Source organism: Columba livia, unplaced genomic scaffold, assembly GCF_036013475.1.
Source record: "Columba livia isolate bColLiv1 breed racing homer unplaced genomic scaffold, bColLiv1.pat.W.v2 Scaffold_156, whole genome shotgun sequence".
Lineage (NCBI taxonomy): Eukaryota > Metazoa > Chordata > Aves > Columbiformes > Columbidae > Columba > Columba livia.
The window spans coordinates 272,717-340,000 of record NW_027043052.1 but is presented as its reverse complement, the minus strand read 5'-3'; the positions used below and the strand labels follow the sequence as shown (position 1 = coordinate 340,000).

The 67,284-nt window shown below is 53.6% G+C and overlaps 3 protein-coding genes across 3 annotated transcripts; 2 read left to right on the top strand and 1 right to left on the bottom strand.

Annotated features, from left to right (window-relative positions):
* Window positions 1–6,611: 6,611 nt before the first annotated feature.
* LOC135577879 (olfactory receptor 14J1-like) lies at window positions 6,612–7,163 on the bottom strand (the record flags this gene model as incomplete). Its single annotated transcript, XM_065047991.1, has 1 exon — window positions 6,612–7,163. A coding segment is annotated over one exon (552 nt), but the record flags the coding sequence as incomplete, so codon positions are not given.
* A 10,709-nt stretch (window positions 7,164–17,872) lies between these two features.
* LOC135577878 (olfactory receptor 14J1-like) lies at window positions 17,873–18,817 on the top strand. The gene has a single exon (XM_065047990.1). The coding sequence runs from the start codon at window positions 17,873–17,875 to the stop codon at window positions 18,815–18,817; it is 945 nt and encodes a 314-aa protein (XP_064904062.1).
* A 20,555-nt stretch (window positions 18,818–39,372) lies between these two features.
* LOC106145866 (SUN domain-containing protein 3) lies at window positions 39,373–47,288 on the top strand. Its single transcript, XM_065047989.1, has 8 exons — window positions 39,373–39,542; window positions 43,175–43,233; window positions 43,696–43,892; window positions 44,466–44,550; window positions 44,939–45,054; window positions 45,225–45,392; window positions 45,905–45,997; window positions 46,943–47,288. The coding sequence occupies exons 1-8, from the start codon at window positions 39,373–39,375 to the stop codon at window positions 47,096–47,098; spliced, it is 1,044 nt and encodes a 347-aa protein (XP_064904061.1). The 3' UTR covers window positions 47,099–47,288.
* Window positions 47,289–67,284: the final 19,996 nt, after the last annotated feature.

The following is a 67,284-nucleotide window of genomic DNA, read 5'->3' as shown; positions in this document are numbered from 1 at the left end:
CAGACCCTTCACCAGCCTTGTCACCCTCCTCTGAACTCTCTCCAGCACCTCAATGTCTTCCTTGCCATGAGGGGCCTAAAACTGACCCCAGGATTCAAGGTGCAGCCTCACCAGTGCCCAGTACAAAGGGATGATCACTTCTCCAGTCCTGCTAAAGCTCTGATTGAATCAAGGCTTGAACACCTTGGTGTGACCCAGTTGGTGACAGGTTGGACTGCAGACTCCTGAGGTCCCTTCAACCTCAGTTCTCTCATGATCCCACTGTGATGTTGGGCTCTGTTTCAGACTGGAGCAGAGCAGGCAATGATGGGGCAGGATCCACCTGTGCTGTAGGTGACCATCTAAACCAACATCTCAGCCAGTGAACCAGCCAACCCCTCAGTGTGACTCGCTCTGGGCAACGTGTGAGGAGTCCTGGGCAGGGAAGGTTCAGAGGGCATGGGGCGCTGTGCAAGACACAACATGATCTTGGCTTAATGCTTGTAGGGCCATCAGAAGTCAGTTAATGAAAGAGTATTCCAGAACTGGGGCTGGCTTTAGGACACAAATGTCTTCAGCTCCAGGGACACAAACACCTGGTGCCCGTGTAGATGCCCCGGGAACCCCTGCCCAGGCTCCACCTGCACTGCAAGGTGCTCTGGTCTCCCCAGGTCCTGTGTGATAGATGCCAATCCCAGGCCAGCACCTCAGGTACACTGGGCCCCTAAAATGGCCCTGGCTGTTTATGGTGAGACAACTGATGACTGATGTCTGTCTGGAAACGTGCACTTTTTTGCTGTTGCTTTTTTGTTTTGGGATTTTTGTTTGTTTGGTTCATTGGTTGGTTTGGTGTTTGGTTTTGGTTGTTGTTCTTGGTTGGTTGGTTTGGTTTTTGTTTTGCTTTGGTTTTGTGGGTGGTTTTGTTTATTTTGTTTGCTTTGATATTTTCTTTGTTTGAAGATTTTTGTTCAGTTGTTTTTTTAACATATTAAAATTTAAAAGAAAAAAGCAAAAAGTGAATTATGTGGAAATGCATTAAGGGTAGGAGAAGAAATATTGGTCTTCCCCTGTACTTCTATTACCAACACTCTAGTATTTCATCTCCCTCGTCATTCAGGAGTTCCCACCTCTCCTGATTAAATGTCCCTGCCCAAGGACAACTTTCCAGCACTGTCTGGACGTTTGCCCTTCCCAGTGCTCTCAGGTTTCTCCTCCACTTGCTCTTTGGTCGTTCAGTGGCCTCTCAGCTGTCTGGTTTCTGCTTTGAGCATCAGGGAGTTACAAACTTGCCCCATTCTTCAGAGCTCTAATTAACATGGCAGTCAACACGTTCATTGTGTTTATTTCTATCCTCTCCTATCTCTCTGTCTAAACCAGTTCTTGTGTGGGTGTCCCTTGTGGATGCTGGACCTCACCAGATCCAGCTTACACACACAGCTGAGGAAAGTGTTTTGCTGTTTATTAAACTGATGTAGGAAAAGTGATGCAATCTCTGGTGGCCAATGAGGGAACCGGCAGACTGGGGGTGGGGGTGAGGAGCCAGGTTGTCCATACAGTGTCCAGCCTCAAGGACTGTTCTCCTGCCTGTCCAGATGTCTTCAGGAGACCCTCGGGATCAATGTCCAGTGTAGAATGCTGCTGTCACTTCTTCCATACACTGAAAAATTATAGAAAATACCCTGGAAAGAAAAAACCCTCCTTTATGAAATCTTCTTTGAAATCTTCATCAGCAAGTGTCCCATTGAAACCTCTCCAGTTAGTTCTACAAGTCTTGAAGATTTGAAGAAAATTAGGGAAAGAAACATCACTCGTTAGGGCTTTCTGTGTTTTAATGAGCCCCATGGCGTATTTGGTGCTGAGTCCATGAACCTCAGATAGCAAGGACAGACTGAAGAATCTGCTCAAGAGTCCAAGCCAGAAGCAAACTCCAAAGTACCTTGAAGCTTTAATGGGCCCCACTGAGGGCTGTTACTGACAAAGCCTCCCCAGGGACTCGTTAGAGCAGATAATTGGAGGCAGTGATTGCATCAGGCAAAGGCAAAGTGCAGCAGCTCTGATGCTGAGAAAGCCCTTGGTTTGTCTGATGAAGGACAATGGCCAAGCCTTGAGCCCCTGCCCCTGGGAAGGGAGATCCTGTCCCTCACAGGTGGCTCAGGTTCTTCCTGGGGCTGTGGGGAGTGCGATGCCCAGTGCAGGACAATGGTGTGACACTCCCTGGGGGTGCAAGGAGGCAATGTGGTGCCATGGCCATGACAACCATGTGTCTCCTCTTAGCCCTCGCTGGCAGGGACATCAGCCATAGCCAAGGGGGCAAAGACCTTGTCTATTTCAGGGACATTCAGCCTCACCCTTGGCCATCTTTACCATAGTCCATCCTACACTGTCCCATGCCTGTGGCTGTTGCCTCACAGGCTGCAGACACCCCATGAACTTCCCCACCTTGCTCTCAGCCCAATGTGTCCCCACCTGTGCTGCTGTCTCTCCATCCTCACCAGCTGTTCTTGAAACACAAAGTCATGGCTGATCCAGAGTCCCTCTGAATGACCACAGCACTGCGCTCAGAATGACATTTCTTTATCCTGAGCTCCACTCTGGACCTCCAGAGCTGCAGTTTCCTGTGATTTTCCTTCCTCACGCTGTTACCTCTACCAAAAACAGTAGAATAAAAGAAAATAAAAGGTGTCATCTTGGAAAGTGATTTTCAAGATTTCTGAAGCTACTACTGCCCTTTCTTGTCATGGTTTTACCACAGACATCAACCAAGACCATGAGAGCTGCTCACATCCTGCTCCCAGTCCCCAGGTGGGATAAGGGAGAGAAGTGAATGGGAAGGGAGAAACTTGTGGGTTTAGACAAAAAACTAATAAGAAAATAAAAATAATACACTACTACTAATAATATACTAAGATATACATAAAGTAAAATATATGACACTCAGTGCAACCCCCACATAACTCCCATTGTGCTGAACAGGCAGCCCAAAAGAAGAGAGCACCCTGGTCCTGAACAGCTGATCCCAGCAAGAGAAAGTACAAGTGCAAAAGGCAGAGAGGCCCAAGGGCCAACTGAAAAACAGCAAAACATCGTAAAACTGAACTAACACTGAACTCCCAATAGAATGGAACTTCCGAACAGAGCTAAGCAATGTAGCCGGAAAACCAAAACTAACGGGCTGGAAAAGGCAGCTCCAGCTTTATACCGGGCATGACACTAATGGTAGAGAATAGCTCATTGATTGACCTGGATATCAATCAAGGTGCTGTCCTGTCTGTGCCCTCTCCTGCCAATTTGCACCTGCAGCTGCACTCCAGAGAAGTCCTTGGTTTCACTGACAATAGTCCAGGTAAATTAAATAGAAATAGATAAATTAAATTAAGAAAATATACTCAGTGCCATCCCCCGCGTAACTCCAGTCACACGGAGCAGCCAGTCCTGTAGAAGGGAGCACCTTGGTCCTGAACAGCCCATCCCAGCAAGAGAGAGCAAAAGGGCAACAGGCAGAAAGGCCCAAAGGCCAATGGCAAAATGGCAGAACGGCAAAAGGCCGAACGGACATCGAACTCCTGACAGAATGAAACTTCTGAATGGAACTGACCAAACCAGCTGGAAAACCCAAAGTAACGAATGTAACAAACCCTAAAAGCCGGCTCCAGCTTTAGACTGAGCATGGCGCTAATCATAGGGTATATTTCATTGATCAGCCTGCATGTCAATCCAGGTGCTGTCCTGTCTGTGTCCCCTCCTGCCAATCTGCACCCACAGCTGGATGGCCAAAGGAGTCCTTGGTTTCCCTGACAACAGCCGAGAACTCAGTGAGTTCTGACATTCCTGTCATAGCAAATGGCAAACACTGTAAAGCTGTTAAAAGACAAAATGAACTCTATCCCAGGGAAGAAACAGCGTTACCTCATTCTCATAGTAAATCTAAACAAAAGACTGTACTGGCTGTGAAGGAGAGAGGTTCAAAATGCATGAAGAAAATTAACTCAATTTCAGTAAAACCAGCACGTTTCCTCAGGCTCCCCTTCAGCAGGCTAAAGCAGTCTGAGTCTCTCAGCATCTCCACACATGACCCAGACTTTCTCTGGCCACACGACAGCTCCTCCCGTTCCTCCAGAATGGGGAACCTCACACTGGGACACACGGCTCCAGATGTGACCACACCAGTGCTGAGTCACGATGGGCGATAACTGCCCTTGTCTGGGTGGCCACGCTCCTCCCAGTGCAGCCCAATGTGCTCATGGGCATGTTCCTGTTTAGCACCACTGAGAACTGGCTGAACATCCAGGCTCAGAGGGTTGTGACCAGTGGCACAAAGCCCAGCAGGAGGTACCATGAGGAGCACTGAAGGACACCATATCCCCACCCAACATCTCCTCCCCTCTTGGGTCCCTGGAACCACGACAGTGACAAGGGGGAGAGCACTGCCTGTATGGGTGGAGGAGATGGGGTGTGGCATGAGGGTCCAGGGGCAGTTTCTCCTGGTTATTCATGCAGCAACAAGCTGGGCTGGATATTTGGAGAGAGGAACTCTTCCTAAGGGCCTCCAATGGGCATGGGGATGATCTATAGTTTCCTGCACGCTGCCTTTTCTGGTGGAGATCACAGAGGCTGCCAGCCCTTTAGAAGACCCAGGACAGGCCTTGTCCTTCCTGTGGTCACAGCTGGACCCCAGTTCTCCAGCTCGGCCCCAGCTCAGGAGCCTTGTCCTGTGGTGACTTCTTGGGTAAGGTTGACAAGAGGGGTGCATAAGTTTGTCTTAAGGACATGTGATGAGCACCAGGACTGAAGTACCAGAGCATAAGGACCGGCATTTTTCTCTCTCTGGTGCTCCTGGCCCCATCCTGTGCTCCGCACAGGGCCCCAACCTGGCACTGATGCTCTGCAGAGCAGGTTGGCTGCAGGACCATGGGGTGACAGCACACTGGTTGTGCTGCTCAGTGAGGGACACATATGCAACTGGATGGGCTGCACTGTCACTGAGCTCTTTCCTGGGGGTCTAAAGCTCTGGAATGGATCCAGAGCATTTCTTGGGACCCAGTGGGTTTTCCGCTCGTTTCAGTTCAGCAACACCTTCCTTGTCCTTCAGGTTCCCGGAAACTGGTGCAGGAAGATGCTGCCTATCCCCTTCCCAGGGACAGAGGTAGGCCGACCAGCCCTTAATTCTTCAAAACCTCCTTCAGGCCCTTCTTGAAGATGGGTTTGACATCTTCCTTCCCCAAGGACCTCAGAACTTCTCTGATTCTGCTGTCACTTTTGAAAGCACAATCCAAAATCACAGGCAAGGGTGACGTAGCAGACTGGAGCACTTGCAATGAGCCGTCCCAGCAGCTGAGATGAATCTCACTGGGCCACTGGAGTTGTTCCTGGAGTCACACACAGAAATGCCAGGGTTCCATCAGAGCTGGCCTCATGGACTCCTTATGCACCCAGGGATGTTCAGAGACAGAGTCTGTCCCTTTTACTCACAGAGACAGGAATCACATTGTACCTCTGGCCTCCTGTTGCTACCCCAAGGGGATGGGAGGCGCCTCAGCCCCACATCATGAGGAATGGACACGGGGACCTCAGTTCAAGGAAGAAGATCCCAGTGGGTAGTTTCCCGTGGGCTGTTACTCCCAATGTGAAGTGACCTCGAGACACTGTCTGTCCCACAGGCCTTCAGGGAACTCCCAGGAGTAGCTGATGGTGTTTCTGCTCACTCAGGTTCATGCCATCTCATGCACATGATGTGCATGCTCGCATCTCATATGTACAATGCAAACATGGACTGCTGACCTGCTCATTCCGTGTCCCTCCATGGAGGGAAGAACAACCTCGGAGAGCTGGGGAGAGAGGTCAGTGCTGTAAATGGTGGTTGTGAGGGGCCAGTCCATGGTGATTGACCTGAGGCTCCTTCCATGGGTGTCCAGTGCACAGGGGCACAGCCCAGCACCTGCTCTGCTGGTCCTGCAGGTCTCTGGCAGGAGCCTGGCTGTGAGAGGACACTGCTGTGTGCCAGCCCTGCACACACACACTGTTCAGCTGTACCCTGGTGTCTGAATCTGTGGGACACTTTTGTACTCATATGCTTGAAGACATAAACCATCATGTACTGTCCATAGGAGATCACCTTTCTATCTGGAAAGGCTGTTGTGAGGCCAGCTCTGTCACAGTAGTGCCCATTGCCTGTCCCTGCCTGCGCTCACAGCACTGACACACAGCAGGACGGTGGCCAAGCTGCCAGAGCACTCAGGCCTTGCACCAACACCAGGGATGAGAAGGAGAGTGCGGGAGTGGAACCAGAACAGCTCTGGAAGAACAAGCGCTGCTGCTCCCTGGCAGGGCTGCCAGGATGGACACGTTTCACCGCCACCCATCACAGGAACTGTCCCTGCAGCTCCAGAAAGGCCTTGGAGTTACGATGTCAGTAGAAAAAAAATGTTGGAAGGTCCCTTTATTTTACTTAAACACAGAGAGCACGAATTTGTCACTGACACAGCCACTCAGTGAGAAAAGAAAAGCAGGCATTGAATTATAAAGGGAATTAAAATATTTTCATAATAAGCAAACACAAGGAGAAACAAAAAATACTGCACACAGGATGAACCTGCAATGAGTTGGACTCTTATGTAGAAGAAGTTAGAGACAGTTTATAGCTTCAGAAGAAATCCAGTCATCAGTTTCCTCAGGGCATCCTTGAGCTCCTGGTTCCTCATGCTGTAGATGAGGGGGTTCACTGCTGGAGGCACCACCGAGTACAGAACAGACACCACCAGGTCCAGGGATGGGGAGGATATGGAGGGGGGCTTCAGGTGGGCAAACATGGCAGTGCTGAGGAACAGGGAGACCACGGCCAGGTGAGGGAGGCAGGTGGAAAAGGCTTTGTGCCGTCCCTGCTCAGAGGGGATCCTCAGCACGGCCCTCAAGATCTGCACATAGGACACCACGATGAACACAAAACACATAAAAGCTAAACAGACACTGACCACAAGAAGCCCAAGTTCCCTGAGGTAGGAGTGTGAGCAGGAGAGCTTGAGGATCTGGGGGATTTCACAGAAGAACTGGCCCAGGGCATTGCCCTTGCACAGGGGCAGTGAAAATGTATTGGCCGTGTGCAGGAGAGAATAGAGAAACCCAGTGGCCCAGGCAGCTGCTGCCATGTGGACACAAGCTCTGCTGCCCAGGAGGGTCCCGTAGTGCAGGGGTTTGCAGATGGCAATGTAGCGGTCGTACGACATGACGGTGAGAAGAAAATACTCTGAACCAAGCAAGAAACAAAAAGAGAAGACCTGGGCAGCACATCCTGCATAGGAAATGACCCTGGAATCCCACAGAGAGTTGGCCATGGATTTGGGGACAATGGTGGAGATGCAGCCCAGGTCCAGAAGGGCGAGGTTGAGCAGGAAGAAGTACATGGGGGTGTGGAGGTGCTGGTCCCAGGCTATGGTGGTGATGATGAGGCCGTTGCCCAGGAGGGCAGCCAGGTAGATGCCCAGGAAGAGCCAGAAGTGCAAGAGCTGCAGCTCCCGTGTGTCTGTGAACGGCAGGAGGAGGAACTGGGTGATGGAGCTGCTGTTGGGCGTTTGCATCCTCGGACATGAGGCACTGTCATAGGAGGAAACACTGTTACAAGTTAGGTGAGACTTTTTCAAGTACAATGAAAACTATTTTGCAAAGACGCTCCACCTATCACAGGCAGAGACTCTTCTTTTTACAGGGCATATTCCTTCAGCTCCATGGCCAGAGCCTTGTTTGATGCCTCTGCCTGCGGGCTCTTCATAAATCAATCCGCCTCTACAGAACTGAGCAGGGACAGGGATCAGTCCTGGTGTTCAGCTTTCTAAGGTGAAACCACTTGTAATGCAGAAAGGCCTGTCAGCATCTGCACTGCCAATGCTATGGGATGGGAAGTGTCCAGGCAGTTTAAGAGTTCTATGTTTTTTACATTTGCTCCCCATTTCCCCTGTTGAGTGTTCTTGTGTTTCTTTCTGCTGCACTCAGGGGGAACAGAGCGAGTCCTGCGAGACCAGAGGGTGCCTGTGGGTCAGTGCAGTGAGGGCAGCTGCTCTGTCCCTCTGTCTTGCTCCAGCTGCCCTGGGCTGGCACCTTTCTGAGACGGGGGCTGATCACACTCCCATGTTACCCTGAAAAGCCACCAGGCACTGCTGAGAGCAGAGGGATCCACCTCAGACCATGACAGGTCTCACCCTTTCCTAAGGTCTCAGCACCCAACGTTTAGTGCAGGACACACACAGCTCATTCCCCAGCCCCACAGACTGCATTGCCCACAGCCCACAGGTCAGAGCAAAGCTGGGACACGTGTGCCCATGGACACACCTGCAGGAAAGGACCCACAAGCTCAGGCTGTGACTCTGCAGCTGAAACTGCCATCCCCAGAGAGCCTGACAGCAAGAACAAGATCCCAACAGCAGTGACCCAGAGCAGGGGAGCAAGAAGGAGAATGCGGTGAGGGTGGGTGTGAGAGAGGCCAGGGCAGAGGCAGCCGGGCACTCAGACAGCGTCACCTTCCCCAGCTGTGCAGCACCTCCCAGACACCAACACTGCCGGGCAGCTGCTCTCAGCCCCTGTGCTCTGCAGAGGAACTGGAGCTCTGGCTGCACAGGAGCTGCTTCATGCCTGGAGCCCTCGGCCCTGAGGGCAGAGGCTTTGCTGGGTGGGACAGGAGCCCAGGGGGCTGCTCACAGGAGGGATCTGCACTGCAGGGGGTCACAGGGACTTTTCTCTCTTCTCCCTCCCATAACCATTCCGGGTTTGGTTTCCTCTCCTTTCTGATCATTTCCCTGCTGCCTGGAGATTCTCCCCTGGGAGGTGTTTCCCTGTCCATGTCTCTTCCCTGTCAGTGCTCACAGACCATCCCACCCTCTGTGCCCTCCCCCTGGCCCTACAGATCCTGCCTGTTCACAGGGCACTGCCTGGGGGCATCTTCCTGTTTGCAGGCTGGAAAACAGATTACAGATTAAGTGTAAGGTGTCCAGCAAAGGTGATGCTGGTTCTGCATAGGCAGAGGAGAGGCAAGGCATGTCAGGATTCTCTTGAAGACCTACTGCAGTTCATGTGTCTCAAGTATTTGTTTAAAATTAAGAACTGCCTTAATCACCACCCATTCCCCAGAATAGGAGACTGAAAACACAGACTCAGGGAGGTTCCTTATCTTTGCAGTACTCTTTGTCTTCTTCTCCTTGAAACCTCCTCTTGTCAATATTCTGGAGTGAGCTGGAGCTGTGAGCAGCCCCGACCCACGGAGAACCCAGCAGCAGAAGGACCCTGCCCTGCCGGGGGTCGCTCATCCCCCCACAGCTTCTCCCCTCAGTGTTGCTGGGATCTCCCGGGCAGGCTGAGCGCTGACCCTGGCAGGCGGCAGAGTCCCTGCCCGGCACAGCCCTGGGGTGCAGGGACCCTGCTCTGCAGGACAGCCCTGGGCACCCCTGCCTGCACATTTACATTTACACCCCACAGCCACCCTGGGGAGAACGCAGCATTCACGTCTTGTCACTCTGACAGTGCAGAAGGCAATCCCTGCTCTGCAGCACATCCTCTCCTCTGATCAGAGAATCTCTGAGAGCTGTACTTACATCTCTCGCAGCCTCTGCAATGTGACAGCTTTCTGAGATCCTACCAAGATTTGCAGATGCAATGCCCTGCAGCCACAGGCTTCATATCTGAGAGGATTTCATTTCCAGTGAACTCTCAGCATCCTCCCACCCCAGACTGCGTTTCCCTCTCTGTGCCTGGCTCCTGTGCCCTCGGTGCTGCAGGCAGAGCCCTCAGCCCTGCTGCGTGTGCAGAGGAGCTGCTCCTGGGCAGAGCTGTCTCTCTGCAGCGCTGCCGCTGCCATGAGCTCCCTGTGTCCCAGGAGCCCAGCCCAGCTCAGCAGCACAGGAGCAGCCCATGATGTCCCTTCCTCTGTCCCCTCCGGGCTCCTCCAGGTGTCCCTGGGGCTCCAGGGGCACAAGTTTGAAGTTGAAGTAATCAGTGATGTTGATTCTCTCTCCTCTTCAGAGACACTTCTTTCCAGCATTGTATTTTTCATTTTAAAAAATAAATTGGTATTGCAAGCATCTTTCTTGTCCCATCATTAGACAGGACACCAGGAATGTTACAGCAAAGGATCTAATTCCTCCAAGCCAGGGGAGGAATATCTTCAGTTGAATGAGTTTAGGCATTTTATTCTGGTTTTATACTCCTAGGTCTAGAGAGACATTCATCAGTCTTTGGCCATGTCATGTCCGTGCTCTGATTCAAAGCCTTTGCACACATGGGCTCTTGGACACTTGGTACCAGGTTTCTTGTGGCAGGTCAGAGCTGGGCTGGTGCCACAGCTGGGGTGGCTCAGCCCAGATGTGAGGCAATGTCCTCAGCCAGGGACCTGACTGGGGAGCTGGAGCTGTCAGTGCTGCAGACAGAGCTGTGACACGGATGGAATGAACTGCCAGGCAGGGTGGCAGGAGTGAGTTCATCTGGTCTCAAGGACAGCAGCCTCCAAGCACAGCAACAGTACAGATCAGAACTCAGTCCAGACCTGTAAGGCAATTCAAAGGCCCCATAATGAGCTGTTACTACTGCAGGAACAGTTAAAGGAGAAACAAAGACACTGTGTGGACACTTATGAATTTAATATGTGAAACAACTGATATTCTCTGTATCTCTTGTCCTCCATCTTCACCAGCAAGGTCTCCCAGGCCTCTGTGGCTGGAGTCAGAACAACCAGCAGTGGATGTGGATCAAGTCAGGGGTCACTGGAACTAACACAATCCTTTCCAGTCTATGGGACAGAGGGGGCAGCATCCCAGGAGCTGGGACAGCAGGACGATGTCACAGTGAGGCCACTCTCCACCATCTTGGGAAGCCCATGGAGACTGGGGGGACTCCCTGACCACTGGCAGCTCTCACACAGTGTGTGCACTTCTCAAAAGGGCCAATGGGTGAGCAGGGGAACTAAGGGCTGTGCCCCAGAGCATGTCCACTGGGACCCCATTTCTGGGTGTCTGGAAGAGAAGGTGACGGGCTTTACCCAGGGCAGGTTGTGCCTGTCCATCCTCTTTGCTTTCTGTGAGGAAAGGACAGGGTGGTGGACGTGGGGTAACAACAATGGTCTGATACGTGAATGTCAGCAAGGCATTCAGTGTCATCTCCTGTAGTATTCTTGTGTCCAATGTAGGATATTATGGTCTGTGTTAGTGTGTAAGTAGATGGGTAAAAAGCCAAGTGACCAAGATGTGTCTGGATCAAGCCTGAGTAATCTGGTCTGACCCTGCTTTGAGCAGGAGGTTGGTCAAGACACCTCCTGAGGTCCCTTTGAGCCTGAATGACATTGTCCTTTCATCCCCTTCATGTTTTCAATTTAGAGAAATCTCTCATGTTCTCTCCGACCACAGGAATAATTCACATGAGGTGCAGGGCTGCTTTACAAGTGCCCCTTAACAGTCCTGACCACAACTTTTGCATCCCTTTTCATTTGCCCCAACCCAGGGTCTTTTCTGTCCTAATACCGTTCCAGAAAGAACAGCCCATGATGTTAACCCTTTCAGACCAGGTTGCTCAACAGGTGTCAGCATCCATGTACAGAGTCTGCACATCAGCCAGACACAAATCCATCATTATAGAAATGGAGATGAGGCACTTGACCAGCTCCTTGCACCCAGATATCAGTGTGACATGTCTGCTGAGATTCCCGGGAACACCTGAACTGTAAGAGCAGAGCATGTGAGTCCTGGTTGGGTATCCTGGCTTGTCTCCTGACCCATGTGGTGCTTCAGGCTGTGAAGAGAATCAAAACCAGCCATTGGACTGGGGTAGTTCCATTTTACACGTGTCACACGGGGCAGATGAAGGGAGCTCAGAACTCCAGACTCTGCTGCACGGTTGGGACTGCAGAGACTGGAAATGCAGGTGACAGTGTGTGTCAGTGCACACACATAAAGGTTCTGGCTTTCTTTGGGCCTTTGCACTGACCTGGGATCTGTTCATTGGCCACCTTTGTCTCAAAAAGAAAGATTTTCCTGGGAATACGGAAGGAAGAAAGGCCTCTCTTGGGCTAATCATGTATGGCAGTGCCATTTGCATGCTGTGGGCATGGCTGTGCCTGGGAGATGGGGAACGGCTGCTGCTGGGGTGGCTGTGCTCAGTCATGGCCCATGAGCTGACCCTGCTCTGCTCCTCTCTTACACTGCCCACACTTGGATGGTCCTCAGGAATCATCCATGAACCTGGTGGATCCATGAACCTCCTGGAGTGATGGCTATGGATCCAAATAGAGGATTCAAGCAAGTTTGGGACTGGGACATTGAGGTAACTGGTGACCATTGCCAGGTGTATGAAAGAAGCTGGGTGAGTTGTGATTTGCTCACAGGCATTTCCAACTCCACAGAAAACCAGAGCCTTGCAGTTAAAGCAACAGCACTTGACATAAACACCACCCCCAAAACACAAAACACTCACACTGACCACAGGAAAAGCCTTGAAAAACATTGGAGACAAATCTACCAGGTCCCAGGGGTCAGGGCTCAGCCATTCTGGTGATGAACAAGCATCAAGGGCTGACATGGCACCAGAGCCACCTCCACATGGCCCTCACCACCTGGAACCAGTGTCTCCAAGTCTTTCCTTCAGCAGCCTCCAGGGACAGGGACCTGCACTGGTTGTTTCCTTCACAGCTGTGTCAGTGATGGCCCTTCATGGGGTCCAAACACCCTCAGAAACTTGGGGTTTTCTTCTGCCTTTCACTTCATTGGAGGTTTGTTCAGCTTCAGTAGCTGCAGTTCAGGATCATGGCAGCAGAGGGCTCACTAACATCCAAAATGCTCTTACAAACCAAGGTTCTGTGCATCATTTTCCTAAAGGCTTCAAGTCTGGTGTGGATGATTAGAGAGATTTCAGGAGTAGCCAAACAGAGAGCATTTCCATAATAAATAGCAATAAAGCCAAATTTATTCTGTTTCCATCCGTGCTTGGCCTTCCAGAACCTTTCCAGAACAGGTGGTATCAGCAGCCTCCAGTTCATATTAATGTTTTGCATCTCCTGATAAAGACTGAATATGTCAGAAAAGTGGGTGACTAAATCACCACGTGAGTGAGGAGACAGGCCAGGACACCTCAAGAGGAGTCACACTCCTCTGGACCAAGAGGTGGGTGTTCCTGGCAATCTCAGGTGCCACAGCACAGCGATACTCGTGTTCAGGAGCTGGTCAAGTGACCCATCTCCTGTTCTGTAACGGTGTCTGAGTTTGCTCAGGTCACCCCTGACTTGAGCCCCATCCACTGCTGGGTGTTCTCCAGACTCCTGCCTTCAGGAACAAAGTCCAGGAGACCTTGCTGGTGAAGATGGAGGCAAAGAAGCCATGAAGAACCTCAGTCCCATCTGATTCTACTCTTATGAAGTTCAGCAGCAGGCCCATGATCACCCTGTCTATTCTTCTACTGCAAGTGAAGCTCCGTCAGCTCATCTTGCTGCCCTTCAGGTACAGGTATCAAGTCCAGGGCAGCTTTGGCATATTCTCTGCATTCATGGACAAGGTTTCTAAATTCCTCCTCTGCAGCTTCACCTGCCCCCACCTCCTCTGTGCTGCCTTTGTGCCCCGGAGCTCCAACAGTTCAGGCAAACAGTCTCAAGAGATAAATGGTTCTTTTCAAGAGTATTTGAAGAGATCATTCTTGTGCTTGGAGCAGGCTGTTCTGTAAGGCTGATCAGATTTCCTAAGCTCCTTCACCCTTCAGACCTACTTCCATGTCACCACTTTGCCCACCATCCCCCAGTATGTCCAAGTCTTCTCCTCTGGAGCCCACCAGCCTGTGCTCTGCTGCTGGCCTTCCTCCCTCCCCTCTGGTGCCTGGGACCCCACTGTGTCCTGGCCATGACAGCCAAGGTGGACACTGATGTTCACATCCCTCACCAGGGTTTCCTTGTTTCCCAGGTCCAGATTCAGGGGAACATCACCCTTGTTGGCCCACCAGGCAGCCATGTTGTGCAGTTGGCCCAAAATCCTTTGGACTGTTGGCAGCTGCAGCTTTGCCTGACCAGTTAATGTCAGGGCAATTACAGTTCCCCATAGGAACGTACTCATTGACTGGTGAGTTGCTCGAGTTGCCGACAGAAGATCCATTTCTTCTCCATGGTCAAGTAGTTGTAACATCCAACATGTTGTCACCCTGTACTGGGCTTACATGACAAAGTCTTGGAACAGGAGGTGAGTGTGGCTGTGCTACAGTTGTCACCTCTCTGAGAAGACAACAGGAGTTTGACCAATGTCAGTCAGAGCCGATTTCAGCTGCTCCAAGATGGACCCACTCCTTGCCAAATCTGAGCCACTCAGTGATGCTGGCAGCACCTCTGGGATATTGTATTTGAGAAAGGGTAAAAAACGCTGCACAACAGCAGGTGGGAGAGAGGAGGGAGGAGATGGGAGAGAAAAGCTCTGCAGACACCAAGGTCATATCCCACAGGACCCAAGCAGGTCCCTCAGCAGGCCAAAGCTTGCTCTCCTGAAATCCTGCTCTTGGCCTTGTTCTCATCTCCCAGGAGCCTCAGCTCCACTTTCCCATCCCTGACTGTTCCATCCTGACCAACTCTTTCTGGTTTGTAAGTGTGAAGTCCCACAGGGCACCTCACCCCACTGACTCCTCAGTCACCCGTGTCAGGAGAATGTTGTCAATGAGCTCCAAACCCTCCTTGTCCCCAGCCAGGAACCTGGGAGGTGTGGGACCACAGTCCTGCCCTTGGCCTTGCACAGCCCCACATCACACTGTCCCAGGAAGGGCCCTGGGCAATGTGGGAGGAACAGGATCTGACTCCCCAGGGTTGGGGGTCAGGGCTTGGCCCTTTGCTTAATGAAACACATCCAGGGTTACGCAGCATCAGAGACACCTTTACTTTCCTTTTCCTGACCTGTCATCATTGCCTCCAGTTTTCTTCTCTAACCAGATCCTGGGAACAGTTTCTCAGTAGGTTCCCTCAGTGTGACCAATTAACATTACAAGAAACTTTGGAGTTTCCATCTGACTTTGACTTCTTGAGAAGTTTCTTCAGCTTCCCCTCAGGGTCTGAGGACCATGGACTCAGCACCAAACCCACCAGAGGGGTCATTAAAGCGCCTGGGGCTGCTCCTGTGCTGCTGAGCTGGGCTGGGCTCCTGGGACACAGGGAGCTCATGGCAGCGGCAGCGCTGCAGAGAGACAGCTCTGCCCAGGAGCAGCTCCTCTGCACACGCAGCAGGGCTGAGGGCTCTGCCTGGGGATCTCAGGAGACGAGCAAGGCAGAGAGAGATTAAAGGTGGTCAGGACTGGGAGGATGACTGAGAGCTCACTGGAGGAGAAACCTTTGCAGCCCTTGCCATGGTAAGTCTGTGGGTGCAGGGCAGTGCAGCTGTAGCTCCTGGAGGCATCTCCTGAAACTGGCACAGGCACAGCTTGTGGGGTCTGTAGGGACGGGGCTCTTGTCAGGCCATGTTGAACAGCTGTGAAGCCAGGTGAGCACCCAGGGGTGCCCAGGGCTGTCCTGCAGAGCAGGGTCCCTGCACCCCAGGGCTGTGCCGGGCAGGGACTCTGCCGCCTGCCAGGGTCAGCGCTCAGCCTGCCCGGGAGATCCCATGGCAGCAGCTGTGGGTGGAAGGAGCGACCCCCGGCAGGGCAGGCAGGGAGCTTGTGGGGTTGAAGGGGGCTGTGTGGGTCAGGGCTGCTCAGAGCTCCAGATCCCCCCACAGACATGGCAGAGGGGCCTTCTGAACAAGGACATCAATACAGGAACAGTTGCAAGGGAAGGAGTCTGTGCTTTCAGTTTTCCACTCTTGCTCGTCTGGGTGTGCAGTGGGAGATGGGGATTTATTTCTCTCATTGGAGCAGACACTGAGACCCCAGTTCTCGTTAGGACGTGTCTGAGCTGCTCCTGAGCCCCTGCACACACAGAGCTGCCCCTGGGCAGTGCCAGGAGGTGTGAGCAGGACAGAGCTGAGCACACAGCGGGTGGGACGGGGTCTGTGACACTGACAGGGAGCAGACCAGGGACAGACACACAGCTGCAGGCAGCACAGACATGGGAAGGAAGACCTAACTGCTATCAGAAATGCTGGGGATGGGATTTAGGAACGTCTCTCACATCCTTTCCAGTGCAGACACATTTCCCAGAGCAACCCCTGGTCTCCTCTGCTCCCCAGCAGACCCTCTGCCCCAAAGCCATGGGGTCCAGGTCACGAGTCTCCACCTCAGCAGCTGGACCTCCAGGTGAAGGGTTCCTGGAACGGGGTACACAAATAAGGTGCTAAAAGTACTTGCTCTCCAGTGTCATTATGTGAGTGGCAGCAGCACAGCCAGGTCAGGAGAAGGTTCCACAGCATGCCCGTCTGCCTTTCTGTCCTTGCTTTATTTTCTGGTAGCACTGCAGTGTTCTTCCCTGTTTCTCCACCTGTCCCTGGTGCTCTTGCTCTCTGGGGTTGGGGTGGGAGTGTGGGTCACTCCTTGTTCTGACATCAACTCAGGGGGTCTTGCCCCAGAGGTATGTTCACGGAAACCAGATGCCCAAGCTGTCTTTTAAGCTGTGATGAACAGTTTTTTCTCCCATGGTAGAAAGAGAGAATGAGCTGAAACATCCCTCCATCGGGGAGGGGGTTTTCCATGAGAAACAACATGGACATTGGAAACATGGAAACATGGACAGGGAAACACCTCCCAGGGGAGAATCTCCAGGCAACAGGGAAATGATCAGAAATGAGAGGAAACCAAACCCGGAATGGTTATGGGAGGGAGAACAGAGAAAAGTGCCTGTGATCCCTGCAGTGCAGATCCCTCCTGTGAGCAGCCCCCTGGCCTCCTGTCCCACCCAGCAAAGCCTCTGCCCTCAGGGCCGGGGGCTCCAAGGCATGAAGCAGCTCCTGTGCAGCCAGAGCTCCAGTTCCTCTGCAGAGCACAGGGGCTGAGAGCAGCTGCCCGGCAGTGTTGGTGTCTGGGAGGTGCTGCACAGCTGGGGAAGGGTGACGCTGTCTGAGTGCCCGGCTGCCTCTGTCCTGGCCTCTCTCACACCCACCCTCACCGCATTCTCCTTCTTGCTGCCCTGCTCTGGGTCACTGCTGTTGGGATCTTGTTCTTGCTGTCAGGCTCTCTGGGGATGGCAGTTTCAGCTGCAGATTCACAGCCTGATCTTGTGGGTCCTTTCCTGCAGGTGTGTCCATGGGCACAGGTGTCCCAGCTTTGCTCTGACCTGTGGGCTGTGGGCAATGCAGTCTGTGGGGCTGGGGAATGAGCTGAGTGTGTCCTGGGCTAAACGTTGAGACCTTAGGAAAGGGTGAGACCTGTCATGGTCTGAGGTGGATCCCTCTGCTCTCAGCAGTGCCTGGTGGCTTTTCAGGGTAACATGGGAGTGTGATCAGGTTCCATCTCAGAAAGGTGCCAGCCCAGGGCAGCTGGAGCAAGACAGAGGGACAGAGCAGCTGCCCTCACTCTGCACTGACCCACAGGCATCCTCTGGTCTCGCAGGACTCGCTCTGTTCTCCCTGAGTGCAGCAGAAATGCTGAGGGTTTCTGACATCCAAGAACACTCCCCAGGTTGGGAGGGGAGAAGCAGCTGTAGAAACACCAAACCTCTCAAACTCAGTTTCTCAGGCCTGGGGGTACAGATGCTGACAGTCCCTTCTGCACCAGGAGCGGTTCCAGCTGACAAAGCTGAACCCCAGGACTGGCCTCTGCCCACCCGATCACACAGGGTCAGGCTGAGTCCTCAGGAGCCCCTGGGCAGAGACCCTGCTCTTCATTGCACACTCATCAAGCACCAACGAGGGCTCAGTCAGGACGTTCTCCTGGAAAAAGAGAAGTGTCTCTTTGTGTGACAGGGTGGGAGGGTCTGTGGGAAATGGGTTTGATTATTCCCAGAGAAGTCTCATCTAAACCTTCACTATCTTTTCCTCCTATGACAGGTCCTCATGCCCACAGGCAGCAAATGTCCAACAGCAGCTCCATCACCCAGTTCCTCCTCCTGCCGTTCACAGACACACGGGAGCTGCAGCTCTTGCACTTCTGGCTCTTCCTGGGCATCTACCTGGCTGCCCTCCTGGGCAACGGCCTCATCATCACCACCATAGCCTGGGACCAGCACCTCCACACCCCCATGTACTTCTTCCTGCTCAACCTCGCCCTCTTTGACATGGGCACCATCTCCACCATTCTCCCCAAGTCCATGGCCAATTCCCTCTGGGATTCCAGGGACATCTCCTACTTGGGATGTGCAACACAGCTCTTTTTGTTTGTCTTCTTGATCACAGCAGACTATTGTCTACTCACCATCATGTCGTATGACTGCTACGTTGCCATCTGCAAACCCCTGCACTACGGGACCCTCCTGGGCAGCAGAGCTTGTGTCCACATGGCAGCAGCTGCCTGGGCCACTGGGTTTCTCAGTGCTCTGCTGCACACGGCCAATACATTTTCACTGCCCCTGTGCAAGGGCAATGCCCTGGACCAGTCCTTCTGTGAAATCCCCCAGATCCTCAAGCTCTCCTGCTCACACTCCTACCTCAGGGAACTTGGGCTTCTTGTGGTCAGTGCCTGTTTAGCTTTTATTTGTTTTGTGTTCATTGTGGTGTCCTATGTGCAGATCTTGAGGGCCGTGCTGAGGATCCCCTCTGAGCAGGGACGGCACAAAGCCTTTTCCACCTGCCTCCCTCACCTGGCCGTGGTCTCCCTGTTTGTCAGCACTGCCATGTTTGCCCACCTGAAGCCCCCCTCTATATCTTCTCCTTCCCTGGACCTGGTGGTGTCTGTTCTGTACTCGGTGGTGCCTCCAGCAGTGAACCCCCTCATCTACAGCATGAGGAACAAGGAGATCAAGGATGCCCTGAGGAAACTCATATCTTAGTGTTTTCTGAAGCAATAAACTGCCCATCTACTTCTACATAGCCGTTTAAATGTAGCTAATTACAGGTCCAGCCTGTCATCTGGATTTTTTCTTGTTATTAGTGGTTTTCTTATTGTGATAATGTTGTCATCCCCTTTGTAATTCACTGTCAGCTTTTCTTTTATAACTGTTGGCTGTGTAAATGAGAAGCCGTGCTCTCCTTGTCTCTAAACACAATAAAGGGCTCTTTAGTGACTTGTTTATCACTATATCCTTCCTGCAAGCCCATTTTTAGAGCTGCAGGGATGGTTCCTGTGTTCATGAGAGGAGGGGAAAAATGTCCATCCTGGCAGCCCTGCCAGGGAGCAGCAGCGCTTGTTCTTCCAGAGCTGTTCTGGTTCCACTCCCACACTCTCCTTCTCATCCCTGGTGTTGGTGCAAGGCCTGAGTGCTCTGGCAGCTTGGTCACCGTCCTGCTGTGTGTCAGTGCTGTGAGCGCAGGCAGGGACAGGCAATGGGCACTGCTGTGACAGAGCTGGCCTCACAACAGCCTTTCCAGATAGAAAGGTGATCTCCTATGGGCAGTACATGACGGTTTATGTCTTCAAGCATATGAGTACAAAACCGTCCCGCAGATTCAGACACCAGGGTACATCTGAACAGTGTGTGTGTGCAGGGCTGGCACACAGCAGTGTCCTCTCACAGCCAGGCTCCTGCCAGAGACCTGCAGGACCAGCAGAGCAGGGGCTGGGCTGTGCCCCTGTGCACTGGACACCCCAGGGAAGCTGCCCCAGGGCATCGTCATGGACTGGCCCCTCACAACCACCATTTCTAGCTCTGGCCTCTCTCCCCCACTCACATAGGCTGCTCTTCCCTCCACAGAGGGACACGGAATGAGTAGCTCAGAAGTCCATGTCTGCATTGTTCTGATGAGATGTGAGCATGCACATCATGGATGTGAGATGAGATGAACCCAGGTGAACACTAACAACATCAGCTATTCCTGGGGCTTTCATGAGGGTCTGTGGGACAGACAGTGTCTCAAGGTCACTTCACGATGGGAGTAACAGCCCATGGGAAACCACCCACTGGGATCTTCTTCCTTGAACCGAGGTCCCCGTGTCCATTCCTCATGATGTGGGACATCTCAGATGGGTGCAGAGCAGGGTGACCCACCACAGGGCTGAGGTGTCTCCCATCGTTTGGGAGTGGCAACAGGAGGCCAGACAGGCACTGTGATTCCTGCCTCTGTGTAAAAGGGAAAGACTCTGTCTCTGAGCATCCCTGGGTGCATAAGGATTCCTGAGACTGGCTCTGATGGAACCCTGGCATTTCTGTGTGTGACTCCAGGAACAACCCCACTGGCCCAGTGAGATTCATCTCAGCTGCTGGGATGGCTCATTGCAAGTGCTCCTGTCTGCTACATCACCCTTGCCCATGATTCTGGATTGTGCTTTCAAAAGTGACAGCAGAATCAGAGAAGTTCTGAGGTCCTTGGGAAAGGAAGATGTCAAACCCATCTTCAAGAAGGGCCTGAAGGAGGATTTGAAGAATTATGGGCTGATCAGCCTACCTCTGTCCCTGGGAAGGGTAAAGTCCATGTCTTCCTGCACCAATCTCCAGGCACCTGAAGGACAAGGAAGGGATTGCTGAACCCAAATGAGTGGAAAACCCAGTGAGTCATAAGAAACGCTCTGGACCCATTCCAGAGCTTTAGACCCTCAGGAAAGAGCTCAGTGACAGTGCAGCCCAGCCAGTTGCATCTGTGTCCCTCACTGAGCAGCACAACCAGTGTGCAGTCACCCCATGGTCCTGCAGCCAACCTGCTCTGCTGAGCATCAGTGCCAGGCTGGGGCCCTGTGGGGAGCACAGGATGGGGCCAGGAGCACCAAAGCAGATCAGAGGAGGGATGGGGGAGATCAGAAAGGAGCTGACCTGGGCTGGAAATTGCCTTGGAGAGAAAAATGCTGTTGTTCAGCTGCCCGAAGATAACACCCAGAGTTAAGGGTGCAGGGCCAGAAGTCCTTGCTGTCCTGGTGCTTCACCAGGCCTGGGAAGTAGCTGGAGAAGGATTGGTGTCCCCCACTTGCCATCTCTTAGTGCATCATCCCTCATGAAGGGCGGCATGGAAAGCAAGTCTGGGACCCTGTGTCCGGACTTGCACTGAAGAAAGTATTCACCCAGAAGCCACATCCTTTTGCTCTGGTACTTCAGTCCTGGTGCTCATCACATGTCCTTAAGAAAAGCTTATGCACCTCTCTTGTCAACCTTACCCCAAAAGTGACCCCTAGACAAGGCTCCTGAGCTGCAGCTGAGCTGGAGAACTGGGGTACAGCTGTGACCAGAGGAAGGACAAGGCCTGTCCTGTGTCCTCTAAAGGGGTGGCAGCCTCTGTGATCTCCACCAGAAAAGGCAGCGTGCAGGAGACTGGAGACAATCACCATGCCCATTGGAGGCCCTTAGGAAGAGTTCCTCTCTCCAAATATCCAACCCAGCTTGTTGCTGCATGAACAACGAGGAGAAACTGCCGCAGGACCCTCATTCCAGACCCCATCTCCTCCACCCCACAAAGGCAGTGCTCTCCCCCTTGGCACTGAGGTGGTTCCAGGGACCCAAGAGACACCTGTAGGAGGAGATGTTGGGTAGGGATATGGTGTCCTTCAGTGCTCCTCATGGTACCTCCTGCTGGGCTTTGTGCCACTGGTCACAACACTCTGAGCCTGGATGTTCAGCCAGTTCTCAGTGGTGCTAAACAGGAACATGCCCATGAGCACATTGGGCTGCACTGGGAGGAGCGTGGCCACCCAGACAAGGGCAGTTATTGCCCATCGTGACTCAGCACTGGTGTGGTCACATCTGGAGCCGTGTGTCCCGGTGTGAGGTTCCCCATTCTGGAGGAACGGGAGGAGCTGTCGTGTGGCCAGAGAAAGTCTGGGTCATGTGTGGAGATGTTGAGAGACCCAAACTTCTTTAGCCTGGTGAAGTGGAGCCTGAGGAAACGTGCTGGTTTTGCTGAAATTGAGTTAATTTTCTTCATGCATTTTGAACCTCTCTCCTTCACAGCCAGTACAGTATTTTGTTTAGATTTACTATGAGAATAATAAGATAATGCTCTTTCTTCCCTGGGATAGAGTTCATTTTGTCTTTTAGCAGCTTTACAGTGTTTGCCATTTGCTATGAAAGGAATGTCAGAACTCACTGATATCTTAGCTGTTGTCAGGGAAACCAAGGACTTTTTTTGGCCATCCAGCTGCAGATGCAGATTGGCAGGAGAAGTCACAGACAGGACAGCACCTGGATTGACATGCATGCTGATCAATGAAATATTCCCTATGATTAGCGCCATGCTCAGTCTAAAGCTGGAGCCGGCTTTTAGGGCTTGTTACATCCGTTACTTTGGGTTTTCCAGCTGGTTTGGTCAGTTCCATTCAGAAGTTTCATTCTGTCAGGAGTTCGATGTCAGTTCCGCCTTTTGCCGTTCTGCCATTTTGCCATTGGCCTTTGGGCCTTTCTGCCTGTTGCCCTTTTGCTCTCTCTTGCTGGGATGGGCTGTTCAGGACCAAGGTGCTCCCTTCTGCAGGACTGCCTGCTCCGTGTGACTGGAGTTACACGGGGGATGGCACTGAGCATATTTTCTTAATTTAATTTATCTATTTCTATTTAACTTACCTTGACTATTGTCAGTGAAACCAAGGACTTCTCTGGAGTGCAGCTGCAGGTGCAAATTGGCAGGAGAGGGCACAGACAGGACAGCACATTGATTGACATCCAGGTCAATCAACAAGCTATTCTCTACCATTAGTGTCATGCTCGGTATAAAGATGCCTTTTCCAGCCCGTTAGTTTTGGTTTTCCGGCTACATTGCTTAGCTCTGTTCGGAAGTTCCATTCTATTGGGAGTTCAGTGTTAGTTCAGTTTTATGATGTTTTGCGGTTTTTCAATTGGCCCTTGGGCCTCTCTGCCTTTTGCACTTGTACTTTCTCTTGCTGGGATCAGCTGTTCAGGACCAGGGTGCTCTCTTCTTTTGGGCTGCCTGTTCAGCACAACTGGAGTTATGTGGGGGATTACACTGAGTATCATATATTTTACTTTATGTAAATAGAAATAATATAAGTATATTATTATAAGTAGTGTGTTACTTTTATTATTTTTATTGTCTTTTTTTTTTTTTTTTTTTTCTAAATCCACATGTTTCTCCCTTCCCATTCAGTTCTCTCCCTTATCCCACTTGGGGACTGGGAACAGGATGTGAGCAGCTCTCATGGTCTTGGTTGGTGGCTGTGACAAGAAAGGTGACAAAATGGTGACCATGACAAGAAAGGGCAGCACTAGCTTCAGAAATCCTGAAAATCGCTTTCCAAGATGACACCTTTTATTTTATTTTATTTTACTATTTTTGGTAGAGGGAACAGCGTGAGAAAGGAAAACCATCAGAAACTGCAGCTCTGGATGTCCAGAGTGGAGCTCAGGATAAAGAAATGTCATTCTGAGCACAGTGCTGTGGTCATTCAGAAGGACTCTGGATCAGCCATGACTTTGTGTTTCCAGGAACAGCTGGTGAGGATGGAGAGACAGCAGCACAGGTGGGGACACACTGGGCTGAGAACAAGGTGGGGAAGCGCATGGGGTGTCAGCAGCCTGTGGGGAAACAGCCACAGGCCTGGGACAGTGCAGGATGGACCATGGTGGACATGGCCAAGAGTGAGCCTGGATGTCCCTGAAAGAGCCAAGTTCTTGGTCCCCTTGGCTATGGCTGATGTCCCTGCCAACAAGGCCTAAGAGGAGACACAGTCGTTATGGCCATGGAGCTTCATTGCCTCCTTGCACCCCGAGGGAGTGTCACACCATTGTCCTGCACTGGGGATCGCACTCCCCACAGCCCCAGGAAGAACCTGAGCCACACATGAGGGACAGGATCTCCCTTCCCAGGGGCAGGGGCTCAAGGCTTGGCCATTGTCCTTCATCAGACAAACCAAGGGCTTTCTCAGCATCAGAGCTGCTGCACTTTGCCTTTGCCTGATGCAATCACTGCCTCCAATTATCTGCTCTAACGAGTCCCTGGGGAGGCTTTGCCAGTAACAGCCCTCAGTGGGGCCCATTAATACTTCAAGGTACTTTGGAGTTTGTTCTGACTTGGACTCTTGAGCAGGTTCTTCAGTCTGTCCTTGGTATCTGAGGTTCATGGACTCAGCACCAAATGCGCCACGGGGCTCATTAAAACACAGAAAGCCCTAACGAGCAATGTTTCTTTCTGTAATTTCCTTCAAATCTTCCAGACTTGCAGAACTAACTGGAGAGGTTTCAATGGGACACTTAGTGATGAAGATTTCAAAGAAGATTTCATAAAGGAGGGTTTTTCTTTCCAGGGTGTTTTCTATCATTTTTCAGTGTATGGAAGAAGTGACAGCAGCATTCTACACTGGACATTGATCCCGAGGGTCTCCTGAAGACATCTGGACAGGCAGGAGAACAGTCCTTGAGGCTGGACACTGTATGGACAACCTGGCTCCTCACCCCCACCCCCAGTCTGCCGGTTCCCTCATTGGCCACCACAGACTGCATCACTTTTCCTACATCAGTTTAATAAACAGCAAAACACTTTCCTCAGCTGTGTGTGTAAGCTGGATCTGATGAGGTCCAGCATCCACAAGGGACACCCACACAAGAACTGGTTTAGACAGAGAGATAGGGGAGGATCGAAATAAACACAACGAACGTGTTGACTGCCATGTTAATTAGAGCTCTGAAGAATGGGGCAAGTTTGTAACTCCCTGAAGCTCAAAGCAGAAACCAGACAGCTGAGAGGCCACTGAATGACCAAAGAGCAAGTGGAGGAGAAACCTGAGAGCACTGGGAAGGGCAAACGTCCAGACAGTGCTGGAAAGTTGTCCTTGGACAGGGACATTTAATCAGGAGAGGTGGGAACTCCTGAATGACGAGGGAGATGAAATAATAGAGTGTTGGTAATAGAAGTACAGGGGAAGACCAATATTTCTTCTCCTTCCCGTAGTACATCTTTCATCAGCTGTCTCACCGTAAACAGCCAGGGCCATTTTAGGGGCCCAGTGTACCTGAGGTGCTGGCCTGGGATTGGCATCGGTCACACAGGACCTGGGGAGACCAGAGCACCTTGCAGTGCAGGTGGAGCCTGGGCAGGGGTTCCCGGGGCATCTACACTGGCACCAGGTGTTTGTGTCCCTGGAGATGAAGACATTTGTGTCCTAAACCCATGCCCAGTTCTGGAGAACTCTTTTATTTTTAAAGAAAAGAAACCCCGCCAAAGACTTATTTTAATTTTCATTGACATCAACTGACATCTGATGGGCCTGCAGGCATGAAGCCAAGATCATGTTGTGTCTTGCACAGCGCCCCATGCCCTCTGAACCTTCCCTGCCCAGGACTCCTCACACGTTGCCCAGAGCGAGTCACACTGAGGGGTTGGCTGGTTCACTGGCTGAGATGTTGGTTTAGATGGTCACCTACAGCACAGGTGGATCCTGCCCCATCATCGCCTGCTCTGCTCCAGTCTGAAACAGAGCCCAACATCACAATGGGATCATGAGAGAACTGAGGTTGAAGGGACCTCAGGAGTCTGCAGTCCAACCTGTCACCAACTGGGTCACACCAAGGTGTTCAAGCCTTGATTCAATCAGAGCTTTAGCAGGACTAGAGAAGTGATCATCCCTTTGTACTGGGCACTGGTGAGGCTGCACCTTGAATCCTGGGGGCAGTTTTAGGCCCCTCACGGCAAGGAAGACATTGAGGTGCTGGAGAGAGTTCAGAGGAGGGTGACAAGGCTGGTGAAGGGTCTGGAGCACCAGTCTGACGAGGAGCGGTTGAGGGAGCTGGGGCTGTTCAGCCTTGAGAACAGGAGGCTGAGGGGAGACCTTATTACTCTCTACAGCTGCCTGAAAGGAGGTTTTATCATGGAGGGTGTTGGTCTCGTCTACCAAGTAGCAAGTGATAGGACAAGAGGAAATGGCCTCAAGTTGCACATGGAGAGGTTTAGATTGGATATGAGGAATAAATTCTTCACAGAAACCACCAGTGATGTTCCTTTGGACTCAATCCTAGGGCCAGGTCTGTCCAATATTTTTATCAATAATCTGGATGCAGGAATTTAATGCACCATTATCAAATTTTCTGATCATACCGCCCTCGGAGGTGCTGATGACTATCCTGAGGGACAAGGAGCCTTGCAGAGCGATCTAGATAGATTGGAGCATTAGGCAATGATCAACGGCATAAAATCTAACAAGTCCACATGCCGGATTCTGCACCTGGGATAAAGTAATGCCAAGCACAAGTCTAAATGGGGAGAGGATTGGCTGGAGAGCAGCCCTGCAGAAAGGAGCCTTGGGGCGCTGGTTGACAGGAGGCTCAACAAGAGTCAGCAGTGTGTGCCCTGGCAGCCAAGAGTGCAAATCCCATCCTGGGGTACATCAGGCAGAGCAGAACCAACCGCTCAAAGGAGGTGATTATCCTGCAGTATTCAGAGTTGCTGTGGCCTCACCTTGAGTGCTGTGTGCAGTTCTGGGCCCACGATTTGACAAGGATGTTGAAGTATTCCAATGTGTCCAGAGAGCAACAAAGCTGGTGACCGACCGGAAGGCATGTCCTCTGAGGAGTGGCTGAGCAATCTGGATTTCTCTAGTTTGGAGAGAAGGAAGCTGATGAGCAAGCTCATTGCCCTCTAAAAGTTCCTGAGGAGGGAAGTGTATAGGGAAGTGCTGGTCTCTTGTCCCTGGTATCCAGTGACAGGACATGTGTGAATGGTGCAAACCTGGGTCAGAGGAAGTTCAGACTTGACCCTCTACTGAGAGTGTGGTCAGATACTGGAACAGCCTTCTGAACGATAGGATGAGGGGCAACGGGCACAGCATAGGAGGTCCCATCTGAATATTAGGAAAAACTTCTTTACTGTGAGGGTGCCTGAGCACTGGAACAGGCTGTCCAGAGAGGCTGTGGAGTGTCCTCCTCTGGAGACATTCAAAACCTGCCTGGACGCCTTCCTGTGCCATCTGCTCTGGGCGAACCTGCTTTAGCAGGTGGGTTGGGCTAGATGATCTCCAGAGGTCCCTTTCAAGCCCAACCATTCTGTGATTCTGTGACAGCTGGTTGATGCCCCAAGCCTCAGCATTCAAGAGGCATTTGGCCAATGCACTTACTACCCTGTTTTAACTTTAGATCAGCCTTGAATTGGTCATGCAGTGGGACTAGATGGTCATTCTAGGTCCCTTACAGCTGAACTATACCTCACTTCCCTTCTTCCCTTTCTCCTCCTTTCCCTAGCAGGGGGAAGCTGCAAAGCCCCCCCACCACAGCCCCACCCAGCACCCTTTGCAGGAAGCCTTTGAGGTGCTGGCCCCAAGGCAGTCCCGGTGCCCAGGAGTTCCAGGGGGCTGTCCCTGCCCTTGGTGTCCACGTGCTGGGCACAGCTGCTGGCTGTCCCTGGTGCCTTCTCTGCCCTTTGGCTCTCCAGGACAAAGCTCCTGCTCTTCTCTCCAGTCATGGCAGAAACCAGCCCTGCAACCAAGAGAAGAGCCCTGGTAGCTGTCCCCTCTCTGCACCAGAGCTGATGTCCATGAGGCCCCACAGCGAGGAGGACCAGGCTCACAAAGCCTTTTCTGAGGGGATAACAGGATGGTTTCAACCATTGCAGCGTGGAGAAAATCCCCAGTGTGACCAGAGCCATAGGCTGCGCTGGACAGTGCCAACAGACCGCCATGGAAATAAGACTCGCTTTGAATCCATTCCCAAAGCACAGCCAGGCAAATGATGACTCTTCCCAAATGAGCAAAAAGAGTCCATTGCTGCTACTGCAGTCATGTTTCCTTTTCTACCCAAACCAAGATCCACCGTTGGCCATCTGTACAGGGGATGCAAAATGCACTTCAGCCGCAGGGTAAACCTTCCACACCTCCTGTGTGACTTGCACCTTTCTCGGAGTTATTTGCCTACCTTGATTGGTGGGAAGAGGTTCAGAACTTCTGGAAAGCCTTTAAGAGATACTCTTTTGAGTACTGAAAGAGTAAGGAAGCTGCTGCCATTTTGGACATTTGCGTCAAAACTCATACACACATGGGATAGTGTGTGGTGTGTGACGTGGATTTCTTTTTCTCCTTGCTCTCCTTTTTAGTAATGCCTGAGATCTTTGCTTTGGAAAAAACATACCTAAACAAAAGAATCTGAGAACAAAAGTCCTGATCAGAGAGAAGGTCCATCTGGGCCAAGACTCAGTCTCCAAAGCTGCCAGCCATCCGTGTCTACAGGGTCTTGGGGTGCTCAAAGGCCTCAGTGGCTGGGACCGGCCTCCCTGGGGACCATCTCCTGCAGGGGCCCAGGGGCCGTGTCTCAGCTCAGCCTGGGACCTCTGGTGCCTGCCTGAGCCATGTTGTAGGTGTGTGTGCCTGTCTCTGCCCCATCTCCTGGACGGGCCTGGGCCCTGCCCTGCAGAGAGCGGCTCTCCTGGATGGAGTCCTCAGGCCTGGCTCAGAGCTCATCGTGCTCCAGGCACAGCTACTGAGCACAACCATGCTGTGCTGTGCTGTGCTGTGCTGCTCTATTCTGTACGCTCACAAGGAGTCCAATAAAGATGGGACTGTTCGACTGAAATGCCAGAGAGGTTTTAGATCCAAAAACAGTTTCAGGGACACATACACAAAGGATACAACTGGAAACAGATTTTTTTTTTTTTAATATTTATTTTATTAAAATTACAAATGTTAATAGAAGAAGGAGAAGGAGGAGAGCTGGCTCCTGCTGCAAACTTGCCCTGGGAGAAAGAACCCGATAAAGCCAGGGCACGAGTGGTGCCTTGGAGGGCAAGAGCAGTGGGCATGAACCGAGCCAAAAGGGCCCAGAGGAGCTCTGACAGGTGGTCATGCTCAATGCTGCAGAGGAAGGCAAAAAAACCCCGGGGACCAGGGCCAGTCTGCCCCGGGGGAAAATTCCTTCCTGACCCCAACACTGGCGATCGGCTGTTCCCTGAGCATTTGAGCGAGACCTGGCTCCTCGGCCCACAGGCTGGTCATGCCTCCCAGAAGACCACAGAATAATAGAAGGATAGAATGATAGGATGATGATGTCTTCTCTCTTCTCCTCTTCTTCTCTTCTTCTCCTCTTCTCCTCTTCTCCTCTTCTCCTCTTCTCCCCTTCTCCTCTCCTCTCCTCTCCTCCCCTCTTCTCTTCTTTCTTCCTCTCCCTCTCCCTCTCCCTCTTCCTCCTGCTCTTCCTCCTTCTGCTCCTCCTCCTCCTCTTCCTCTTCCTCCTCTTCCTCTCTTCTCTTTTCTCTCTCTTCTCCTCTTGCTTCACCTCTTCCCTCTCTCTCTCCATCTCCCTCTTCTTGTCTCTCTCCCTCTTTTTTACTTCCCCCTCTTTTCACTACCAGTGCATGCTGGGGAAATCCATGACAAACACTTGGAACCTTGCCCAGCTTACCCATTCGCTCCATCACCTTATGCCAACCACGCATCTACCTTCTGGTGGCCGGGAGAGCACCGGGCCCCCTTCAAACCACTCTGCATTCCACTTCCTACAGCTGCTGACCCTAGCTCCCCACTCCATCAGGACGGTGAGCTCTGCAGTGCTCCTCAAGAAGGCATTCCCTTCATTTGGCTACTGCTATCCAGCTGAAAAGGATGTTCATCCATCAGATGAACCTGGAAGGTTGTCCTGCTGGGAGATGGCCTTGCAGAGGAGAAACTCCAGCTGCCTCGTCCAGCTCTTCCTCCTTCAGCCCCTGTCAAGGGATTCCACCGGCTCCTCAAGGACTTCCTCTCCGATGTCTTCAGGCTGCCTCCAGGCCAGCTCTGGCAGCAGACACGGGACGCTGCTCCTTTTATACTGCCCCGGGGCATTGTGACATCAGCATTGCCCCGTGGTCGCATTGTGACATGGAGGTGACATGGGCCCCCAGTGTCCCACCCCACCCACTGCCCATGCACCCAGCACTCCTTGGAGGAAGGACTTCGGGGTGCTGCTGGCCCCGAGGCTGTCCTTGTGCCCAGGAGGCCCAGGGCGCTGTCCCTGCTCTTGGTGGTCACGCACTGGGCATGGCTGAAACCACCTGGGAATGGCGGTGGCATGAAATTACTGAGGAGGTTATTCAGATACAAAGGAACTTCTTCTCTTTGCCTTTAAAGTTACTAAAAGAAACTATGAAAAACAATCCTCTAGTACATGATGGTAATGAATTGCTCTGCGAAAGTGCTGCCATGGGTGCAGGAACCTGCCAGCCTACGTCTATTCCATTAAAGAATCTCAACATTTTGGTGCCGGCTCCATGTGTTTGGCATGTGGCCTCTCTCACCTCCTAGATGTCCAGGTAGGAAAACAGGTGGGGGAGCAGGTCTCAGCTAAACCCCAGGGCACCTGCTATGGAAAGCATAGGTGGGAAAGCATAGGCATAGCCTCTGGGCTCAGGCACCAGGTTCTGTGGGCTGGCAGATGGCTGCCTGACAGCTCAGGCATGGTAATTATCCCTAATTCAAGCACTCGGGGTAATGCAAGGTGGTGCTGTGTTGGAAGCGCTTCATTAACTGCAGAAGAGTAAAGACAGGCCCATGGGCAGATCCTCTGCTGCAAAGGGTCTTCACATCCTTTGGTCTCACCGTGAACCTGTGCCCTCACATTCTGGATTAAAGTGACTCCAATTAGACTTAGCTTAATTCTCCCTAGAAACAAAGTAAGACCCTACCCAGTCTACTCAGCCAGTTCCACTGTCCTAAAAGTCCCCAGGCAGATGAATCTCCAAAACCAGAACATGGGCGGCTGCTCATCCTGTTGGTATTTTTCTCACATGCCATTTATTGAGTGTTATTGACAACAAGGACATTTTTGCCCCCGGCAGTGGGAACAGAAGCAGGAGAACAGTGTGAACCTTATAAATCCTCTTCCCAAATTGCTGCCAAACTGATTCCCAATTTACATTCTCACTTAGTGATGTCCAGAGGTGACTAATTCCTAAACCAAAATTGAGATGGTGTGGTCAGTTCTTGCAATACTATCATGCATCGGGACATAACTTGTGATTTCCCTCCGGTTCATATCGTTACTAAACCAAGCATCTCTGTTTTTCTTACAAATGTGTTGCTTCCATGCTCACCGAGAGAACTTGCAAGTGTAACACTTTAATTTTTTTAAGTGAGTGGGAAAATGAAAACCAACTGCGTTTCTTATCTGTCTTATTTTTAACTTCAGGGTGATGATTTTTTAAGCTCCTCCTTTAGTGCATTCACTAATGACAGATATGGACTCACCTTGATGTGCTGATCAGGGGCTGGAAAAATTTTCAGGAATAGCACAAAACTTGGGGTTACACCCTCTGCTGTGTCTGCCTGCAAAGTGTCCTTTTTTTCCAATGAAAACTGCCCTGTGCTTGCACTAGATCTGACTTTTAATAGACCTATTTTCCCCTCCCCAGGCCACAGGAGGACATTAACCCACTTCCCCCTGAGCAGCCTGGTTTAGAGCTTCAACAACCCCTCAGCTGGTCTGTTTAGGAGACGCCCCAGCCGCGATTCACCACCCTCTATGAGGAGGAGATTTGCACTTGCTGAGATAAGTGCCTCTCACAAGCAAGCAAATCACTTTCTCTAGGAACTTTCTATAGAGCAAAACACTTGAGGTGAGTCCTGAGAACATAAGACACAAAGCAAGACAAAGCGCCTGGGCGAATCCTGACGAGCAAGAGTTTCTCTCCACTGAGTAGTATTCTCTTCTGTCTTTGAGCAAAGAAAAACCCTACATAATATCAGCCTCATCCTAGACACTGGCAAACATTTGCCAATCGAAAGCATGCTTCTGTAGATCCTTTCAGCATTTCTTCTTCCACCAATAATGCAACTTCCGTCAGGTAACTTGCTTATGCAGACTGTGCACAGGGTTGCCTGGGGCTTTCCATACTGAGCAAACCAAAGGACATTCCTATTTCCATTTCCAGCAGCTGTACAGACTCATGACAACGATCAAAATGCCAAGCACAAGTGTAAATGGGGAGAGGATTGGCTGGAGAGCAGCCCTGCAGAAAGGAGCCTTGGGGCGCTGGTTGACAGGAGGCTCAACAAGAGTCAGCAGTGTGTGCCCTGGCAGCCAAGAGTGCAAATCCCATCCTGGGGTACATCAGGCAGAGCAGAACCAACCGCTCAAAGGAGGTGATTATCCTGCAGTATTCAGAGTTGCTGTGGCCTCACCTTGAGTGCTGTGTGCAGTTCTGGGCCCCACGATTTGACAAGGATGTTGAAGTATTCCAATGTGTCCAGAGAGCAACAAAGCTGGTGACCGACCGGAAGGCATGTCCTCTGAGGAGTGGCTGAGCAATCTGGATTTCTCTAGTTTGGAGAGAAGGAAGCTGATGAGCAAGCTCATTGCCCTCTAAAAGTTCCTGAGGAGGGAAGTGTATAGGGAAGTGCTGGTCTCTTGTCCCTGGTATCCAGTGACAGGACATGTGTGAATGGTGCAAACCTGGGTCAGAGGAAGTTCAGACTTGACCCTCTACTGGGAGTGTGGTCAAATACTGGAACAGACTTCTGAACGATAGGATGAGGGGCAACGGGCACAGCATAGGAGGTCCCATCTGAATATTAGGAAAAACCTCTTTACTGTGAGGGTGCCTGATCACTGGAACAGGCTGTCCAGAGAGGTTGTGGAGTGTCCTCCTCTGGAGACATTCAAAACCCGCCTGGACACCTTCCTGTGCCATCTGCTCTGGGCGAACCTGCTTTAGCAGGTGGGTTGGGCTAGATGATCTCCAGAGGTCCCTTTCAAGCCCAACCATTCTGTGATTCTGTGACAGCCGGTTGATGCCCCAAGCCTCAGCATTCAAGAGGCATTTGGACAATGCACTTACTACCCTGTTTTAACTTTAGATCAGCCTTGAATTGGTCATGCAGTGGGACTAGATGGTCATTCTAGGTCCCTTACAGCTGAACTATACCTCACTTCCCTTCTTCCCTTTCTCCTCCTTTCCCTAGCAGGGCGAAGCTGCAAAGCCCCCCCACCACAGCCCCACCCAGCACCCTTTGCAGGAAGCCTTTGGGGTGCTGGCCCCAAGGCAGTCCCGGTGCCCAGGAGTTCCAGGGGGCTGTCCCTGCCCTTGGTGTCCACGTGCTGGGCACAGCTGCTGGCTGTCCCTGATGCCTTCTCTGCCCTTTGGCTCTCCAGGACAAAGCTCCTGCTCTTCTCTCCAGTCATGGCAGAAACCAGCCCTGCAACCAAGAGAAGAGCCCTGGTAGCTGTCCCCTCTCTGCACCAGAGCTGATGTCCATGAGGCCCCACAGCGAGGAGGACCAGGCTCACAAAGCCTTTTCTGAGGGGATAACAGGATGGTTTCAACCACTGCAGCGTGGAGAAAATCCCCAGTGTGACCAGAGCCATAGGCTGCGCTGGACAGTGCCAACAGACCGCCATGGAAATAAGACTCGCTTTGAATCCATTCCCAAAGCACAGCCAGGCAAATGATGACTCTTCCCAAATGAGCAAAAAGAGTCCATTGCTGCTACTGCAGTCATGTTTCCTTTTCTGCCCAAACCAAGATCCACAGTTGGCCATCTGTACAGGGGATGCAAAATGCACTTCAGCCGCAGGGTAAACCTTCCACACCTCCTGTGTGACTTGCACCTTTCTCGGAGTTATTTGCCTACCTTGATTGGTGGGAAGAGGTTCAGAACTTATGGAAAGCCTTTAAGAGATACTCTTTGGAGTACTGAAAGAGTAAGGAAGCTACTGCCATTTTGGACATTTGCGTCAAAACTCACACACACATGGGATAGTGTGTGCTGTGTGACATGGATTTCTTTTTCTCCTTGTTCTCCTTTTTAGTAATGCCTGAGATCTTTGCTTTGGAAAAAACATACCTAAAGAAAAGAATCTGAGAACAAAAGTCCTGATCAGAGAGAAGGTCCATCTGGGCCAAGACTCAGTCTCCAAAGCTGCCAGCCATCCGTGTCTACAGGGTCTTGGGGTGCTCAAAGGCCTCAGTGGCTGGGACCGGCCTCCCTGGGGACCATCTCCTGCAGGGGCCCAGGGTCCGTGTCTCAGCTCAGCCTGGGACCTCTGGTGCCTGCCTGAGCCATGTTGTAGGTGTGTGTGCCTGTCTCTGCCCCATCTCCTGGACGGGCCTGGGCCCTGCCCTGCAGAGAGCGGCTCTCCTGGATGGAGTCCTCAGGCCTGGCTCAGAGCTCATCGTGCTCCAGGCACAGCTACTGAGCACAACCATGCTGTGCTGTGCTGTGCTGTGCTGCTCTATTCTGTACGCTCACAAGGAGTCCAATAAAGATGGGACTGTTCGACTGAAATGCCAGAGAGGTTTTAGATCCAAAAACAGTTTCAGAGACACATACACAAAGGATACATCTGGAAACAGAATTATTTTTTTTTAATATTTATATTTATTTTATTAAAATTACAAATGTTAATAGAAGAAGGAGAAGGAGGAGAGCTGGCTCCTGCTGCAAACTTGCCCTGGGGAGAAAGAACCCGAGAAAGCCAGGGCACGAGTGGTGCCTTGGAGGGCAAGAGCAGTGGGCATGAACCGAGCCAAAAGGGCCCAGAGGAGCTCTGACAGGTGGTCATGCTCAATGCTGCAGAGGAAGGCAAAAAAACCCCGGGGACCAGGGCCAGTCTGCCCCGGGGGGAAAATTCCTTCCTGACCCCAACACTGGCGATCGGCTGTTCCCTGAGCATTTGAGCGAGACCTGGCTCCTCGGCCCACAGGCTGGTCATGCCTCCCAGAAGACCACAGAATAATAGAAGGATAGAATGATAGGATGATGATGTCTTCTCTCTTCTCTCTTCTCTCTTCTCTCTTCTCTCTTCTCTCTTCTCTCTTCTCTCTTCTCTCTTCTCTCTTCTCTCTTCTCTCTTCCCTCTTCTCTCTTCTCTTCTCTTCTCTTCTCTTCTCTTCTCTTCTCTTCTCTTCTCTTCTCTCTCTCTTCTCTTCTCTTCTCTTCTCTTCTCTTCTCTTCTCTTCTCTTCTCTTCTCCTATATCCTCTCTCCTCTCCTCTCCTCTCCTCTCCTCTCCTCTCCTCTCCTCTCCTCTCCTCTCCTCTCCTCTCCTCTCCTCTCCTCTCCTCTCCTCTCCTCTCCTCTCCTCTCCTCTCCTCTCCTCTCCTCCTTTCTTCACCTCTTCCCTCTCCCTCTTCTCTCTCCCTCTTTTCCTTCTCCCTCCTTTCACTAGCAGTACCTGCTGAGGAAATTGCTGACAAACACTTGTAACCTTGCCCAGATTAGCCATTCGCTCCATCACCTTGTGCAAAGGATGCATGTACCTTCTGGTGGCCGGGAGAGCACCGTGCCCCCTTAAACCACTCTGCATTCCACTTCCTACAGCTGCTGACCCTAGCTCCCCACTCCATCAGGACGGTGAGCTCTGCAGTGCTCCTCAAGAAGTTATTCCCTTCGTTTTGCTGCTGCTATTCAGCTGAAAAGGATGTTCCTCTTCCTCTTCCTCCTCCTCCTCCTCCTCCTCCTCCTCCTCCTCCTCCTCTTCCTCTTCCTCTTCCTCCTCCTCCTCCTCCTCTTCATCTTCCTCCTCTTCCTCTCTTCTCTCTTCTCTCTTCCCTCTTCTCTCTTCTCTCTTCTCTCTTCTCTCTCTTCTCCTCTTGCTTCACCTCTTCCCTCTCTCTCTCCCTCTCCCTCTTCTTCTCTCTCCCTCTTTTCCTTCCCCCTCCTTTCACTACCAGTGCATGCTGGGGAAATCCCTGACAAACACTTGGAACCTTGCCCAGCTTACCCATTCACTCCATCACCTTGTGCCAACAACTCATCTACCTTCTGGTGGCCGGGAGAGCACCGGGCCCCCTTCAAACCACTCTGCATTCCACTTCCTACAGCTGCTGACCCTAGCTCCCCACTCCATCAGGACGGTGAGCTCTGCAGTGCTCCTCAAGAAGGCATTCCCTTCATTTTGCTACTGCTATCCAGCTGAAAAGGATAATCATCCATCAGATGAACCTGGAAGGTTGCCCTGCTGGGAGATGGCCTTGCAGCGGAGAAACTCCAGCTGCCTCGTCCAGCTCTTCCTCCTTCAGCCCCTGTCAAGGGATTCCATCGGCTCCTCAAGGACTTCCTCTCCGATGTCTTCAGGCTGCCTCCAGGCCAGCTCTGGCAGCAGACACGGGATGCTGCTCCCTTTTATACTGCCCCGGGGCATTGTGACATCAGCATTGCCCCGTGGTCGCATTGTGACACGGAGGTGACATGGGCCCCCAGTGTTCCACCCCACCCACTGCCCATGCACCCAGCACTCTGTGGAGGAAGGACTTCGGGGTGCTGCTGGCCCCGAGGCTGTCCTTGTGCCCAGGAGGCCCAGGGCGCTGTCCCTGCTCTTGGTGGTCACGCACTGGGCATGGCTGAAACCACCTGGGAATGGCAGTGGCATGAAATTACTGAGGAGGTTATTCAGATACAAAGGAACTTCTTCTCTTTTCCTTTAAAGTTACTAAAAGAAACTATGAAAAACAATCCTCTAGTACATGATGGTAATGAATTGCTCTGGGAAAGTGCTGCCATGGGTGCAGGAACCTGCCAGCCTACGTCTATTCCATTAAAGAATCTCAACCTTTTGGTGCGGGCTCCATGTGTTTGGCATGTGGCCTCCCTCACCTCCTAGATGTCCAGGTAGGAAAACAGGCGGCGGAGCAGGTCTCAGCTAAACCCCAGGGCACCTGCTATGGAAAGCATAGGTGTGAAAGCATAGGCATAGCCTCTGGGCTCAGGCACCAGGTTCTGTGGGCTGGCAAATGGCTGCCTGACAGCTCAGACATGGTAATTATCCCTAATTCAAGCACTCGGGGTAATGCAAGGTGGTGCCGTGTTGGAAGCGCTTCATTAAATGCAGAAGAGTAAAGACATGCCCATGGGCAGATCCTCTGCTGCAAAGGGGCATTGTTCCTGTTGTAGCAAAAACAAGCCCAGCGATAATCTTTAGCCCATATCGTCATCAGTAGCCGGTTGTAAGAAGCGGCTAAGAAGACTAATCGGGCTGCAGATGATGGCAAGGGGCCACATTCATCCCCAGGGGCATCATCAGGGGAGGAAGTGACCGTTACCCGGTCTTTTTCTCCAAGTGAGCTGAGAGAGTTGCGAAAAGACTATACTCGTAAAGATGGTGAGAATGTGTTAACCTGGATGCTCAGATGCTGGGATAATGGCGCTGACACAAGAGAACTGGAGGGCGGAGAAGCCAAGCAGTTGGGATCTCTGTCAAGGGATTCCACCCTTGATGGGGCAATTGCCAGTGAGCCCAACCCCACGGCCCTCTGGACCCGACTCTTGACAGCCATGAAAACAAGATTTCGTAACAAGGATGACTGTCAATGCACATCAAGGAAATGGAATGCTATGGAGCGAGGTATCCAGTTCCTGAGAGAGTTAGCTGTGCGAGAGATTATCTATTTTGGGCCAGATAGCCAGGAGGCGGTGAATCCAGATAGAGTTGAGTGTACACGGTCTATGTGGCGCAGATTCTCACAGAGTGCACCAGCTCCATATGCTAAGAAATTGGCAGGAACATTCGTGTCAACTGGCGGTAGACAAAGTGTTAATGACATGACTGAGCGGCTCCGGGAATTTGAGGAAAACCTTTCTGATCCCCTGGGGGCTTATGTCTCTAGGGTGGAGAAAGTGAGTGAAATGACTGTTGACTGTTTTGAAAAGCTGTTGAGAGAAATGAAAGCACTCAGGGAACACACACGTGACTCTCGATTTGTACGAACCAATGCTTCAGCTATTAGGAGAAAGCATTTCCAATATCCAGAGAGAGAGAGAAGGCGTTCCCAGTCCCCAGAGAGAGAGAGAAGGCGTTCCCAATCTCCAGAGAGAGAACACAGGCAGGCCACCAGCAGAGGTTTGCTGTGGTCCTTCCTACGTGAGCAGGGAGAAGATATGAGTAAGTGGCACAGTAAACCTACTGGGGAACTTCAAGAACGAGTGCATGAGTTAACAGGGCAGGCTTCTAGGAAAAGGGCTGCCCCGGTTTACAAAAGAGATTCTGATGCTCGTGAAGGAACCTCTAATTCACAGCGAGTGACCGTGGAAGACCGAGATTAGAGGTGCCCTGCCTCCAGCCAGGCGGAGGAAAGGGATAACAGAGTTTACTGGACGGTACAGATAGGATGGCCTGGTACAACACACCCCCAGGTGTACAAGGCTTTGGTGGACACTGCTGCTCAGTGCACCATAATACCTTCAGGCTGTAAGGGGACACAACTCATCAGTATTTTTGGAGTGACTTGGGGGATCCCAAGAGCTGACTGTTGTAGAGGCTGAAATGAGCCTAACTGGAAAAACCTGGCAAAAGCATCCCATTGTGACTGGCCCAGATGCTCCGTGCATCCTTGGCATAGACTACCTCAGGAAAGGGTATTTTAAGGACCCAAAAGGTTATAGGTGGGCATTTGGTACAGCATCTGTGGACACTGAGAGAATTGAACAGCTGTCTGATTTGCCTGGTCTTTCAGATGACCCTTCTGTTGTAGGACTGCTGATGGTTGATGATCAGCAGGTGCCAGTTGCTACCACAACGGTGCGTTGTCGACAGTATCGCACCAATCGAGACTCTTGGATTCCTATTCAGAAATTGATTGGTCAACTGGAAAACCGGGGTGTGATCAGGAAGACTCGCTCACCTTTCAATAGCCCAATTTGGCCAGTGCGTAAGTCTAGCGATGAGTGGAGATTAACTGTAGACTACTGTGGCCTGAAGGGGGAAGGGGGAAAAAGGGTGAAGGGAAACATACTCCCACAGTTTTGATTGTCTCCCCGTGATTAAACCATGACAAAAAGAAAGAATCAGTGTGCTGAGGCTGTCGAGTGGCCCTTGGTTTGTCCTGCAAACAAGCTCTGAATGCGGATTCTTGCAGGTGTAGCGGAGCAGGCAGCAGCATCTGAGTAAAGCTCTGGGGGACGGGGTCCTGTGTGCTGGGGACAGCTTCCCTCGCCATTCTCTGCTCCCTCCTCCTTCAAGCAGGGGCTGCCCCACGCCGCGCACAGCCAGTCCCAGCCAGACCTGAGGTGGGTGTCTCCATGACAACCGCCCGGGCTCTGTGACGTCATAACCAGAGGCCATTGTGACACGGGGTCGACATCACCAGAGGCCATTGTGACACGGGGGTCCCCGCCCTGACCGTGGGGGTATTTAAGGAGCGAGAGCCCTGGGGTGCTCACTCCCAGGAGAGCAGCTTCTCAGGAGCAGCAGCTTCTCAGGAGGCAGCAGCTTCTCACGAGGCAGCATCTCCCCTGGGTGCCCGTTGCGGCTCTTTGATAGAGGAGACCCAAGATGCCAACTGACAAGGAGGTGTCCTGCTCCTCCTCCTGCCCGCAGATCAGCCACAGCCTGGGCCAGCACACCCTCCAGAGCACCTGGGTCGCCCCCTCGGTCCAGGAGCACTTGCAGGACCACCATAAAGGTCCCCAGGAGGGGTCTGGCTGGCCTCGCAGCACCAACAGCGAGGCAGCAGCAGAGGCAGAGTGCCCGGCACCTGCCCCACAGGGCCCCACAGCCGACGACGCGGCTCTGTGGGACACAGCCCAGCGCATCGTCAGTGAGGCCGTGTGCAGGGCTGTGGCTCAGATCATGGCAGCTGGCCAGGAACCAGAGGAACAGCAGGACCTGGCCCAGCACATGGATTTGCAAGACGAGAACAGCAAAGAGGGGTGCCAAGGCGGAGACAGCATCCAGAGCACCTGGATCAACCCCTCGGTCCAGGAGCACCTGCAGGACGCCCCTGCAGGTCCCCAGGAGGGGTCTGGCTTGACCAGCTGCACAGACACGGAGGCGGCAGCAGAGGCAGAGCGCCCGGCACCTGCCCAGCACAGCCCCACAGAGGACGATGTGGACCTGTCAGACATTGTGGAGTACATCATCAGTGAGGCGGTGCGCAGGGCTGAGGCTGAGATCCAGGGACCTGGCCAGCAACCGGTAGAACAGCAGGACCTGGCCCAATGCACAGATATTCCATTGGCAGCACCAGCACCTGCAGGACTTGAAGCCATTGAGGCTCATTTGGCAGGAGAGGATGAGGGACAGGCCAGCACAGCCCCTCTCGTCCCAGCTGCAAAGGAGGAAGAAGAGAACACGGTTTCTCCAGTGTCTGCAGAGCATGGGGGAGAGACCAGCGCAGACATCGCCTGCCCAGCGCAGGGCCCGGCTCCACGGCGACGGCCTTCCCGGTTCAGGAGGGCGCTCCGGGCTCTGCGCAGGGCTTTCCGCTGCAGCTGCACTGCGGCACAGCAAGAGGAGTAGAGCCGTGACCGCGGCGTTCACCTGCCCTGAGGACATGGTGCTGCCAGCCTCTGCTCGGCCTTGGATTGGTTTCAAAATCAATAAAGCCAATTAAAAAAAAATGACAAGTTTTCCCCCTGTGCTCCTCTGTTCCTGCTCCATCTCGGGACAAAGAAGGCTGCAGGAAATCTCTGTCCTCGGGGTGTCCCGGCCTTGGTTGCCGGAAGCCCTGGGCTGGTGCTGCCGCAAGCCGGCAGTCTGGCTGGATCCCCCTCAAGCTCCCTTCCCACCCGCCTGTCTCCAGTTCCAGACCAGGACTTGGAACATTTGAGATCTGTTGCCGACTTGGCCTGGTTGACCTGCACCGTACGGCATCCCCTTCGTCTCACAAGGAACCTCCCCATTGCAGGGGTGTTTCGGAGCACCTGCATGAGCTGATACAGGCGAGACCCTCCAAACCCGCATGTGGTCCCTCTCCTCCACCGAGGGTCTTCCAAGTCAGGAAGAGCCGGCTGCTCGCTCCCTTGCTGGAGATCTGAGCCATGACCCATCTCTGCACAAGGCTCTGATGCACAAGGCTGCCAGCGTCACGAGAGCACGTTCAGGCCTGAGACACCGGGGAGAAGCGCCGCAAACAGTGCTGGTCTTGACAAGAAATCCACCCGCTCAGAGCTTCGTCTCAGATGCGAGTTACTCTGCCCTGGGTTTCTGGGGCCCAGAAATGGAGGGAGGCTCAGGTATAACCCCAGTCAGCCAAGAGCCGCAGCAGCTGCTGATCCCTGTGTGGCACATTGCAAACCAGCCATGGCTGTCTGTGGCTGCTGCATGGCCCGGGCTGCAGCCTTCGCAGCATCCTCCTCTTCCCCAGCACCCCCGTGCACTGCACAGACCCAGAGCTGATTGCAATGGCTGGGGCAGCACCGGGCAGCAGCAGCATCTCTCTCCCCAGCCTCCAGCTGCCCAGTTGCCCTGCAGGGAATTTCTGCCTGGGAAGGGCAGAGTTGTATTGCGATCGGCCGGGGGCTCAGGACAAAGCACAGCACCGCCACGTCCCCGGAGCAGAGCCCTTCTTTTCCTGGCTTGGACTGGTGTATTCCTCCTGCTCACAGCGCGGTCCTTCTCTGGGAGAAGGTGACGCCAGCACTTTCAGGGAAATTGGAACGTCATGATGGAGTGGACGTGAAACAGCCTCACTTCCCGAAAAGCCAAAGGAGTAAAACTGACATGGAACAGAGCAAGTAACTTGCCACAGCTGTCCAACCTGCGCTCCTCAGGCGGGAGGTGACCGGCGACACGTTCTGGTGCTGCGGGGCTGTGCCGCAACAAGTCAGTTGGGGCCGTGGCCAGAAAGGTAGTGATGTACATCTAGAGATACCCACATCGTTCTGTGGGAAGCATCTGTTTCCTCGGCACGATTTGGAACACTTTTGACACACGGGGCTTGCTGGGCCCTAAATCACAGCTGCGTTGACTCCTCTAAGGCTCCCAGTTCCAATTCAGCAGGTGCTAAGTTCAAGGTGTTGACTCAGCAACAGAGCCTGTTATCTGAGAGTAACGTGTTCCTGTACCTTTCCCGTCGTTCTGTGGTGAAGGATTCCTTCCCTTGCAGAGAGAACTGTAAGACCCGCTCCTGTCAGGTGGGACTTTGCCTCCAAACGAGGTGCAGCCTCGTCCACTGTGATATCAGCCACTGCCGTTGTGTCACAAAGCAGCATCAGCGCTGAGGTCGGCACAGCAGGGTATAAGACCAGGGGTCTCCCTGCGCCTCGGTCACTCTCGATCTTGAGGGAACCGAGATCGCAGAGTTTCTGGCTCACTCCTGAGCGAGCGAGATGCTTGTTACCTGCACCTCAGCAGGTACCAGGAGACACCCAGAGATGGCTGAACGTCTGAGTGGGTATGTTGGGAGTATTTTCTGCTCCCTTCCCCAGGTGTGTTTTCCACCTCGTCAGCTGGGGTGGGTGGAGGGTGGGCAGGAGAGGAACACGAGGGCAGCCTGAGAGCTGGGTCTGGAGCTGCTGGAAGGCAGCAGCCGCCTTTCAGTCTCTTCATGAACACAAGGGCTGGGCCCAGAAGCCTTTGATCTCTGCAGAATGAGGGACAGGTCCATTTTGGATGGGACAGAGAGAGTCCCAGGGGTGCCCAGACACAGCCTGCCGCAGTAATTGTGAGAGCTCAGCTCCGTCCTGTGTTGTGCTCTGCAGGGTGGGTTCTGTCCCTGAGCCTGCTTGGTTTTCCTCTCCACGGGGACCAGAAGGACACCAGCGTGTCCTCTGTTGGCCGTGGGTCTGACTTGTGCTCCTGACAGAGGAGGTTTCCTTGGGAAACCTGGTCAGCTCCTCACCAGGGCTCTGCCTTAGGAAAGGGGCTCAAAGTCCTCAGAGGGGTGCAAGGAGTTCTCTAGGAGAACAAAAGGGATTGTTTATTCCTGATGAGTGTCGCTGTGAGCCTGTTGAGAGCCTCCTGGAAGAGGCAGGAGGAATTTCCCCCCTGCAGAGCGGTGTGTGCTGTGTCTTGGCAGATCAGGCTCAGGGCAGCAGGGCCCAGACACCGGAGTTTCTTTGGTGCTTCCTTGGTTGCCCGTTGCTTGCCAGCACGCACTGACATTCAGCCCTCCCTCCCTCTTTCCAGTCTGCATTTGTCTGCCGTTCTGCCAAGAGAAGGGCCAGAGATAACCCGGCTGCTAAAGAAACGCTGCGAGAGGGGAGACACACACCCCCCTGGCAGCTGTTGGACTGTAGGGGCACAGGCTGAACCTTCTCTTGAGAGGGTGGAGAACAGGATCAGCACAAGTGTCCATTGAATGCTGGGCAGGAGAAACAGGCGTTTGTTATGTCCTTCCATTTCCAGAGAATCCCTCTCCAGCCCCACAGACATGAAGTGTGGACAGAAGTCCTGTTGCAACTCCTGCTCTTAGTCCAGAGTCAATCTTGAGCCCTTTGTCCCTAAGGAAACAATCTTTGCCGTGACAAATCCCCCACTGGTGCAGCTGGTGACACCTCCAGCAGTGACTGGAGCTGGTGCAGGACCAAGCCAATGCACACGGCAGGAACGCCAGGCTCAAGGGCTGAGTCCATGTTGCTGCTCTCCAGTCTGCTGCTGATCTGCACGGGAACCGCCAGCTTCACCAGCCTTTTCTTTTTCTGCTCTGCAGGAAGATGAAGGCACTGAAGGCATCGACCCTGCTGCTGCTTCTCGGTCTCTTCTCTTTCGGTGAGTCTCTGCAGATCTCCAACCTGAGGACGGTGCTTTAGGAGGTACTCGGGGCTCCATCCTGCCCTGTTCCGCTTCCCCCGCTGTGAGCAGAGGAGCTCAGCCAAGAGCAGAAAGTCCCCACAGAGCTGTGCCGGTCCCTGCTCCAGCGGGACGGGTGTGGGTGAGGAAGGGCTGAGTTGCCTTCCCCAGGAGGGCTGAGCCAGTTCTCTTCAGCCAGGGAGAGGCCGTGGCTGAGCTCTCCTGCCCCAGGGGCTGAGAATCTTCTGCAGGACAAGGAGCACAGTCCAGGGCAGGGAACGTCCATCTATTGCGGAGCCCGTATGCCATGATGGCCACTGTCAAAGACAACAAGAGGAGAGACAACTATGGCACTTGGGAGAGACACAGAAAGGGGAGCGTGCAGCCCGAGGCATAGCCCTGCCTTAGACCAGGTTCTAAGCTCTGGTGTGTGTTCCACAGGAGTTTACCACATGGGACGACTTGGTGCCTTAACCCCCTGGAGCACTGCAGACCTGAGCGAAACCCTGCCCCTGCCAGACCAGCTCCATAAGCTCCAGGAACGGCTTTACCATCTGCGCTGGAGCGCTAAGGATGTCACTGAGCGGGCTCTGCAGGAAGGACTCAAGCAAGCAAAGTTCCCAGGCGTTACCGGACGGGTAAGGGCACAAGGCAGAAGGATCTGCTCAGGGGTTTTATCCTCCATCCACACGTATCCTACTCCATTTCCTGTCACAGCCAACAGGCTGGTGATGCTGGAACAAGTGCTGTCATGGCCACGTTTCCTTTTCCTATTGCTCCACACGTCCTTATGGGGAACAGAGAGCGTGACGGGAATGACAGCTGTCTGAGTCGGACCTTCCTCTGCGCCCAGATCTCGGGTCCTCCTCAAGGGAGGACTGGAATTAAAGAATGGTCTCAGCAGTGCAGAGTTAAGCCAGGCTTATCTCATGCCCAGAAGGCTTGTCTGTCCGTGCTGCCTGGCCTGGGGCCTCTGCACAGGAACAGCCCCTTCCCGCAGCTCCAGCATTCAGAGCACTGGAGTGAGCAGCCCCCCCTTTCTGATCCCAACAATCAGAGCAGAGCAAACCTGGGAGGCTTCCAGGCAATGTGAGCGTTCCTTCCATCTGAAACGGGCCGTGTCCTCATTCACCTTGGCTGGCCTTGCAGGGGAGCTGCTTGCCCCGATCCTTCTCCTTCTAACAGGTGCTCTCCTTTGTGTTCCTTCCCAGGCTGTTCAGGAGATAGTCAATGAAGCTTTGGAGAAGCTGGAGGCAATCCAGGTCCCGATGGCTGATTACGCCCTGAAATCAGCAGGTGCTGTGACATTGTACAAACAAACCAGTTCCAAACTGCTTCCTGTCCAGATTGACAAGATGGGCATTGGAACATGCCCAGGGGCAGGAGAGAAGGGGCGAGAAGTCAAGGGTCAATTTGTGCCCTAAAAGTGCCCCCACTGACAGAGCCTGTAACGGGCCAGACCCCATGGGAAGCACAGAAAGGCTGGTTCACATTCTTGCCTATTTCCATGGCCAAATACGACAGTTTGATGACTCCCTGATGTGTGTTCCAGAGGGGTCGTGCCAGCAAGACAAAGGGGAACCCACTGTAGGACATGGATGACAACTGAGAAGCCTTTTTCAAGTCAACAGTGCAATATTCCTCGTGACACTGCCTGTGATCACGCTCATGTTTGAATTTCCAGGGGCAGCCGTCATTCAGTCCAGGACTTCTCCATCCCTCCGGACTGCCAAAGCAAAGGTGTTCTGGTACTCCCTGCCGGTGATGGATTACATGAGGTCTCCTGAGCTGATTCTGGAGGTGGGAGCACCAAGAAGCAGTAACACAAAGGCTGGGAGAATGAACCACACACACTACTCTGAGTGTCCTACCCCCTGTCTTTGCTCCTCGAAGCTTCTTCTCCTGCCCCTGTCCCGCATGGACCTGCTCTCCTCCTGTGTCTCCCTGCTGAGTGTTTCTTGTCCTTTCAGCCGGACAATCATCCTGGCAACTGCTGGCCCTTCCCAGGGAGTCAGGGACACGTCTTCATCAAGCTGTCCATGCCAGTCATTCCCAGAGCCATCACCATGGCCCATGTCTCAGGGACAGCGTTCCATGGAGAAAGCATCTCCGGAGCTCCCAAGGACTTTGCTGTCTATGTAAGTGATTTCTCTGGAGTTGGGGGCAGGGGATTGCACAGAATTTCTGAGCAGAGGGTGAAGATGGGGCAAAGAGTCCAGGGGCCTGAAGCTTCCTCCTGGCTCTCAGAACAAACAGGCTCCTTGAGGTCATTCCCTTCCCATTGAATTCCTCTTTTATTCAATGTACCACTCAAAAAGCAGCTTCTGGGACAAGATGCTACTCCAGGAGCCACATGGAAAAGGAGCTGGACAGTACATGGTCCTAAACCTTCTTGGTTTCCAATCCCAGTGGCATTTGTGACACTCAGGTCACCTCCCTCTCACTGGGAGCGTCTGCTCCTTTTCTGACTGCCAGCTTGGACTCGTTGAGTAGACAAGTGTGACGTGCTGCCCACCTGCAGCTTCTCGTCTTGTCCTTGTGCTCATCATCCTTGGACTCCATAGCTGAAATAACCCCGTACTTCACCGGCTGAAGTTCAGTCTTCCATGGTGCACCAGACGCTCTGTTTTCTCCACCCATCTTTCCGTAGGCGTTCAAGGAAGAACATGAGGAGCAGGGAACGTTCCTGGGACAGTTCACTTTCCTGGCGGCGCTGAATCCCAGTCAGACCTTCCAGCTGAAGGTATGGGGACACAGAGGGAGGAGAACTGCAGGAGAGGAGGAGAAGTGCGGTTGGATGGGGAGAGGCTTCCCTGCCAAAGGGTACAGGCAGCCCTGTCCTTGAGCCTGTGCCACGCTGCCTTTCTTCTGCTTTAACGTCCTGGTGGTGGATGGATGGACTGCTGCTCTTCTTTCTAGAGAAGACAACGAGACATGTTGGGGCTGCCCATTGGGATAAAAGCCATTTTTTAGAGCTCCCCATTGGGATAAAAGGCATTTTGGGACTCCCCATTGGGATTAAAGGCAGTTTTAAGGTTCCTCATTGATCCCCATTGAGCCCCATTGACTCCAATTGACTCCCATTGACTCCTGTTTGTCCTCATTGGCTGCCATTGATTGCCATTGACCCCTATTGACCCCCACTGACTCCCACTGATCCCCATTGAATCGCATTGACCCCCATTGATCCTCATTGACTCCCATTGACCCCCATTGACTACCAGGGAACCCCATTGATCCCCATTGAGAAATTTGTTGGTTTTGAGTCTTCCCAGAGCAAAATTTGTCAGTTTTGAGGTGAAATTTGTTGGTTTTGAGTCTCCCCAGAGCAAAAATTGTCAAATTTAAGGTGAAATTTGTCAGTTTTGAGTCTCCCCAGAGCAAAATCTGTCAGTTTTGAGGTGAAATTGTACAGCAGCACTGGGTCTTCTGACTGTGGAAGCCTGTGCCCCAAAGCAGGCGAGAGCTTTCCAGTGTATTTGCTGGGGCACCTGGTAGCTGCTTCTTCCTTTGCTGTTCTCATGGCCCAATGGGGTAGAGCAGGATAAGAACATCTGGACCACCACAGGTCAAAGCCCCCGCGGGGCAGCAGGAAGGAAGCTGCTGATCGAGGCCGTCGCTGCGGCACTTCTGTCAGTGCTCATGGGCCAGAGAGGAAAAGGCGACTCATTTCTTCTTGTCCTTGCAGAACGAGCTCCCTGGGGTCGTGAATTACATCAGGCTGCAAGTGCTGAGCAACTGGGGCCACCCGGACTACACCTGCCTGTATCGGTTCAGGGTGCACGGTGATCCGCCCAGAGATGGGGGAGACGTTCCTGTTTCTTCTATCAATAAATTCCTTTAATGTTCACCCAGTCGAGTTCCCGTCTGCTTTGCCTGTGATGCTGCCTGGTCCTCCCTGAGCTCACTGGAGCTCCCCGTCCTTCTCTCAACCACCAGCTTATGGGAGACTTCAGGAGCACACAGCAAGATTGTCCTTGTTAGGGAAAATGGAAAACTCAGCCACAAACCTGCAGAAAGCCTGACATGCACACACTTGCTGCGACACAGGAACATCAGCAAGGCCCTGCCTGGACACCAGGGATTAAATTAATGGACAGGTTTCCTGTGCAGGAAGCAACTAAGGATCCACTGAATGGAACCATCTGTTGTTACCTGTTTTCACAAGAGGCACATGCTGCTTCAGCTTCCATCTTTCAGTCTGTTGCCAATGAGAAAATGGAAGTGTGTTTTTTTGTAAGAAGGAAACCTTAATTGGAAAGTTGATTCATGGACTTATTTGCCTCTCTGGGCACATATCGATTTAATAGCTCAGGAAACGTTACAGAGTGATGAGCAAAGCAATCCCAGGACACTTAAGAGATCACATACCCACACCAGTCTGTCCTTCCTTTTCACCTGAATTCCCCAAGCCCCAAGGCCACAGAGACCCATAGAGATCCATAGGGACCCATAGGGACTCATAGAGACCCATGGAGACCATAGAGACCCATAGAGACCCATAGAGACCTTAGAGACCATAGAGGCCATAGAGACCATAGAGACCCATAGAGACCCATAGAGACCCATAGAGACCTTAGAGACCATAGAGACCATAGAGACCATAGAGACCCATAGAGACCCATAGAGACCATGGAGACCCATAGAGACCTTAGAGACCATAGAGACCATAGAGACCATGGAGACCATAGAGACGCATAGAGACCATAGAGACCATAGAGACCATAGAGACCCATAGAGACCATAGAGACCCATAGAGACCCATAGAGACCATAGAGACCCAGAGAGACCCATAGAGACCCATAGAGGCCACAGGGCAGTCGTGCGCTCGGGCCGCACCAGGGAGGAGAGAGCAGGACCAGCGCTTGGCAGCCGGGGCTGGGAACGGCAATTTGTGCTCTGAGCTGGGGCTTAGTCCATGTGCGAGCCCAGCACGGGTCCAGATACCAAACTGAGGGTGTCGGTTCACCCCCGGTGCCACACACATGGCACCTTCTTCCATCGCCTCCTCCGATGAGCTGTTTTGCAGCCCCTTCCAGCTCAGCCCAGCTCAGACACCTGCACTCTGGCTCAGGGCTGCCTGGGGCTGGTGACCCTCGGGGCAGCAGCAGGAACCGCTCTGACCCTGGTTGTGGGGCTGTCCCTGGGCTGAGCCCTCGGGCCCGGGGCTGCTGAACTGGGCCATGCTGGGGCCCAGGGGTGCTGAAGTCAACAGGCCCCCATGGCCTGTCTGTGCTGGGAGACACCTGCTCCTGCAGCACCCCTGGTCCTGATCCCGAACCTGGTCCATCCTCACCCAGAAGTACACTTTAGTTTGGGTTTTTTTGTTAAAATTGAAGTTAATTCAGGTAGAGGCAGAGCCTATTTAGGAGTTTTGGTAGTTTGGGGACAGAGGCCAGTGTGGGGCTGGGACCCTTGGGGGTGAGGGCTCTTTCTGCCCCGTGCCCTTGGCCTGGCGCTCACAGCTGGGAAGGGACTGTCCAAACTCCTGCCGGGAGGAGCCAGATGTGGCCACCCCCGGCACAGCCTCAGGGTCTGCTGCCAACCTGCCCTCAGATCATCTCTGCCCAGCTGGACATGGCCCAGGAGTCACTGCCAGTGCTGCTGTTCTCCGTGGGGCAGCGTGGTGCTCAGCAGGCACAGCCAGAGCTGCTCCTGTGCCTTATCTTGTAAGCGATCAGTGTAGTTTGTAGTTGCTTTTGGTAGATATGAGCAGAACTTCACAGCTTAAAATTGTAGCAAATCCAGCTTACAAGTAACACGAAGCAAAGAGTATATTAAAAATCATACCACCTTAAGTCCCTAAAGAATTGATTATATTTAGTGTGCATCTACTTAAGGTAAATGATTAATATGAAACTTAAATTGATCTCATCCACTGACCTGTGAGTAGTAAAACCATTACCACACAGCTCACTTATTTAGCAGGGAGAGCTCACAGTGGCTCATCCAGGCTGTCGTATTTATGGAATGAAGTGATAGACTCGTAGTCACATTGCACACGGTAAGAAAAGTGTCTGAGACTTGTGTGCCCACAAATTCCCGGCGTTCATCTGCTCTTCTGCTTCCCTGTGGGTCTCCTGGCAGGAGTTCTTGGCCTGGGTACGGCTCAGGCCCTTCCCTCCTCCGGAGCCTGGACCAAACTGCTGTGGGTTTGGCCGGGGGTGATTGGGGGATCGAGTGCATCTGCCACCCCTGGCAGCCCAGAGAGAACTGAGCCAGACAACGGGACTCCTTTCCACAACATCCCCATAGATGGATGCTCCTGGAGCAAGGAGATGGCACTGAGTGTGTCTGTGACATCCCCACCATGCACCAGCCGCTGGGGAAATGGAGCAGTGCGATGGACTGTTCAGGACTGTGCTCAGAGCAATGGGTGGTGAACTTCTAGAAACTGGGTTGGAAATTTAGCAGCCATGTGCCCAGGGCTGAGCTGGCCTGAGCCTCCCAAGGGGACCTCCTGACCCTCCCCACCCAGGCACAGGGTCACAGTGGGGCCCTTTGTGACCTCACTTGGTGACACCCACTGCCCCGCATGTGATCGGTGCAGCTGCGGGCCCAGCCCACACTGTCCGACAGGACGGTGACGGGACAGGGTGCGAGCACGGAGCTGGCGAGAGCCCCGAGCGTAGCCCACGTCTGTCAGAGAACCAGAGAGTCTCCTTGGTTGGAAGAGACACTTAAGATCATCGAGTCCAACCACAGCCCAGCTCTAGCTGCCCCCGGCAGACTTGGAGCAAGGAGCTCCTGAGCTCACGTCTTTCCCCGACGAGGAGCACACGGGCGCATCGCACACCTCTCACCGCTGCCTCTGGCAGAGCTGCAACACCGAGGAGTTTTGCTGAAGCGTCCGCCTTCCCCATCCCTAGTCCTTCCCTTTGTCTGCAAAATGGCAGGAAGACCCCCCATCCGCCCTAGGCTGGCCTGGCAGGAGAGACCCCCCAGCCGCCCCCGGGTGGCCTGGCAGGAGGAGGTTGGGGCTCCCCAGGAGGTCACATCTCCACCGCAGCCCAACCAGCTGGATGTGGCCCAGCCACCGCAGATCGGTGAGTGAGGGGCCCTGGTTGTTGGGCAGGGTGGGGCCCAGCGATCGCTCCCCGCTCGACACCAGGGTCACGGTTCCCCACGCGCTGGCAGGGGGTTCCATGGGTGGGGATTATGCTGCCTGAAGCCCAGGGCTGCTCGGAGCTGGGAGCCGGCCCCAGCACAGCCTCTGCGGGCAGAGGGGACCCAGCTCCTGCTGCAGGGCACGGGCAGCGAGAGGCAGCTGGGCGGGCAGGAGGCAGCCGTGCTGCGGGACGGGGACCTTTCCTGCCCGTCTGAAGCGAGTTCCTCACCCGCTGCACTGGGCGCTTTCCCCGTCCTGCCTGGCTCCAGCATCGCAGCCCGTCTGTCGGGCACCCTGCAGCCCTGACACGCACGGGGAGACTGTGCCGGGGCAGCGGGCACTGGGATGGACATGGGGCAGAGCTCCTTCTGCTCTGTCCTGCCTGCAAACCCTCTCTGCAGCCCTCCCTGCTCTTCCCCTTTATTAGATGCTGGCTGGTTACCTGTCTACCAATTTGAAAGGAGACGCGTGGACTCCATCGTGTCCTTTGTCAGCAGCCCAGAAAAGGTAACCATGGCCGTTTGGAAGGCGGCTGAGCCGGCGTCTGCTGACAGGGGCTCTGCTGCGGGTGCTGGAGGGTGCTGGCTGGGCAGAGCTGCCTCTCCCAGGGCGCTAATTGGCACTGCACCCCCATGCTGTGGTGCCGCTGGCTGTGTGTCCCCATCTCACGCTCCCTGTTCGTCTCTCTGTCCCCTGGCTGCCAGGAGGAGAGCCAGAAGATTCCGTTTCTTCAGAACATTTGTGACCTGTGCTACAACAGCAAGCGCCACGGCCCTCCACAGGGCCTAGATCTCTTCTGCCAGAGATATGGTCTGGCAGAGAACATCAAGGTGAGGGGATACGTGGCGCCTCTGGGGAAGGGGGCGATGCCCCCGGCACCCTGTGAGGACAGCGCTGGGCAGGGCCAGGGGCTGGTGGCACTGGGTGCCGGCAGCTGCAGGTCCCATCCCGGCTGTGCTCTGCAGGCGCTGCTGGAAGAGGAGCCCAGAAACAAACTGCGCACGGCGGTGCGGTGGAACGCCATGCTTGCCATTGCCGAACTGAGGTACCTGCCCATCCCTCCCGGGGACCCTGCACGAGATCTCGAGGCGCTGCTCCAAATACCCAAGTGTGACTGGCTCCTCTCTCTTTGCAGCGCAGTGGAGAGGGCGCTGGAGGGCAAGGAGGCAAGCCTCCTCCAAGCCTGCTTCTCCAGCATCTTCTTGCTTCCTCCAGAAGAGAAAATGCAGGATATGGGCCGTTATCTCTTCTTAAAAGTAAGTGCTTGGTGAACTGCAGGACCCAACAGTCCCTCTGGCTGCTCCCTGTTCACCCCATGCTGATATATAACCAGAAAGACAAGGCAGGGTTGGTCTCAGCTCTGCTTTCACACCCTCGTGCCTTCATCTGCTGACAGTTGGCATGGCCACATCCAGTGCCAATTGCTGCTCTGCCCGTAGCAGATTATTTGCCCCTGAGTCTCTCCCAGACACAGAAAATCAGCACAGGAGTTGCCTCTTGGCACTGAGAGTTCATATCAGTCCCCCGTGTGTGAAACAGATGGCAGGAAACACGGCCAAAACTCGTTGTCTCCTTGCAGACCATGGAAGCCATGGACAACATGCTGCAGGCATTGGTGCTCGGCTCTTCAGCCTCCAGAGTCAGCGAGCTGCTCCAGAGTATCTTCCAGGTCTGGCGTGTGCAAAGAGTGGGCTTCACAAGGGCTGTTCTTCACCCTGGGGACAGGGTGTCCACTCTGGAGGTGACAGTCCCACCCGGTGCCGTGCAGAGAGCGCTGCCGGGAGGGTGCCCACCTCCCCGGGGAACCAGGGGCTGCCCGCCAGGCTCTTCTGCAGCACAGTGGCCGCAGAGGGTGACATCTGCCTCCCCGCCTGGCCACAGGGCGGGCCCAGGGCATTTGTTCCAAGCCTGCCAGGGGCCTGAGGGCCAGAACCCCACTACAGGCTTTGCTTGAGAACAGAGTGCAGCCCAGGAGTGGAGCGGTGCTACTTCTGCTGGAGCGGTGGCTGCTCCCAGGGCTCACCAGCAGCTCCTCTCTTCCCAGATGCTCTTGAGCTTCACCACCTCTGAGAGAGAATGTGTGCAGGAGAGGGCTGTGGGGAGGATTGAGAAGATGAGCTCTGCGCTATTCAGACATCCCACACTGGCGGTAAGGAGCCAGGCTCCCTCCAGCCAGGCCGTCTCCCCATCCCTGCACCCCAGAGCAGCCTGCAGCTGCCCCATGCGGGGCTGCTGCCCAGGCAGCTGCTTTGGGAGCTGTGGCCGGCACGGGCCTGCAAAGCCCTGACTACCCACAGAGCCAGCCCTGGACACACGCTTGGGTTCCGGGCTTTGGCACCAGTGTCCCAGCAGCAGCCCCAGTCCTCCTGGCCACCAGCAAGCCCTGGTTCACGGCAGGGCCAGCACCCTGTGCCCATGAGTCCGACCCTCCTCCCTCATTCCGGGGCCTCTGTTCTCATCCTCCTCGTGCAGTCACTGCCGCCCCTGCTGCCAGCTTTGCTGCGGGCTCTGCCACCAGCACTGTCGGGTGTCTCTGCAGGGCTGCTGGCACTGCCTGGCTAAGCAGCAGCATCAGGGCGCTCGGTGTGATTTGGCTTCACTTCCTTCTTTTCTTTCCTTCCTCCCATAGTCCTGTGCGAGATACCTCAGAACTTCTGAAAGGACAGACATCGTCCTTGTGTTCATCGAGGCGATGAGAGACACCAGTATCTTTGACAAGAAGCGGGCAACAGACTTGCTGGACATGGTCATGGAATTCCCTGACTTCTGGCTGGCGGATGTAAGTGGCCAGTGGCTGGATTGCCCTGCCAGGCTTCAGCCCTGTCAGGCCTTGTTCCTTCCTCCATCCCTCCCCCCCAACCCCTGGTGTCTCAGGAATCTGAAGCCACATGAAGGTGGCAGAGAGGAATGGGAAGGACAGCTGAGGAAGTGGCTGCACTCAGTGACAGCGCCATCCTCACCTGTAACTCCTCCAGCTGCCAAAGATCATGAGATGCATCCACAAAAACCTGGACGGCATCAACACAGCACCAGCTCGGCAGAGCGTGGCGTCCCTGCTTCTGCTCATGGCTGACAGGAGACCTGGGAAGGTGCTCACAACGCTGCTGAGGATCGCTCCACCAGGAGACAGGTACTGGCCCCAAAAGCCACGGGGGCTTGTTCACTGTGAGGAGAGGGGCACAGAGCCAAGGGATCCTGCAGGACACCCCAGAGGAGCAGGACCCTCCATCCCACCACGCTTTCCAGCGCTGGGGGTCAGCCAGGCCCGCAGCAGCCACAGCTGAGCAAGCCAGCCCAGAGGCCCCCACTGCGCTCCTGCCAGCCCCACGGGAGCAGCAGCTCAGCCTCTGCTGCTGCCCAGGGCATCCCAAGCGTCCTGCAGCGCGGAGCCGGACACGCTGCTGTGGCCCAGGCTGCCCTGCTGACAGAGCGCTCTCTCGCAGGACTGCCCTGGACATGTGGGACATGATGATCTCCACACCCCGGCCTCTGAAGAAGATCTTAAGAAACCTGCGCAAAAGACTCCTGGTCATAGACTCCATGTTTCCCGCAGGCGTCATCAGTGGGTCAGAAAGTCCTGACATGGTGAGCGGGGCGGTGTCGAGCGAGCCATGTTGGCAGGTGGGGCTGGGGCATTGGGTGAGGTGCTGGCTTGGCCTTGGCTGGGGGTCAGGCAGTGGGTGAGAGCTCCACACGCCCTCCCTGCCGTGCTGGGGCCTGATGGCTGCCTGGGGAGCTTTCCAGGCACGGAGTCTCTCCAAGACATCTGCCCATGGGGGCCTGTGGGAAAAGGGGACGGCTGAGCAGGACACAGGGAGTCATTGCTTTTCAACCCTCCCTGCCCTGGCCCTGCTCTCCTGTATCTCCATGGCTGTGCCCATGGCCACCACCTGCCAGGAGGGTGCCACAGAGATTCCTGTGCCACCACCTGCCATGAAGCTGGACAGGAGGCTGGTACTCAGTGACTGGCTTTTTTGCCAGGGTGGTCTTTGATCCTTTCACAAAAATGAAACTGTTGTTCATACAGGCAAGAAAAATACAGTCCCTCCTGCCACAAGTTGTGGGGTTGCTCGACTACAGCAACACAGAAGTGAAAAGGAGAGTCCTGACATTCTTCTGCAGCGTGATGGGACACCTGAAGAGGGAAGAGGCCAGGCCCACTGTCGAGCAGCTGGAGGAAAAGCTCCTGCCCCTCTTTGATGATGTAAGGCTGATGACGGAGACTGAGCCCTGGGGGTGGGCAGCCTGCAGTGCCAGCTGCCCTTCAGCCCAGCCCCGTGGACAGCACTGGGAGCAGGCTCTGCTCCCCTGGGCTCTCGTGGGATGGCTTCTGGGCTTCTGCACAGCCTGACCCTGGAGCATCTCCCCTCACGTCAGCCCCGATACTGCCCCTGCTCACCACGGGCAGAGAGCTGCTGGGATTGAAGTCCGGCTTTCCTCCTTCCTCCCAGGAGTCCAGCCAGCTGCGAGAGCTCTCCATCTGCCTCTTCAGAGAGCGGGTGCAGTCAGTGATGGTGCACGACAAGAAGAGGATTAAGAGCTACGTGCACCGTGCACTGCTCCCCCTCTTCTTTCGTTTGAGCGATCAGAACAACAACGTGGCCAAGGTACAGATTTCCACGCTGAGCACTGAGGCAGAGAGGGGTGTGCTGACAGCACACAGGTGGCCTGGGCACAGGGGACAGGGCTGCTGGCAACTGGCAGCCTCCTCCAGCCCATAGGAAGGGTCCTTACAGACCCAGCACGAGTAGCGGTAGAGAAGCTGCCATGGCCATTTCCACCACCTGCCATAGCTGGTCTCACAGGGCTCAGCAGCAGCCTGTGGCCACCTAGGCCTGAACCGGCGCATCCCTACGGGCTCCTCAGCTGTCCCTGCAGGTGCTGGGTCTCGAGCTTTGAGCCTCAGTCCCTGTCCCTCAGGGCTGTGCCCAAGAGAGCCCCAGATGTTTGGGCCAGGGCATGTCGCTGCCCCCAAAGGGCAGGTGTTCCAGAAACAAGGCCAAGAATGGGGGGACGCCAGGTGTCCTTATGCAGACTGTGGGTGCCATGTCCCAGCTTCTGCTGTTCCGCAGGCCGCCAGGGAAGCCCTCCTTGGTGCAGCAGAGCTCCTGAAATGGAAGCAGCTCAGACACCTGGTGCGGACTCAGCAGACATGGAGGATTGGAGAGAGCTTGGTGAGAACAGCGAAGGCCCAGGCTGGATGGGGCTGCCCCACATGTCTGGGCTGTGGGCTCTGCAGATGTGCCTCGCCCGCCCTGCTGCAGCCCCGAGCTGCACCCTTGTTCCCTGTCCTCAAGAACAGAGCCCCCAAGGGCTCTTCCCTCTGCCCCACGCCTGGCGGGAAGGAGGACTCTCAGCACCCCTGGGACCACTCTGCCTGTGTCTGTCTCTCAGCCTCAGCCCAACAGGGCTACTGGCTGGGGGGCAGGAGTGGCCTGCGGGGAAAGGGAAACCTGGGTTACTGGGAGGAGGGACTGGTCCAGCCAGCTCGGGGTGGGCTGCAGACAGTGACATGCTCACACCCTTGTGCTCTCTCCAGCTGGAGCAGGACAGGAGCAGGGCTCAAGAGCTCTTGAGCCAGAGCCTGCCATACCTGAGGGATGCTCAGGCCAGCTTGCGAGAGGCGGCCGTGAGGTTCATCGGTGAGTCACAGCCCCAGGGTCCCTCTCTTGGCAGCCTGGCCCCAGTCCCCACCGCTGCCCTGGCACAAGGAGCAGCCCTGTGGCTTCAGAGCCCCGGCTGCCCCGGGCAGGGCCTTGGCCTCCCCTCCCAGCCCTGCCCACACAGGTGGGCTTGGTGGCTGCCTTGCTCAGTCCCGCTATGTCAGCTCTGGGGTATCCCCTGGGGCCAGCTCTGATGAGGGGGAGGGAACAGGGGTCTGATGGAACTCTGTGCCCAGGGCTGGCTGCGCGGCCCCTGAGGGACCGAAGGGAGGAGGAGAAGCTGGCTGAGATCTGCAGCGGTGAGTAGGGAGCCTGGTCAGGAGGGGATGCCTGGGTGTCTCTGCAGATGCGGGAGATCATCTGGGCTCTGCTTCTTTCTGTTGCAGCCCTTCGGCCCTTGGAGACGGACAGTAAATCCTTCGTCCGCTCCCTCGCTGCTCAGACCATTGTCATCCTGAGCAGTCCAAGGGAGCAGCCACGATCACGATGGGCCCTGCAAGCCCTGTGCTGCTGGCGTCGCTGACCCAGGTGGAGGAGCAGCTCTGCTTGCGGAAAAATGGCTGGATTTTAATAAAGAGCCCTTCTTGTAGTTGGGTTGGATGTCTGGCTTTTCCAAGGACCCCAGAACCTCTCTGATTGCTGTGGCACTTTTGAGAGCACAGCCCGGCATCATGGGCAATGGTGACGTAGCAGACAGGAGCACTTGCAATGAGGTTGTCCAGGGCAGCTGAGATGAATCTCACTGGGCCAGTGGGGTTTGTTCCTGGAGTCACACACAGAAATGTCAGGGTCTGTCAGGCATCCACATCTGAGCTGGCATCCTGGACTCCTTCTGCACCCAGGGATGTTCAGAGCCAGAGTCTGTCCTTTTTACACACAGAGGCAGGAGTCACAGTGTCTGTCTGGCCTTCTGTTGCCACTGCCAAGGGTTGGGAGGCACCTCAGCCCTGTGGTGTGTCACCTGCTCTGCACTCAGCTGAGATGTCCCAGGCCATGAGGAATGGACATGGGGACATTGGTTAAAGGAACCACAACCCAGTGCTGATTTTAGGCAGTTTGCACGAGATTTGAGGCAGTTTGCTGTGGATGTGGTCTACCTTGACTTCAGTAAAGCCTTTGACACAGTCTCCCACAGCATCCTCACAGCTAAGTTGAGGAGGTGTGGTCTGGACAATAGAGTAGTGAGGTGGGTTGCAAACTGGATTAAGGAGAGAAGCCAGAGAGTGGTAGTCAATGGTGCGGAGTCTAGTTGGAGGCCAGTATCTAGTGCAGTGCCTCAGGGGTCAGTGCTGGGGCCAATATTATTCCATATATTCATTAACGATTTAGACGAGGGAATAGAGTGTACTATCAGCAAGTTTGCTGATGACACCAAGCTGGGAGGAGTGGCTGACACGCCAGAAGGCTGTGCTGCCATCCAGAGACCTGGACAGGCTGGAGAGTTGGGCGGGGAATAACCTGATAAAATTTAACAAGGACAAGTGTAGAGTCCTGCATCTGGGCAGGAACAACCCCAGGTTCCTGTATAGGTTGGGAAATTACATGTTAGAGAGCAGTGTAGGGGAAAGGGACCTGGGGGTCCTGGTGGACAACAGGATGACCATGAGCCAGCACTGGGCCCTTGTGGCCAGGAAGGCCAATGGCATCCTGGGGTGTATTACAAGGGGGGTGGCTAGTAGATCGAGAGAGGTCCTCCTTCCCCTCTACTCCGCCCTGGTGAGACCACATCTGGAATACTGTGTCCAGTTCTGGGCCCCTCAGTTCCAGAAGGACAGGGAACTGCTGGAGAGGGTCCAGTGTAGGGCAATGAAGATGATTAAGGGAGTGGAGCATCTCCCTTATGAAGAAAGGCTGAGGGAGCTGGGGCTCTTTAGTTTGGAGAAGAGGAGACTAAGGGGGGACCTCATTAATGTTTATAAATATGTAAAGGGTGAGTGTCCTTCTCTTTGCTTTGGAACTTGAGGCACTGGGGGAAAACTTGGAGGAATGTCCATTTCTGATGTTCTGCTTCAGTCTCTTGATCGAAGGGACCTTGTCCCTCTAGCAAAGAGATGTCCAAACATCCCGTGCAGAAGAGAAGCAGCAGCTCTTTGCTGGTGATGTTGAGAGCGGACTAAAGAGCAGGGCCCTGGAAGAGATGGAGGTGTTGTTCTTTTAGTTGCATCCGGCAAAAGTTCAGTTTCAATAATTCGAGAATGAAACCATCCTGACATGAAGCACAGCGCTGGCCATTCCCGACTTCCATCACCAAAAGCCAAAGGCAGATCAGCTGCTTCTTTAAGGCAGCATAGACAAAATAAAGACGCTTAGAACCACAGCAACTCTTCTGTGCAAAACCTGATCATTTGATTGCTATGGAGAAATTCAGCCTCCCTGGAAAAGAAGTTGGAACTTTGGGAAATGACTTACCCAAGGCCTTCTTGGAGGAACGTTACGTTTGAATCCCATTTGACTATCAAAACCAGCCTTTAAAGCTTGGTGTAGGAAAGAAGCAAACAGATTGATGTCTCCGGGAGCTCTGCGGTGCGATCAGACCAACTCTCTGGGCACTGCCCAGCGAGACACATGAACCTTCCCGCACGGACACAGCTCCCGAGCACGACTCCAGCCCTCCCTCATTGCTCCCTTGCATTTGTCAGCATGGCTTTTGCTGTTAATTTAGCAAGAACTCCTCCTGTTGGCAAAGTACTGTTGGTAATACATAATACATAATACATAATACATAATACATAATACATAATACATAATACATAATACATAATACATAATACATAATAGATAATAGATAATACATAATACATAATACATAATACATAATACATAATACATAATTAATACATAATACATAATTAATACATAATACATAATACATAATACATAATAGATAATAGATAATAGATAATACATAATACATAATACATAATACATAATACATAATACATAATTAATAATAGATAATAGATAATAGATAATACATAATACATAATTAATACATAATTAATACATAATACATAATACATGATACATAATACATAATTAATAATAGATAATAGATAATAGATAATAGATAATACATAATTAATACATAATTAATACATAATACATAATACATATTGCATAATACATAATACATAATACATAATACATAATACATAATACATAATACATAATACATGATACATAATACATAATACATAATACATAACACATAATACATAATACATAATACAGATTAAAGTGAAGTACACATTGCTGAGTCAACACCTTGAACTGGGCACCTGCTGAATTGGAACTGGGAGGCTTAGAGGAGCCAACGCAGCTGTGATTTAGGGCCCAGCAAGTCCCGTGTGTCAAAACTGTTCCAAATCGTGCTGAGGAAACAGATGCTTCCCACAGAACGATGTGGGTATCTCTAGATGGACATCACTACCTTTCTGGCCACGGCCCCAACTGACTTGTTGCGGCACAGCCCCGCAGCACCAGAACATGTCGCCGGTCACCTCCCGCCTGAGGAGCGCAGGTTGGACAGCTGTGGCAAGTTACTTGCTTTGTTCCATGTCAGTTTTACTCCTTTGGCTTTTCGGGAAGTGAGGCTGTTTCACGTCCACTCCATCATGACGTTCCAATTTCCCTGAAAGTGCTGGCGTCACCTTCTCCCAGAGAAGGACCGCGCTGTGAGCAGGAGGAATACACCAGTCCAAGCCAGGAAAAGAAGGGCTCTGCTCCGGGGACGTGGCGGTGCTGTGCTTTGTCCTGAGCCCCCGGCCGATCGCAATACAACTCTGCCCTTCCCAGGCAGAAATTCCCTGCAGGGCAACTGGGCAGCTGGAGGCTGGGGAGAGAGATGCTGCTGCTGCCCGGTGCTGCCCCAGCCATTGCAATCAGCTCTGGGTCTGTGCAGTGCACGGGGGTGCTGGGGAAGAGGAGGATGCTGCGAAGGCTGCAGCCCGGGGCATGCAGCAGCCACAGACAGCCATGGCTGGTTTGCAATGCGCCACACAGGGATCAGCAGCTGCTGCGGCTCTTGGCTGACTGGGTTTATACCTGAGCCTCCCTCCATTTCTGGGCCCCAGAAACCCAGGGCAGAGTAACTCACATCTGAGACGAAGCTCTGAGCGGGTGGATTTCTTGTCAAGACCAGCACTGTTTGCGGCGCTTCTCCCCGGTGTCTCAGGCCTGAACGTGCTCTTGTGACGCTGGCAGCCTTGTGCATCAGAGCCTTGTGCAGAGATGGGTCATGGCTCAGATTTCCAGCAAGGGAGCGAGCAGCCGGCTCTTCCTGACTTGGAAGACCCTCGGTGGAGGAGAGGGACCACATGCGGGTTTGGAGGGTCTCGCCTGTATCAGCTCATGCAGGTGCTCCGAAACACCCCCGAAATGGGGAGGTTCCTTGTGAGACGAAGGGGATGCCGTACGGTGCAGGTCAACCAGGCCAAGTCGGCAATAGATCTCAAATGTTCCAAGTCCTGGACTGGAACTGGAGACAGGCGGGTGGGAAGGGAGCTTGAGGGGGATCCAGCCAGACTGCCGGCTTGCGGCAGCACCAGCCCAGGGCTTCCGGCAACCAAGGCCGGGACACCCCGAGGACAGAGATTTCCTGCAGCCTTCTTTGTCCCGAGGTGGAGCAGGAACAGAGGAGCACAGGGGGAAAACTTGTCATTTTTTTTAATTGGCTTTATTGATTTTGAAAACAATCCAAGGCCGGGCAGAGGCTGGCAGCACCATGTCCTCAGGGCAGGTGAACGCCGCGGTCGCGGCTCTACTCCTCTTGCTGTCCCGCGGTGCAGCTGCAGCGGAAAGCCCTGCGCAGAGCCCGGAGCGCCCTCCTGAACCGGGAAGGCCGTCGCCGTGGAGCCGGGCCCTGCGCTGGGCAGGCGATGTCTGCGCTGGTCTCTCCCCCATGCTCTGCAGACATTGGAGAAACCGTGTTCTCTTCTTCCTCCTTTGCAGCTGGGACGAGAGGGGCTGTGCTGGCCTGTCCCTCATCCTCTCCTGCCAAATGAGCCTCAATGGCTTCAAGTCCTGCAGGTGCTGCTGCTGCCATTGGAACATCCGTGCATTGGGCCAGGTCCTGCTGTTCTACCGGTTGCTGGCCAGGTCCCTGGATCTCAGCCTCAGCCCTGCGCACCGCCTCACTGACGATGTACTCCACAATGTCTGACAGGTCCACATCGTCCTCTGTGGGGCTGTGCTGGGCAGGTGCCGGGCGCTCTGCCTCTGCTGCCGCCTCCGTGTCTGTGCTGGTCAAGCCAGACCCCTCCTGGGGACCTGCAGGGGCGTCCTGCAGGTGCTCCTGGACCGAGGGGTTGATCCAGGTGCTGTGGATGGTGTCTCCGCCCTGGCACCCCTCTTTGCTGTTCTCATCTTGCAAGTCCATGCGCTGGGCCAGGTCCTGCTGTTCCTCTGGTTCCTGGCCAGCTGCCACGATCTGAGCCACAGCCCTGCGCACGGCCTCGCTGACGATGCGCTGGGCTGTGTCCCACAGAGCCGCGTCGTCGGCTGTGGCGCCCTGTGGGGCAGGTGCCGGGCACTCTGCCTCTGCTGCTGCCTCGCTGTTGGTGCTGCGAGGCCAGCCAGACCCCTCCTGGGGACCTTTATGGTGGTCCTGCAAGCGCTCCTGGACCGAGGGGGTGACCCAGGTGCTCTGGAGGGTGTGCTGGCCCAGGCTGTGGCCGATCTGCGGGCAGGAGGAGGAGCAGGACACCTCCTTGTCAGTTGGCATCTTGGGTCTCCTCTATCAAAGAGCCGCAACGGGCACCCAGGGGAGATGCTGCCTCGTGAGAAGCTGCTGCTCCTGAGAAGCTGCTGCTCCTGAGAAGCTGCTCTCCTGGGAGTGAGCACCCCAGGGCTCTCGCTCCTTAAATACCCCCACGGTCAGGGCGGGGACCCCCGTGTCACAATGGCCTCTGGTGATGTCGACCCCGTGTCACAATGGCCTCTGGTTATGACGTCACAGAGACCAGGCGGTTGTCATGGAGACACCCACCTCCGGGCCCGGCTGGGACTGGCTGTGCGCGGCGTGGGGCAGCCCCTGCTTGGAGGAGGAGGGAGCAGAGAATGGCGAGGGAAGCTGTCCCCAGCACACAGGACCCCGTCCCCCTGAGCTTTGCTCAGATGCTGCTGCCTGCTCCGCTGCACCTGCAAGAATCCGCATTCAGAGGTTGTTTGCAGGGCAAACCAAGGGCCACTCGACAGCCTCACCACGCTGATTCTTTGTTTTTGTCGTGGTTTGATCACGGGGAGACAATCAAAACTGTGGGAGAAGGTTTCCCTTCACCCTTTTTCCCCCTTCCCCCTTCAGGCCACAGTAGTCTACAGTTAATCTCCACTCATCGCTAGACTTACGCACTGGCAAACTGGGCTATTGAAAGGTGAGCGAGTCTTACTGATCACACCCCGGCTTTCCAGTTGACCAATCAATTTCTGAATAGGAATCCAAGAGTCCCGATTGGTGCGATACTGTCGACGATGCACCGTTGTGGTAGCAATTGGCACCTGCTGATCATCAACCATCAGCAGTCCTACAACAGAAGGGTCATCTGAAAGACCAGGCAAATCAGACAGCTGTTCAATTCTCGCAGTGTCCACAGATGCTGTACCAAATGCCCACCTACAACCTTTTGGGTCCTTAAAATACCCTCTCCTGAGGTAGTCTATGCCAAGGATGCACGGAGCATCTGGGCCAGTCACAATGGGATGCTTTTGCCAGGTTTTTCCAGCTAGGCTCATTTCAGCCTCTACAACAGTCAGCTCTTGGGATCCCCCAGTCACTCCAAAAATACTGATGAGTTGTGTCCCCTTACAGCCTGAAGGAATTATTGTGCACTGAGCAGCAGTGTCCACCAAAGCCTTGTACTCCTGGGGGTGTGTTGTACCAGGCCATCCTATCTGTACCGTCCAGTAAACTCTGTTATCCCTTTCCTCCGCCTGGCTGGAGGCAGGGCACCTCTAATCTCGGTCTTCCACGGTCACTCGCTGTGAATTAGAGGTTCCTTCACGAGCACCAGAATCTCTTTTGTAACCCAGGCAGCCCTTTTCCTAGAAGCCTGCCCTGTTAACTCATGCACTTGTTCTTGAAGTTCCCCAGTAGGTTTACTGTGCCACTTACTCGTATCTTCTCCCTGCTCACGTAGGAAGGACCACAGCAAACCTCTGCTGGTGGCCTGCCTGTGTTCTCTCTCTGGAGATTGGGAACGCCTTCTCTCTCTCTCTGGGGACTGGAAACGCTTTCTCTCTCTCTCTGGATATTGGAAATGCTTTCTCCTAATAGCTGAAGCATTTGTTCGTACAAATCGAGAGCCACGTGTGTGTTCCCTGAGTGCTTTCATTTCTCTCAACAGCTTTTCAAAACAGTCAACAGTCGTTTCACTCAGTTTCTCCACCCTAGAGACATAAGCCCCTAGGGGATCAGAAAGGTTTTCCTCAAATTCCCGGAGCCGCTCAGTCATGTCATTAACACTTTGTCTACCGCCAGTTGACACGAACGTTCCTGCCAATATCTTAGAATATGGAGCTGGTGCACTCTGTGAGAATCTGCGCCACATAGACCGTGTACACTCAACTCTATCTGGATTCACCCCCTCCTGGCTATCTGGCCCAAAACAGATAATCTCTCGCACAGCTAACTCTCTCAGGAACTGGATACCTCGCTCCATAGCATTCCATTTCCTTGATGTGCATTGACAGTCATCCTTGTTACGAAATCTTGTTTTCATGGCTGTCAAGAGTCGGGTCCAGAGGGCCGTGGGGTTGGGCTCACTGGCAATTGCCCCATCAAGGGTGGAATCCCTTGACAGAGATCCCAACTGCTTGGCTTCTCCGCCCTCCAGTTCTCTTGTGTCAGCCCGGTTATCCCAGCATCGGAGCATCCAGGTTAACACATTCTCACCATCTTTACGAGTATAGTCTTTTCGCAACTCTCTCAGATCACTTGGAGAAAAAGACCGGGTAATGGTCACTTCCTCCCCTGATGATGCCCCTGGGGATGAATGCAGCCCCTCGCCATCATCTGCAGCCCGATTACTCTTCTTAGCCGCTTCTTACAACCAGCTACTGATGCCAATATGGGCTAAAGATTATCGCTGGGCTTGTTTTTGCTACAACAGGAACAATGCCCCTTTGCAGCAGAGGATCTGCCCATGGGCCTGTCTTTACTCTTCTGCAGTTAATGAAGCGCTTCCAACACGGCACCACCTTGCATTACCCCGAGTGCTTGAATTAGGGATAATTACCATGTCTGAGCTGTCAGGCAGCCATCTGCCAGCCCACAGAACCTGGTGCCTGAGCCCAGAGGCTATGCCTACGCTTTCACACCTATGCTTTCCATAGCAGGTGCCCTGGGGTTTAGCTGAGACCTGCTCCCCCGCCTGTTTTCCTACCTGGACATCTAGGAGGTGAGAGAGGCCACATGCCAAACACATGGAGCCGGCACCAAAAGGTTGAGATTCTTTAATGGAATAGACGTAGGCTGGCAGGTTCCTGCACCCATGGCAGCACTTTCGCAGAGCAATTCATTACCATCATGTACTAGAGGATTGTTTTTCATAGTTTCTTTTAGTAACTTTAAAGGCAAAGAGAAGAAGTTCCTTTGTATGTGAATAACCTGCTCAGTAATTTCATGCCACCGCCATTCCCAGGTGGTTTCAGCCATGCCCAGTGCGTGACCACCAAGAGCAGGGACAGCGCCCTGGGCCTCCTGGGCACAAGGACAGCCTCGGGGCCAGCAGCACCCCGAAGTCCTTCCTCCAAGGAGTGCTGGGTGCATGGGCAGTGGGTGGGGTGGGACACTGGGGGCCCATGTCACCTCCGTGTCACAATGCGACCACGGGGCAATGCTGATGTCACAATGCCCCGGGGCAGTATAAAAGGGAGCAGCGTTCCGTGTCTGCTGCCAGAGCTGGCCTGGAGGCAGCCTGAAGACATCGGAGAGGAAGTCCTTGAGGAGCCGGTGGAATCCCTTGACAGGGGCTGAAGGAGGAAGAGCTGGACGAGGCAGCTGGAGTTTCTCCGCTGCAAGGCCATCTCCCAGCAGGACAACCTTCCAGGTTCATCTGATGGATGATCATCCTTTTCAGCTGGATAGCAGTAGCCAAATGAAGGGAATGCCTTCTTGAGGAGCACTGCAGAGCTCACTGTCCTGATGGAGTGGGGAGCTAGGGTCAGCAGCTGTAGGAAGTGGAATGCAGAGTGGTTTGAAGGGGGCCCGGTGCTCTCCCGGCCACCAGAAGGTAGATGCGTGGTTGGCATAAGGTGATGGAGCGAATGGGTAAGCTGGGCAAGGTTCCAAGTGTTTGTCAGGGATTTCCCCAGCATGCACTGGTAGTGAAAGGAGGGGGAAGGAAAAGAGGGAGAGAGAAGAAGAGGGAGAGGGAGAGAGAGAGAGGGAAGAGGTGAAGCAAGAGGACAAGAGAGAGAAGAGAGAAGAGAGAAGAAAGGAAGAGGAGGAAGATGAAGAGGAGAAGGAGGAGAAGGAGAAGGAGGAGGAGGAGGAAGAGGAAGAGGAAGAGGAGGAGGAAGAGGAGGAGGAAGAGGAGGAGGAGGAGGAGGAGGAAGAGGAAGAGGAACATCCTTTTCAGCGGAATAGCAGCAGCAAAATGAATGGAATGCCTTCTTGAGGAGCACTGCAGAGCTCACCGTCCTGATGGAGTGGGGAGCTAGGGTCAGCAGCTGTAGGAAGTGGAATGCAGAGTGGTTTGAGGGGGCCCGGTGCTCTCCCGGCCACCAGAAGGTACATGCGTCCTTTGCACAAGGTGATGGAGCGAATGGCTAATCTGGGCAAGGTTACAAGTGTTTGTCAGCAATTTCCTCAGCATGTAGTGCTAGTAAAAGGAGGGAGAAGGAGAAGAAGGAGAGAGAAGAGGGAGACGGAAGAGGTGAAGAAAGGAGGAGAGGACAGGAGAGGAGAGGAGAGGAGAGGAGAGGAGAGGAGAGGAGAGGAGAGGAGAGGAGAGGAGAGGAGAGGAGAGGAGAGGAGAGGAGAGGAGAGGAGAGAAGAGAAGAGAAGAGAAGAGAAGAGAAGAGAAGAGAAGAGAAGAGAAGAGAAGACATCATCATCCTATCATTCTATCCTTCTATTATTCTGTGGTCTTCTGGGAGGCATGACCAGCCTGTGGGCCGAGGAGCCAGGTCTTGCTCAAATGCTCAGGGAACAGCCGATCGCCAGTGTTGGGGTCAGGAAGGAATTTTCCCCCGGGGCAGACTGGCCCTGGTCCCCGGGGTTTTTTTGCCTTCCTCTGCAGCATTGAGCATGACCACCTGTCAGAGCTCCTCTGGGCCCTTTTGGCTCGGTTCATGCCCACTGCTCTTGCCCTCCAAGGCACCACTCGTGCCCTGGCTTTCTCGGGTTCTTTCTCCAAGGGCAAGCTTGCAGCAGGAGCCAGCTCTCCTCCTTCTCCTTCTTCTATTAAAAACTGTAATTTTAATAAAATAAATATAAATATTAAAAAAAAAAAAAAAATCTGTTTCCAGTTGTATCCTTTGCGTATGTGTCCCCAAAACTGTTTTTGGATCTAAAACCTCTCTGGCATTTCAGTCGAACAGTCCCATCTTTATTGGACTCCTTGTGAGCGTACAGAATAGAGCAGCACAGCACAGCACAGCACAGCATGGTTGTGCTCAGTAGCTGTGCCTGGAGCACGATGAGCTCTGAGCCAGGCCTGAGGACTCCATCCAGGAGAGCCGCTCTCTGCAGGGCAGGGCCCAGGCCCGTCCAGGAGATGGGGCAGAGACAGGCACACACACCTACAACATGGCTCAGGCAGGCACCAGAGGTCCCAGGCTGAGCTGAGACACGGCCCCTGGGCCCCTGCACGAGATGGTCCCCAGGGAGGCCGGTCCCAGCCACTGGGGCCTTTGAGCACCCCAAGACCCTGTAGACACGGATGGCTGGCAGCTTTGGAGACTGAGTCTTGGCCCAGATGGACCTTCTCTCTGATCAGGACTTTTGTTCTCAGATTCTTTCGTTTAGGTATGTTTTTTCCAAAGCAAAGATCTCAGGCATTACTAAAAAGGAGAGCAAGGATAAAAAGAAATCCATGTCACACACCACACACTATCCTATGTGTGTATGAGTTTTGACGCAAATGTCCAAAATGGCAGCAGCTTCCTTACTCTTTCAGTGCTCCAAAGAGTATCTCTTAAAGGCTTTCCATAAGTTCTGAACCTCTTCCCACCACTCAAGGTAGGCAAATAACTCCGAGAAAGGTGCAAGTCACACAGGAGGTGTGGAAGGTTTACCCTGCGGCTGAAGTGCATTTTGCA

What these genes read in the sequence shown, in the direction of transcription:
- LOC106145866 (XM_065047989.1), top strand. Translation starts at nt 39,373, where the DNA reads ATGGCAGCTGGCCAGGAACCAGAGGAACAGCAGGACCTGGCCCAGCAC. An exon ending in TCTCGGTCTCTTCTCTTTCG is followed by an intron (nt 43,234 to 43,695) that starts GTGAGTCTCTGC and finishes TGTGTTCCACAG; the next exon opens with GAGTTTACCACATGGGACGA. An exon ending in TTACGCCCTGAAATCAGCAG is followed by an intron (nt 44,551 to 44,938) that starts GTGCTGTGACAT and finishes TTGAATTTCCAG; the next exon opens with GGGCAGCCGTCATTCAGTCC.
- LOC135577878 (XM_065047990.1), top strand. Translation starts at nt 17,873, where the DNA reads ATGACAGGTCCTCATGCCCACAGGCAGCAAATGTCCAACAGCAGCTCC.